We start from the raw sequence: 62,189 nt of genomic DNA, 5'->3' as shown, positions 1-62,189 counted from the left end.
AGTTTTGTGCAACTATCCTGCTACATATGAATTTTAAATTGTTGTTATATTTACTCTAATTTCTCTCATGTTGTACTCACTTCATTTAAAGCCAAAAATATTTCACATGCTGTTATGTACAATTTGGGGGAAAGGAAGAATCAATACTAGAATGGTGAATAAATATCTGAAGGTATGCTAGCCAAGACTCAGTGGCTCAGAGTACCATACTTCTGCAGTAATGATGGCAATTTCAGTGACAAAACACTAGTGTACATACAAGCTTGTTTTAACGTTTTTTTAGTTGAAGGCATCAGGCTAGTCAAATTAAAAGACTTAGAGACTTCACTTGTGAAAATATGAGAAAGAGTGGAAAAATATGTTTTTTTGCTACTGCACAGAAATAAGAATTAAGTGAGGAAGCAGTGTTTCTTTGGAATTATAAAACACACAAAAGTCATCCTAGCCATTGCTCACAAAGAAAGAAAGAAAAATAAGAGAGCTAAACACACTTATTTTTTGCTCAGATGTCAAATTCCTGTTGGTTTCCAGATCCATTCTTTGACTGTTTCTATTCAAAGGATAACAGAAACAATGTCTGAAAATCCAAGCTCTATGAACTGTAGCTACACTTTTAAATGTGCTGCTAATCTGACAATACGAACATTAAAAATTTCGACATTCTACAGATTAAATATCACTTTTTTACGCTTCTGAAGCCCTACATTATGCTGCAGAATATATCACTATATATGCTCCTCAGAGACTGCAGAGTATAAATGCTAAAAGTTTTGCTTTTATTTTTAAGTTTACAATTACATCACATCCTGAGGCACAAAACCTAAAAAAAACCCACAAACCAAAAAAAACCTGTGTCATATTTTCTTTCCTAAGAAAGCATTGTTCATTTCAATGAGCAATTAACTCTGAAAGCTGAAGATAATACCATCTTTTATTTTATACAGTCTGAACTTCAGACAAGATATACAAATTTGAAGCTGAGAGACTACTGGGATGGTGAGAGTGAACTATGGGAAAGGATTCAGGCTACGGGGAAATCAGACCCTGTGAAGCTTTGAAGGAGACAGGTCCTAGAATAAACTTCCCCTTGTATTATCTGTGCATATCCAGATCCCTACAGCGTTGCTGAATTGCAGTTTTGGTTTTAAACAGATAATGCCTAGGTTACATGCATCAAAATACAGTAACTACTTGTCAATATTTTGTTGTTTCATTGTTGATCATGTAAGCATGTGGGCAGAATGTTTTCTGCCTATGTTGAAATCCAGACTGTGTCCCCATGCCTCACTGGGTACAAAAAGTCCCTCACCTAGTTGCCAAAACTGCAGTTTCTTCCTCTGCCAATCCCTATGACAGTTATGCACCATGAGTATATAAATCTGACACATTCAGAATGCTGAGTTTACCATCAAAATACATGAAGTTTTGGGTTGCCTACAATTTAGATTATGTTAACGGAAAAAACATTTTTACTTATATGAAATTTTTGTAGAAGTTGCCAGGTGGAGAAAAAGGATAGGAGGGGATGACAATTGCTTTTATCTCAGAAATAGCAAAGTTTCACAGTGCTGTCTCTTATGCATTTCTCTGAAAGCATTTAATTTCTCCATACTCTCCAGACCTAGATAGGTTTTCACAAACTAGGTAAGGAAATTTTATTCTAAAAATAGCTTATAATAAAGTTTTTTTCCTCCCTTTCCTCAAAATATTTCTGGGGAAAAAATATTTGAGGTAAATCAATACATTCTTGACCTACTTCTCTGGCTTGTGAATGAAGTCCTCTTTACCTGTAGCTTCTACTCCAATTAATTCTGTGAAAGCTCAAAAGGAAAGAATTCTGAACTTCTGTCTGACTGAAGAATCGCAAGGACTCCCAGCTCTCTGCCAGCAGATGAAGCAGCAAGTCACCTATCCCTCTGGCTTACAGGATGATGTTTTCTCTGCCTAAGCACTCTTAAAAAAGGGGAAAAATAAAACGGCAGCTAAACCTACCCTTTTATTTGATAGTAAAGACAAATGATTCAAAATAAATTATACAAAACCTATTTTCTAAAATGAGGGAATTGGGTTATTTTTCTGGAAAAGGAGTTAACACTTTGCACTGAAGTGAACAAATTTGTTATTCTAATGAATTCTAAACAGTGGAGCTTATAAAAAGATAGACAAGAAACACATACAGTTACATTTTCTTTTAAATTGTCTACGGGCTTCCTCAAATACATATGCTTCTTTTGAAAGCTCTACTTCTGTTCTTCCTGCCTTCTTACTGCTCTGCAACATTCACTTGAAACAGAACCTACTGCCATGCAAGTCACAAAGCAGTTGTAGTTTCTTATGTTCACAGGAGTAAAGCAGAAGACTGGCAAAGGCAAATCTGAAACTGGTAAGAGGGAACACTCCTTACTAAATTCATAGATAAAATAAATATTTAGTGGCGGTGACTTTTGTAATCCTGTAAAAGCTTGACAGGGTTTGAGCGCAACTGAATGCTTGTAGGGATATTTTTCCACTTCTACTTACTGCACGTATATATATATATCCCGATTTTTTTTTTTAAAAAACAGATAACCCATGGGCTATATGCATCAAAATGCTGCACATCAGAACCACCACCTTCTAGCTAACGTTAGAAAGGAACAACTAAGTAACCTCATCTTTAAAAACGAACTAATCAATAGTTATTAAGATTTTAGACCCATTTGTCTAATGCACGTAGTACTATGCATTATCAGAAGGAAACCACAAACTAGACTGTGTCCAGTGTGGCAGTTCTCAGGTTCCTTAGTCACAACTTTTTACCTTTCTAAATCAACACATCCAGTGCAAAATCTTCACGTGAAAATAGATATCGGAGACATTGTTTGGATTAAAACCACAAAAGTTACTGCTTCTCTGTGGCAACTGAGATCACAATTATGATGTGGCAAAACAGTATATAAAGTCCTCTACCTGTGTAAGTCTGTTGTATGAAGAGGTTCTGAACTAAGCTGGTCAGAAAAGACTTATCGCTTGAACATGCTGTTTCAGAGAGGCATCAAGGGATCGCAAGCTGCGGTAGAAAAGAAGGTTCTGTTCCCAGCTCTGTACCAACCTGATGCAGAAATCCAAGCTCCTCAATTTCCAGATGTCACACTGGTAAACCAGGATGCAGTGATGCTCTCCTGGGACAGAGAGAACTAAGAATACCGTTTGCTATACAATAAACCTGTAACCCTTAACACAAGTACGCACACGCCAAAAGCAGAACTAAAAAAAGCTGTTCCTGCGGATGTGTCTTACCTCCTTACAATAAATCCAATGAGTCTCAAGATCCTTCAGCGACTTCTACATGTTTAGCTGTACAGATCATAGCCAATAGTCAGACTAGTTCAGAGATACTTGCACACCGATGGGCAAAGGGCAAGGGTTGAATGTTCTGTTTTGACCTCCTCCTCATTTAATGCTAAATGATTAGGAACTTAATGCCTTGAGACATTTATTGCTCTGACAAATTTATTTGAATATGAACAGTGGATTCAAAAGTTTTCAGGAATGAATAACAGTATAAGACTTGTGCATTATTTCCTTTAAAAATAGGTCAAGAAAAATGCAACTGAGCTCTCTGTAGCAGATATCTATTATTTCTATTGATCAAAATACTTCTAGATTAGAGCACAGACTGCACACAAACATCTAGTTCCTCCTGTTTCTTCCCCATACTGCATGCATTAGTGCAAAGGCACTTCAAAGGGTACCAGCAAAGTAGTCTAGAACACCAGGTCTTTAGACAGGCCAGTGACTTCAAGCCATCATTTGCTGGAAGTACAAACAGTAAAGTCCAGGAATCAACTAATAATCTGATAGAAACATCTTTGACCTTAATATAACAGCAAAAACAAGTAAGGAAGACTTGTATCTACAGTATTATCCACACATCAACGTGATGCCAAACAGTTCTGCTTTGACTGCCACATATTTGTCTGGCCAGACTAGATGTCCCTCTTCCTTTTATTTCAAACAACAAGCAATGAAGTGAATGCACATATCAACTGTAGTAAGTTGTGTGTGGCTATTATCTTCTTAAGCAGCTAGTATCTCTAAACTAACTTCTCAAATGACAGCTAAGAAAGCAAAATTTTAATTACTGATACAACAGCATTCGTCCTCTGAGAAGGAAAGGAGAGGGTATTTCATACAAAGGGTAGTAGATTTTTGGAACTCCTTGTTGGCAGGATAGTGCAGATGCAATAAACATAAGGGACCGCAAAAACAGACAGGACAAGTACTTGGAAGAGACCCATCAGAGGCTACCAGACAAACCACAGCAGGTTAGGCTCTCCTGAGCTGAAAACAGAGAGGCTGAGATACCACTGAGCCAGTTTTGTGGTAAAAACAATCACTATAGATTATTAGCCTTTGTAAATGGCAAAGAGAGGTCTGGAACATGCTGAAGAGCAGGAGTATGCTTATGCATTTGTGTTGGGACAAAACAAAAAGTACTGTGGAAAAGAATAAGAGTTGTCCTGTTAAAACCACTTAAGAACTGAACCACACACATACTCGGTAAATGCTAATTAAAAATGCTCAGCTATTATCAGCACTATATTCAATTGCTTAAGTAAGTAACACCACCACCACCGCTGCCCAAACTACACAACAAAAAACGCCAACCCCCCCCCAAAACCACCTCTGGACTTCAGGAAATGTTACAGCACAGGTAGGAACCAGTATATGCACTTTCCTCTCTTTTTAAAATGCCTTGCAATTGCTTTCAATATGCCATCATATAACTGATGAACAAATTCAATCTGTGGTATACTCAGTATCTGGCTCACTCCTGAGGACAACTTACACCAAATGGCAGATGGTAGCTCTGCAATATGAGAGCTTATCTACCAGGAAACAGCTTACAACATCTGTTCAAATCCGAGAAGCCAGAACACCTGCAACTAGGTTCTGCTCTGCCAATAACTGCTAGTAATAGGACATCTAACAAGAACTCAGAAGTAGCTCAATTATCAGTCTTAAGACCCTCTTACAGCAGATGAATGAAGTTCACAGACTTTAAGGCAGTGGCCTCCGAACTCCTTCAATTTTCCTCTCATTTCCCTCTGATCCATTGCCTCTTCATCTGCTTGCCTGAGAGGGGACACGAGCGTGCTGTGAACATACTGATGGGGCTGTGAGTATTGGAATTCTGCAACGCAAGCGACCCAGAGCTTTGCAGACAATGATCTGCTTCCTAGGGCAGAACAGCTGCACGATGCTACCCTGAGTTTTACTTTCTTAGTGCACAGCTGTCAGCTAACACAGCAGCATGAGGCTGCTAAACCAGTGCTTGGCCCGCTGCAGCCCTGTCTGCTACTTCAGTAATGATACTGCAAAGGCTTGCACAGGCATTACCAAAAAGAGAAAAAAAAAAACAAATAGACTGGCCATGAAACTGCCTCCTGACAATGACCTCAAACACCCATCTCCAACCATAACATTTCTCATTACCCTACAGCAACAAGGAATAAGCAAGCTGATAGCCTCCAAAGCTCTCTGGTTTGAGATTACTCAAATATTTTTGCATTATTTCAAGGTATGTCACAACTATTATTTCCAGAATCTGTATCTAATTCTTTTTTACACAAAGGCAGAAACTCCAAAGAATTTCAGATATCACACCTTGCAATAGTGCCATTTACAGAGTGACAGACAACTTCAGTTAGTAGTTACTTGGATTTTTCCAAAGGCAGACAGTAGCTGCCCACTCTGCTTACAAGGAGAGCACCAGCGCAGCATTAGGACAATAGTCTACTACTTTAGCACAGTGAAATAAATGAAAAATATGTCCATGTAAGTAAAATCTTCAAGTTAAAATATCTTCCTAGAAATGCCATCTTCACTTTGGTCTTTAATTATCTCCTCCTTATACTTGTTCCCCAATCATACATTAAACACTTCCTTTAACCTTCACAGAAATATAACAAGAGAGGTACCTGGATTGTTCTTTCCCTTAGTGTAAGACATTTTCTTTTGCTAGCTTTAGACTTCAATTTTGTAATTAAACTTCCCAATTGTGACCTTCAGAATAGTGATCTGAAATGTATATTAAATTTTTGTCTTTCCCAGCTAAATTTTGTTTCTTTACCTTGCATATTTACTCTTTTTTTCTTCAGATTAAGTGAACAGAGAGGGAGACAAAAATAAGCATTACCAGCTATTTCTTGGTAGTAGTAGCAAATTTAAAAAAAACCACAAAACAAAAAACCACAACACAGTAAAATTTACTGTGATGCAAAGAAAACAGCAAAGGCCTGGCTGAGAAGACACTGTATGAAAGACACTAGACATGAAGCAAATGAGCAAATGAACAAATTGCCAAAAGACCAAATCATGAATTTGGAGCAATTAATGCATGACAACCTATTAGAGCATCTGTACTTGTAGAACAGATAACAACAAGCCTTAATGCAGGCTCCCTAGAATAATCAATTTTGGCAAATCATAGACAAGGAGTAATCATAACATGTTTATTCCTCTTTGCAAGACATTTTACAACTATTTATTGATATGAGGAAGAAGCATTGATGTATGACTCTCAGGGCAATTGCTTTTAAAGTAGAAGCATATAGGTTTCTTCCTCTCATTCTAGGAAGACATAAACATTAAAAACACCACCACCTGTAAAAGATTTAATCCTTTTATCCTTATCTATAGGTTGCGGGGTTTTTTTTTTTGGTAAATAGATGTAAAATGTGTATTTCAGGTACTGCTTAAGCTCTATGGGAAGGTATGCAAAAGAAAATTCCAGTTAAAAATTATTATTTTTTTAACATCTGCCAATATCACAGCAAATGTAGTTTGGGAAGCATTTGGAGTTTTTATCGTTACAGTGCTAGAACACAACAATGCTTGTATTTTGTGAGAGACAAAGTTTGGCAATCTTAAGTACCTAAGGGAGATCTGAAAGACCTGTAGACACTTTGGCACTGGAGAAAGAAAAAAATTCTTGAGAAAGTAAGAAAAGTCGCTTGGTCGCAACAATAGTAAGAGGAAATAAAGGCAGCAGTATGACACAGAACAGGAGACAAGGCAGGAAATGAGAGTGTAAGAAGTGAGGACATGCATTTCTATCCTGTGAAAGGACAGAGAACTACTACAAGGAGACAGGATGGAACATTCAAGGCAGCAGCGATGTTTGAGGTGTGTTCATCGCCATCCCTGTCCCCCCTTTCTTTTTGTTTATTGACTGAATTCAGACTGTGAGACACACAGACAGTATGGATGACAAATCACACTTGCACTTCAATGCTTAAATCTTCAGCAGAAGAGAATAAGAATACTAATGCTTGCAAGCTATCATGCCCTGAAAGCAGAGGTACAGAACCACTTACACCACCTTTCCTCTCTTTCTCTCCCCAAACGTTGTCTCTGACCTTACAAAAATGATCGTTTTTTTAAGATTGGCCAGAAGTTTATCTTTAGGTATTTCAGCTTTTTGTGTAAGAAACAACACTGCAAGCAATTCTATGGAACAGAATACATTATATCTCCTTCAACTTTTTTACTTTGTAAATACAAACAACACAAGACCTAGAAATCTGGTTTCAAATAGGTCTGTATTTTGCTGTCTTTTCCTATATTATAGGAATCTGCAGCTCTGTACTTAGTCAAAAAGATTCACTGGAAGCAAACATGTTGTCATCTTTTCAATATTTGCTAGAGAGATTTTTAAAGAATCAACTAAACATTTTAGGTTAGTTTTCTGCCTCTAGAACAGAGCCAAAAGTTATTCTTCTGCTAAGGAGTTTGAAATCCACTGGGTCCTGGAAAGCTCTGAACAGTCTGCTTGTCTTCAAGCCAAACATGTCACAAAGCACTACAATGGGCAAAGCAACTGCATTTACACAGAGAATTGCTGTGTGGTTGCATACTGGACCCAGGGGAGACTACAGAACCAGCTATACAATTCCAGGACAATACCACGTATGAAGATTGTTCACGAGAACTACAGTGAATCACAAATGCCTTTAACTAAGGTTTATTGCAAGCAACGTATCTTTTGCATGTGTCAAGTAAAACCTTAAAGTAAGAACAGGTCAGAGTTACTTTTTTTAACTCAAGAAATGTAACATGCAATCTTAACTCAAAGGAACAAACTTCGTATTATTAAATGATTTAAAAACCTCTCCTTTCTGCAATGTCTTAGAATAGCAGCCAGCCCTGTTTAAAAATCTTTCTGAAGTATGATAGAGGCTTTTTTTTTCTCCCCGTTAAGTTTCAAGAGACCTTTTGGACTAAACAAAGCAACAAGTCTCAAGTTTCATTGTCCTTTGCAGCCATCAGAACAGCCATGCAAGCCATTTTGAGGAGTTCTTTAATCTCAAATTGTTTCGACTAATAGTACCAGATACAAACGAGAATCAGTTAATATTATACTACAGTAAAAAAAAAAAAATATATATCACTCACTATTTCTCTCTTATTTCATTCTATCCAAATGAAATTTTTTTTGTTGCCTGTTACCTGAAAAAAGTTCAAATGCAGCCCAGACGGCTCCAGAAGAGCACACTATGCAGCTAAAATAGTAATCACTGCAATAATAATTTCTATGTAGTGCATCAACTTAGAACACCGTAAGGCACGATTTCCCCTGGCTCTTGGCACAAGGCTGCAAAAGTAGTGGTATAGCTCAAGTATTGTCCATGAGCAAAGTAGAGGAGATAAGAAGGGGATGTGGTATCCCTGGAAAGGCAAACAATTCAAGCTACCACATACATTGTGGGGTAGAAAAGACTAACAGAAGCAGCAAGGGAAGCTCCAGCATCACTCCTTGCAGAGCGAAACGCGATCAATTTGGGAAGTTGTTATTTAGTTATCTTGTCTCCTAATCAAAGTCGAGATTCCTGCTGCACATTTTGGCCAAACAGCCATCTGCAAAACTTCATTATCTTATAAGCTACAGGCGCAGGGCCATAATTAAAACATCCGAGAGTATGTTTCTGAAAAATATCTAAACTTTCCAAGCCTCTAGAGTCAAAAGAGAAACAGTATATGTGCCTCAGTTTTCCTAACCAGCTAAGAAAATACAGCCACGCCTATCTAAAAATTTCCTCTTTAATAAGGTCTAAATAACCATTAGATTAGATACTATAGTAGGTTTCAACTTCAGGAAAAGCTAAGCCCAGAAAGAACGTAGAATAATACTCTGATCCAGAACAGTCCCTCCACACAAACAAATCAATCTATAACCAAACAAATTTACTTCTACTTTCCTGAACTACAAATAGCTTTAGAAGTATTGAGGAAGAATTAACTTCTCTTATGGCTGAAGAACCGAAGTTCCTTCTAAGTAGAAAAATCCACAATCTTTCAATGCCCATTTTCATCTCCATGACAATGACTTCCATTTTGGAAGCGGCTCAGATCTGCAGAAATTTTATTTGAACACAGACTTGCTTCAGGTTGTTATTCTTCATCACACAGCATGCCTACAGATCTGCCCAATGGAGTTTTCATTAGAGCTTACCTTCAGGAAAACAACAGGATCACCCTAAAGGAGGGGCAGGGCAATAAGAACAATATGAACACTACAGTGCTCTCTATTCACAGGGCATTTAAACAGTATAAAGGCATTTTTGTCCTTCAGCAGAATATCAGCATGGTGAATACAGATATGATGAGTCAATACAGAGGCAGGAGTTCCTCAGTCTTGAAGCTGTAGTGCTTATAAGGCACTTTTAAAACAATAACATTGGACAGAAGAATAACTGTTTAATCTGCTTTGGCAAGATGTGGCAAATAAATTTGGAGGAAAAGAAGGTTATCAGGAGTAGTCAACATGGATTCACCAAAGGGAAATCATGCTTGACCAACCTGATGGCCTTCTATGATGACATGACTGGCTGGGTAGATGAAGGGAGAGCAGTAGATGTTGCCTACCTTGACTTCATCAAGGTTTTTGACACTGTCTCCCATAACATCCTCATAGGAAAGCTCAGGAAGTGTGGGTTAGATGAGTGGACAGTGAGGTGGATTGAGAACTGGCTGAATGGCAGAGCTCAGAGGGTTGTGTTCCAGTCCTATTTAACTTGTTCATCACTGACCTGGATGAAGGGACAGAGTGTACCCTCAGCAAGCTTGCTGATGACACAAAACTGGGAGGGGTGGCCGATACACCAGAAGGCTGTCCTGCCATTCAGCAAGACCTGCACAGGCTGGAGAGTTGGGCAGCGAAGAACCTAACGAAGTTCAACAAAGGCAAGCGTAAGGTCCTGCATCTAGGGAGGAATAACCCCATGCACCAGTACAGGTTGGCGGTTGACCTGCTGGAAAGCAGCTCTGTGGAGAAGGACCTGACAGTTCTGGTGGACAAGCTCACCATGAACCAGCAACGTGCCCCTGTGGCCAGGAAAAGCCAATGGTATCCTGGGGTGCATTAAGAGTGTGGCCAGCAGGTCAAGGGAGGTATCCTGCCCTTCTGCACTGCCCTAATGAGGGCACACCTGGATTATTGTGTCCAGTTTCTGGGCTCCCCAGTCCAAGAAAGACAAGGAAACTACTAGAGAGAGTCCAGTGGAGGGCTACGAAGATGATTAGAGGACTGGAGCATCTCTCTTACTGAGGAGAGGCTGAGGGAGCTGGGTCTGTTTAGCCTGGAGAAGAGAAGACAGAGGGTGGATCTTATCAATGCTTACAAATACCTTAGGGGCGGGTGTCAAGAGGATGGGGCCAGACTCTTCTCAGTGGGGCCTAGTGACAGGACAAGGGGCAATGGGCACAAACTGAAACATGGGAAGTTCCATCTGAATTATGAGAAAAAACTTCTTTACTTTTGAAGGTGACAGAAGCACTGGAAAAGGCTGCCCAGGGAGGCTGCGGAGTCTCCTTCTCTGGAGATATTCAAAACCTGCTTGACCTGACCCTGTGCAACATGCTCTAGGGGAACCTGCTTTGGCAGGGGGTTGGACTAGATGATCTCCAGAGGTCCCTTCCAACCCTTGGCATTCTGTGATTCTGTGATTTCCAAATACAAGAAGCAATCCCAAGTCTCACAGTGAACACTCTATTCAAAAACTAGCCTAGTTAGTTAGCAGCTACCAGAAAAATGGGGAACAAAACCAAGTGCTATTTCAAAGGCCCGATTGATTCCTTATCTCAAATAAAAGCTGACTCCTCCTCAGTTTACTCTCTGGTACCAGACCAGAAGCAGAATGCCATCAGTTTTATTTTGATATATCTCTGTGGACCTTAATTTACGGAGTTAATCATCATAACAGGCATTTCATGCATACAATTTTATATACCATTATCAGATGTTCAAGACTCAATTCTCTTCATTTGGACAACTTTTTATGTTCACATTAAGGCTGAATGAATTCAACTTTATGTTGCTTTTGAAATGAGAAACCACGGATCTTGCACCAAATGGAAGTGTTCTGCTTCGTGACTTATTTTCAGCAACCATAAACTTGATGATTATTTCGCTATTTAAATATCTGATTGTTTTGTTATTTACGTAATCCAAATCTATTGAATCTGGACCTGTGTTTTGTAAGTGGCAGAATCCCATGAGTGCGAAAAACTAGGTCCAATCTCACATTAGTCTGTCCTTGAAAGACACAAACTCTTCAGACAAAAACACAAATATGATGACCAGTATTTTCTCTTTCCTGTCTTCTGTATGGTCCTAACAGAGCAACAAAGGAGCAGGAAGGGCAAAATACAGAGCAATCAGTCATTTTAGAAACAAGTTAAGTGTTTTGCAACACCCACAATGCCTGGAGACCAATGCCCTGAAACCGATACTTCCAAACACAGAGGTCAATCATCAATTCTCCAAAAATCACTTGAAAATGAAGGTGTTCCTGTATTTCTTAATCCAACTTTAGCTCTTTCTACCCTGATGAGTAACATACAGAGGGACAGGATACCCTGCACTTTAAAGACAAATTTGATTTTCTTTCTGATATAGATATGACTAAATCTTTTCCAATGTATTTACAAACACTGTAGCAAATGTCTGACCACAGCAGAAAACAAGTGTTTCCTCAAGACAACATCAAAACTCAGCTCTCCCTGGTTGTCTACAGTCTAAAGCACACCTTAGATATTTCTGCCATAGCAGAGGTCATTCATCAGAAGAACAACCACCACCACTTTTTGAGCATGACAGTGTTACTTAACACAGCAGTTACAGGTCAGCTGTCCTCAGAAGTGAACTGAACTCTTTAGGTGCACAGTTACAGACAGTCTGATCTATTCTTTTGGTACTCCTCTGACCCACACAGTAAATCATTCCACTTGCTAAACTACAGAAATAACAACTTGATCACAAAAGAGCTTTTTATTGGGTTGTCACGCTGACTTTGTTTACCATGCAGTCAAACAAGAACCAAGCTAAACCAAAGGACACAGGACTACCTCAGTCGGAAACTGAATAAGAGACGAAGGGGAAATTGTATCAGCTGTCTCATGAAACTACACCCTTAGTGGATGTCAGGCCTTAAGAAAATTGCACCAGAAGATCCTTGCGTGTTGGCTCCAAGCATTTTCACACCAGACTATGTTCCCATTCTGCTGCATGTAATCAAATTTGTCTCAGCCCACAGGGAGTTGTTCCACTAATACCCACCTTTACAATTTCACTGCTGCAGAGTACTTGAGATTTGTTCTGGGTCAAGAAATTACCATGAAGACACGCACTTCTACTTTGCACTTTGTCATGTTTCTAAAATTATTAAATTACAGATGGAGCTAAAGAAGCCTATCAACTTGGTACTCTCAGTCCTAAATTGTTTAAGACTCCCAATCCCTTTTAGCAGCACAAGGCAGGAAACTGCAAAGAACACTGCTCACTGCAGTGGAAAATGACCAGTTTCATCATTGAAAGTAAAAAACAACTTCTCTCCAAATCTTTGAAAGGAAGCTCCAATACGCAACTGAGGGATACAAACTGTAGTTGGTTCATACCTGCAGCTATGCACCTCCCGTTAGCTGTTCCAGTCTTCACTCTTAAAGATATGGAAAAACAGACATTGAGTACTCCAGAGTTAAAATCAGATAATAACAATCATTACAACACGAACACCATCTTGTAAAATGCTAAGGACTGTGAAAGTAAGCATATTTCTAATAACAAAAGTCATCATGAGGTGGTAACAACCCTCATTAGACTAAAAAAATTAAGTTGCACATTTCAAAAATACAGAGAATAAATGAAAGGGTGCAAAAGGAAGGACTTGCAAACACAACATGGCTGAAAACAGAAGTCTTGTAGCTTCCTCATAACATTCCGTGGACTTATGCTACCTGTCTGGCTTTTGGCTTTCATGACAGAAGTGGAGTTACCAAGAGCAGTACCCACAGTCCTAAACTCCTGTATTACAGTATTTTGACAGCAGCAGCACTAACAGATGACAATGAACCTGCAGATGGCAACTCTAATGTAAGAGAGCATAGATGGAAATGTATGAAAAAGCTCTGAATTAGGGAACACAAAGAACTAACAACACAAGGAAAAAATGTTATTTCTACATCTTAAGCAAATCATCAACCAGGAACCATACAGACTTTCTGTACTAGCACCTCAGAAGCAGGGGACGTTACTCTGTGATTCAGGGTTCTTTTTTACAGGTTCAGTAACTGACCCACAACACAAGCTAGCATATATTTAAATACAAACTTTGGTTTTTTTAGTTTGTTGGGGTTTTTTGTTTTGATTTTTTTTTTTTTAAAGAATTTCTTCTCTGCTTCCTCCTAGGCTATTCTGCAAAACTACACTCATGGTTGTCCAGCACTATTTTACAGAAAATCCAAATCTGTTTACTTATCTATAGGTACCAAACCAAAAATGGCATCTACCTGCAAGTAGAAGAGTTACACAAGACTGTTTGAATTCCCACATTTTCACTGCTTTGCAGGCCCCTTCATAACCTTTGTTCTGTATTCTTTGAGAAGTGTAGATAAGTGATCCATACCCTCTCCTAACTTCTCGTGTAATATACTTGGATATTTATCACATATACTCATGCTCTCTTTTCCAGAGGGAGATCTCTTGAGATTTTTTTATCCCCATTTTGTAGTAATTTTCTAATTGTAGTAATTGCTCTAATTTCTTCCTAATTTGTTCAATTGATTTAATAAAACAGTATACCCTCTAAAGGAACACAGAATCCTAAACACAACAACAAAAAATAATTTTCTTATAATACTAGTTAATAACAATAAAAATCAATCCATGAATCCTGAGAAACATGAGTCAGTTATCTGAAATGTGTATTTTCAAAATTATGAATTTATCTTTTCTAGAATATTACTGGAAACTGACTATTGGTCAAGGGAACACTTTACATACTTATTTTGTTCTGTTTCACAATGACATTCTGGATTATGAAGCCCCTACTAGTGATCCAGGCAAATATGTTACCTGAGGACATCTCCTTCCACCTCACCCACATTCCTTTGGGTTTTTGAAGTTTAATTAAAGAATATTTGTTTATGGCCAAAAAATGGTCTCAGATTCATAGAATCATAGAATCATAGAATGACTTGGGTTGGAAGGGACCTTAAAGATCATCTAGTTCCAACCCCCCTGCCACAGGCAGGGACAACCTTTCCTCTAGACCAGGTTGTTCCAAGCCCCATTCAACCTGGGCCTTAAACACTTGCCAGGGAGGGGGCATCCACAACCTCTCTGGGCAACCTGTTCCAGTGTCTCACCACCCTCACAGTAAAGAATTACTTCCTAATAGCTAATAATCTAAATCTACCCTCTTTCAGTTTAAAACCATTCTGCCTTGTCCTGTCACTACTTGCCCTTGTAAAAAGCCCCTCTCCCGCTTTCCTGTAGGCCCCCTTCAGGTACTGGAAGGCTGCTAGAAGGTCTCCCCAGACCCTTCTCTTCTCCAGGCTGAACAGCCCCAACTCTCTCAGCCTGTCTTCATAGGAGAGGTGCTCCAGCCCTCTGATCATCTTCGTAGCCCTCCTCTGGACTCGCTCCAACAGCTCCATGTCCTTCTTATGTTGGGGGCCCCAGAGCTGGACGCAATACTCCAGGTGGGGTCTCACGAGAGCAGAGTAAAGGGGCAGAGTCACCTCCCTCAACCTGCTGGCCATGCTTCTTTTGATGCAGCCCAGGATACGGTTGGCCGCCTGGGCTGCAAGCACGCACTGCCAGCTCACGTCGAGCTTCTCGTCAACCATCATCCCCCAAGTCCTTCTCCTCAGGGCTGCTCTCAATCCATTCTCCGCCCAGCCTGTATTTGTGCTTGGGATTGCCCCAACCCACGTGCAGGACCTTGCACTTGGCCTTGTTGAACTTCATGCGGTTTGCACAGGCCCAGCTCTCAAGCCTGTCAAGGTCCCTCTGGGTGGCCACCTCCAGCGTGTTGACCACATTGCACAGCTTGGTGTCGGCAGCAAACTTGCTGAGGGTGCACTCAATCCCACTGTCCATGTCGCCAACAAAGATGTTAAACAGGACCAGTCCCAATACCGACCCCTGAGGAACACCACTCGTCACTGGTGTCCACTTGGACATTGAGCTGTTGACCGTAACTCTTTGAGTGCGACCATCCAGCCAATTCTTTATCCACCGAGTGGTCCATCCTTTAAGTCCACGTCTCTCCAACTTAGAGACAAGGATGTTGTGCGGGACAGTGTCAAAATGCTTTGCACAAGTCCAGGTAGATGACATCCGTTGCTCTTCCCCTATCCACCAGTGCTGTAACCCCGTCGTAGAAGGCCACCAATTTGTCAGACATGATTTGCCTTTGGTGAAGCCATGTTAGCTGTCAGCAATCACCTCCTTGATTTCAGTGTGCCTCAGTATAGTTTCCAGGAGGATCTGCTCCATGATCTTGCCAGGCACAGAGGTGAGACTGACTAGCCTGTAGTTCCCCAGATCTTCCTTTTTCCCTTCTTGAAGATGGGGGTTATGTTTCCTCTTTTCCAGTCGGCGGGAACTTCCCCAGACTGCCACGACTTCTCAAAAATGATGGCTAGTGGCTTAGCAACTTCATCCGTCAGTTCCCTCAGGACCCGTGGATGCACCTCATCGGGTCCCATGGACTTGTGCACCTTCAGGTTCCTTAGATGGTCTTGAACCTGATCGTCTCCTACAGTGGGTGGTTCTTCATCCTTCCAGTCTCTGCCTCTGCCTTCTGTGACTTGAGTGGTGAGGCTAGGGCACTTGCTGGTGAAGACTGAGGCAAAAAAGTCGTTGAGTACCTCAGCCTTCTCCATATCCCGGGTAACCACGTCTCCCGTTTCCTTCCAGAGAGGGCCCACATTTTCCCCTAGTCTTTCCTTTTATCACTGACATACCTATAGAAGCATTTCTTGTTTCCTTGACACCCCTGGCCAGATCTAATTCTGTCAGGGCTTTAGCTTTCCTAACCTGGTCCCTGGCTTCTCGGACAATTTCCCTGTATTCTTCCCAGGCTACCTGTCCTTGCTTCCACCCTCTGTAGGCTTCCTTCTTGTGCCTGAGTTTATCCAGAAGCTCCTTGTTCATCCATGTGGGCCTCCTGGCTTTTTTGCCTGCCTTCCTCTTTGTCGGGATGTTTTCTTCCTTTTAAACCCAATCTTTGCCAGGTAATATAAGCCCTATGGAAGTTGTCATAAACGCTAAGTTATATTTCTTTGATAACCAGTTTTCAGAAAAAAAACAAAATACACAGCTCATTGATCTTGTAAAAGCTTAAGAATATACCGGTAAACAATTTTTATGTTAAAAAGAAAATCTTCCCTTTGCACATGTAACTATGTAACACTCCAGAGAATTAATTTAAAAACTTCAAAGGAACCAAAAGCACAGCTAACATAGCCAGAGGAACCCATAACCCTTGGATACCTTTGGGAAAAAAAATACACCTCACTGAATCAAAGGCAAAATCCAAGACAATAAAAACTTTAAAAAGCAAGCAGAGAATTGGACAACCACCTGTAGAAAGTCTGGGAGAATGCTCTTAAATCATAAATGTTTCTCAAAACAAAATTGCTTTAGTATGGTTCATTTAATTGCATGCAGAACATAAATATATCGAACTCTTTATCCAAGTCTATATATGAGACAAACCTAGCCTAAAGGCCAAAGAATCCAACAACTGCATTTCTTCTGAGAAGAAATCACGACTTGGATACCTCAGATCAAAGTATATACAGCTGGCATGCTGCTAACAATGTGTGTAGCATAGCAATTTCTGTAATTAACTGACCTGGCAGTAAGCTCTAGTGCAAACTGCAGATTCACCACAGCCCAGCATTAGACACAAAGTGAACTGTTTTCATAGATGCATGAGCGTAGGTTCTTAGTGGGGTCAGCAAAACAATTAATAGGTATAAATTGTGACATCTCATCACAGTTTTTGCAAAGAAGATTTTTCCTGAAGTTGCCCCCCTGACTGAAGTGCTGTATCTGAGTCAGATGTCACTTCCAATTTCTTCTGTACGAAGCTGGGAGGAACTATGACAACAGCTGACAATCCCATGTAGAAAAATGAAGGTCTAACGCTTAGATTTAACACTTAGCTCTGCCACATCTATGAGTGACAAAACACACTCTCACTGATGAACAGTTGTAACTTCTGGTATGCAATATAATATAAATAGAACTGCAGCTGGTAATGAAAACAAGTGGCTCTAGCCATTAAGTACTAGACAATGGATATGAGCCCAATAAATCTAATGATACTGCATTGACACTCAGTGGTAAAACTTCAGTCTCACCAGCACACCAGCACCATCTGTAAGAGAATACTGGATTGTTTAATGGATTCTGATCAATGAAATTACTGTCACAGTCAGCACTTGTCTAGACCGGTTCTGATTTCTCATTACACTTTCCAGGAATTAATGTTTGTGGCATGTCAAGATTACCATTGACTAAGAGGCTAACAGATACAACAGATCACATAGCTCAGCCTCAGATATATCCTGGCATCAAGAGTCTCTCACATAAATCAACGTTGTCTGGACTCACTGTGGATTTACATACTTTTAAGTACCAATATGGCCAATAACAAAAACTTGGAAATTAACTGTTTCTCTGGGGGAAGTGCAGGAGGGAGATAACAATGCATCAGAGAGTGAAGGAGCAAGTGCACTAAGTAAGTCATATTATAAATAGAGAGGTCTGTACAAATGAGATGAAGTTTCAATTATTGTACAGCTCAGGCCACGCCCCACAGAAAGCATGTCACTTTCTTGTAAACATTACTTATGAGACAGCAAGACAACAGAGATAACAAGGAGAAACTCCTATAGTCCCAAAACCTTACCAAGGAAACAGCCATGCTTTCTTATCTGAGAAATGACCGTCTTCTCCTGCAATCTTTACACCATCCAAACCTCTCAGCACCAGAAGCTACTTGCTCAATGCAAGGCACATGCTCCTAGTCACTGCACCTGCTCACTTTATTTTTTTGCAAAGTTGTCAAATGCCGTTTTCCTCAGTGTTGCCAGCACAAGTACTAATGTGTGTACAGGTTAACAGATAATCTGTACAGTTAGTAAGTAGACCAGTTGAATTACTCATGACAGTATGTTCAACTATCAGAACGTAAGTTTGTTCAACTTAAGATATAATAGGAGTCATCACTGTGCAGTGTTTAGACACAGTTTGCACAGCTCTGTGTTAAAGTAAGTCTTTTAAAATGGTACCAAGGTACTTACACATTTCTTTCTTTTGATTGCACAAAAGAGAATAGATGCAAATCAAAACACAGAAGAAAGATGTATTGCAGGTCTCCCCACAAAGCTCCTCAAATGCAATCGCTATTCTGTACTATTACACCTAAAATACTAAAAGAGAACACAGTACATATGACCATTTCCAGCATCTACTGACAGCTTCAGAGGGAAAATAATTTTGAGGTGTCCCAGTTTTGAAAGATCAGAATTGGGCTGGATACAAAATTCTGAGTAGGCTTGAAATTCTGCATTTGCAAAATGTTTAAGTATAAACATTTATATTTTATTTCAAAGAAGCACAACTAAGAAAGACTGATTCACCTTAAGCTTGTATGTGTCTCTTGCTCGGCTTATATTAGACAAATACTTGCCATGAACTCTACTGTGCAGAATCTGCCATTGCCACGCCTGCAAACCAAAGAGTAAAAATATGCTCAATTATTTTTACTTTTTCTTGTAATAAGCACATAGTCAAATCCTTTGCAAAAGTAAATGGATACAAGTTTCAAATTACACTCATTTACATGTGCAAAGAACTGGAGTCAATGCTCTATTTTTAAGGAATGAATATTGATTCAAATCATTCTCAACAGCAAATAATTTTCATTAACACTTCAAGAGATTTAATATTGGGTGTGTAGAGCTGAATCTTTAAAAAATATTTCATACTATTTCTTTTTCTTCATCAAACACTGGTGTTGCTGTGGGAACATTAAGTTAGGAACGTCCTGACTTTTGTTCAAAAACCCTAACGAAATAAAATCCAACCATTTCATTGCAAAGCAGTTCTTCCTAAGCTTCTACTCAAGTTGTCTGATGGTTTCTCATTTGTCATCATTTGCAGCATTATTTGCATATACATTGGTTTCTTTTTTGCAATATTTAACCCCTCTCCAATATCTTTATATCACAGAATCACAGAATGTTAGGGATTGGAAGGGACCTCGAAAGATCATCTAGTCCAATCCCCCTGCTGGAGCAGGATTACCTAGATCATGTCACACAGGAACGCATCCAGGCGGGTTTTGAATGTCTCCAGAGAAGGAGACTGCACAACCTCTCTGGGCAGCCTGTTCCAGTGTTCAGTTACCCTCACTGTAAAGAAGTTTTTCCTCATATTTATGTGGAACCTCCTGTGTTCCAGCTTGCACCCATTGCCCCTTGTCCAGTCAATGGATGTCACTGAGAAGAGCCTGGCTCCATCCTCATGACACTTGCCCTTTCCATATTTATAAACATTAATGAGGTCACCCCTCAGTCTCCTCTTCTCTAAGCTAAAGAGACCCAGCTCCCTCAGCCTCTCCTCATAAGGGAGATGTTCCACTCCCTTAATCATCTTCGTGGCTCTGCGCTGGACTCTTGCTAGCAGTTCCCTGTCCTTCTTGAACTGAGGGGATACTGAGGGTATCTGAAGTATACAGACGACTGCAAATAATATAGAAAAAACAGAAAAAAAATCTGCATTAACTTATAACCTAATACTTACTGAAAACACATCAATGCCTAAACACATGCAGCACCTTGAAGCATTATTTTTGTCTGAATACCATTCACAAATGTAATGCCACACTTAAGATGAACTTTTCTCTGTCTGAAGAAGCCTAACTTTCATTCTTAGTTATGAATATCTGAAGACGACAAATAGAATGTCTTTCCTACTGACATCAGCAGTCTCTTACTCCACAAACTACCCTTATGGCCCATTTTGTCACCCTGAAACATGCCCTCCAGGCTGCTCGCCTGTGGTGATTAATGCTCACTGACTTGTGCTAGCACAGCTTCACTTGCTCCTCGCTCTTCCCAAGGCCTCAGAAACCCTCCTTGCTGTACAAGGCTGGATCTGTCACCAATCTTAGACTTTAGCTGGGTGGGGGGAGAAGGGGGTGGGACAGATCAGGAGTGTCAACGCACTTTGCCAAGAACTAGATAGACTCAGTACTTGCTTGTAGTTTTATGCACGTATTTTCAGACGTTCTTCACTTACACATTTCTCCATCAATTCTTTCCATTCACTTTTCCTGGAACGCACAACATGACATCAGCTGCTTTCCACTGCTAGCAGGAGACTCCAGAAACTTTATGACAAAAACAAGTGCTATAAATACAGTTTTGGCTGCATGAGGACTCAAAATAAACAAAATCCTCTTAGTTATCTTGCTGTATTCTCAGAGTTTCTATACCTCATACCTAGATTCTGGAGGTACCTCATACTTCCTGAGTCAAAACCTCACATGTAACAGTTTATGTGGCACATTATCTTCTCTCTGTCCTCACATCAGGAAAGTTCACCAATTTCTTCCCAAATGAACAGCAGGCTTCGCTGCACAGCAGCATCAAACACAGCATGTATCAAATACTGCATTCATAAAGAAATATGTTATGACAACATTAAGTACCTCCCTGTCTAGAATCAAGTGATATGTGCCACAGCAGGTAACACATGTAAACAACTCTTACTTCATTTTTTTGGGTTATATTATTAGAGAAGACTGGATATAAGCTCTCCATAAAGATTAGATAGAAATGGGGTGGAAATACAAAGGAATAGATCAAGATATTCCTACTGCAGATCCACTTTAAACCGTTGCTCTTGCCAAAAGAATAGAGCACAACTCTTTCCTCATCAGCCATCCATCCCCATCTCTCTATAACAAGACTGAGAAAGGAAATAATCCAGGTGTGATCTAGCCTACTAACAACAACAGGAAAATAATAGTTTTAACCCAGACATGTTCCCTGATTCAATTCACTGTACAACCACACAGATGCTCTTGGCATCACAAAAGAAAGGGGAAAAGCATGAAAGAGAGAACAAGCCTCTTTCAGAGCAATACTGGCATATGGTCATTTAAATTACTCATGGAATTACATCATCACGTTTAGATGACGAATTTCACATAATTAATTCTCTATTGATTAATTCTTTTTAAAGGCCCCAAGTGATAAATAAGGCTTTCACAACTTCCATTAAGAAAATACTATACTTGTAAGAAATATGTGCACATTCTTACATATAATCACCGCTACTGACCCAATTCTTTCTTTGTCAGTGGACTGCCTCCAATATTTAAAGACATCTCACTCCCAATCCTTGATTAAACTATATGATTCAGCTTTTTAAAATCATAAGCAAATCCTTTTCAACTTTCACTTTTCCACTTATTCTTCCTGGAGTTTAATACCTGTAACTGCTTTTCAACAGCAGTTACAAGTTTAACTAACTTCAAGCGAACACTGGACTTAATTCCAAATTCCCATCATCTTTCCACATGTCCACTCTTAACCTAACTTTATTATTCAACTGCATGATTATGACATTAAAAAAAAAGGAAATATTTTCATAGAAATCATTTTGGTTGGAAAGGACCTTTAGATCATCAAGTCCAACCATTAATGTAGTACTGCCAAGTTCCCCACTAAAGCAGGTAAGAAGAAAATAAAAAATTACTCCTTCCTGTGGAATTTCAGGACCTTCAAAGGATGTCAGACAGAAGTTAATTTCTCACTTGTCTCCAACCTTGATGAAACTTTTTCTGAAAACAGGATAATAATGCAGTCAATCCAGAATAGATTACTGGGTATCCTCCATTAAACTCAAAGTATATATGACAAATACGATTTCCTGGCCTCATATATCTAAAGCATTATATTTTGCCACACGAATCACTTAAACTCCTAGAAATAGGCAGAGCATTAAGGTACCCTTTTTGCACTAGTGGGCAATAGGTGCAAGACAAATTTACTACACACGTAGCTCAAAGCATCTGCCTTCCAAGAAACACAACTGACAGCTTAGGTTAGCTCTGAGCAATGTCACTTTCCTACATATTGCCTTTAAAAAGATTCTTACAAAATGGAAGATTTAAATCCCCTAGTGCCATTCTACAGCCTGGCTTTATCTTTCATCTACTCAATGCACTTGGTGAACATATATTTTTTTCAGTGTTCTACCCATTTATCATGACATCTTTCACAGAATGAACAAACAGTATTTTTTAAACATGCAATATTGTACTTCCAAGAGGCCTTTGAAATTGCCTGATCACATTCCTGCTACAAGACTAGAAGCAAAAATTAAGTATGCTACCAGAAAACACTTTAAAGTAAAGGAATTGTAAAACCCCGATCACTGGCATCAAACAATACCAAGATTTGCTTTTAATTGGTATTATAAACTCAGAAACAGTTTGGATTATGTTTTTGCCACTTTGCTATGGCTAGTATAAACGAAAGGATGTCAAGTGGGGAGTCAGGAAGTGGAAAAGTGGGAAGAAACGCAGGCAGAGGGCTTTAAGAGGATGCGAGAATTGGGAAACATATCAGGGCACTTCAGACAAGAAACTTAACGTCCCAGAAGCTGCATATTCACGAAGAATTCCATAGGTTTTCCAGATGAAGATGGAATAACTATTATTAAACAAAGAATGATCAGAAAACAACTGCACAAAGTTGCCTGAATTCAAGCAGTTCAAGAATGAGATGACCCTCTTTCACACATCACAGTTCCCTGCCTGCAGACACAGTGTGATTCAGACACGGCGGGGCAGCTGAGATCCCCCAATTTGCCTCCAACATTTGCTTCTTCCAAATTTGAGATACACACAGCTTTCTCAGGAGGAAATACACTGAAGAAGGTAGGAAAGAAAAATAATTCAGACTGAGTTTATGGAACACAGTCCTCAAGAAAGATTTAGCAAGATGCTGCCTTCTGTTTCACAAGTGCAACAGTGTTTTCCTTGCTCATACTCCAGAAACAAAAGGCCCAATGTCTATTTGCATAGATATTCAAAATACAGCAGAAATTTAAGTGGACAGCATCCCCTAAAAGATAGAAGAAGTACCTTATAACCTATCTCCCTTTTCCTCCCTCTCAAAAAATTTATTGCCAACGTTAATAGTGGATCCAGTTGCTGCCACTATTTTGAGCACCCTTCTGCTACTCAAAGAACATGATATCAACAGTGTACAGTGTCAGCAGCTAACAGACTTCCTGCACTATTTGTTCACCTGGTCTACTACTTCAGAAAAGCGATTGTGAATAGTCATCCCAATGTGTGCAGGACCTTGATACAAAGTTTATGCAAACACACAGCCAGGGAAGTCCCTAGTTACCAAGTTTCCAGTGCTTCCTAACAAGGTATTTCCTACAACCCTTTCCCTCAGCACCAACTCCTTACTCCAAACTAGGCTGGCCAGGGTCTAGCTCCTCACTAATCCCCCTTGCCCATAACAAGCAAAGACAGCACTCAGTTCTTCCAGGACAGGATCTAGTTTTCACTAATCTTCACAGCAGACGTGACAACATACCTTTTATGGAAAGATACAGGTCCTGGTTAATCACTCCCCAAAGCAGGCATGGACATTAAAATCCTCATCCCAGAAGACAGCAGCTCTTTTGGAGGTTAAAACTGTATCTTTCTGATGCCACTGCCACCCACTGGCATACTCTCCCTGCAAGACAACTGCCTTCCCTCCTCCACTCCCGGTCCCCTAGACTCCCAACTTGGATGAAACTGCATTTTACAAAAAAAGAACACATCCACAAATAGATCACCTTTCACTTGGAATGCCAGTCCTCCCCAGAGATGCAGAGACAGACAGACAGACGGACGTAACAACAGAGACTGTAAGCCCTGGCTCTCAATTCTGCTCAGCAAATGCCAAATGCACACAAGGCTGGCCACACTGCCTAGTTAGCTAGTGTGCTGCTGCTGTACAATATAGAAAGCAGAAAGTGGAACAACCGTTTCAGCAGAAGAGATTCTGCTCTGCTCTCCGAGAGGGAGGAGCAGGGAGCTGAACCAGCGAACTGCTTTACCCATACATGGTCTCTGAAATTCAGAGACAGTTGCTAAGACAAGTTCCTTTACACACGCACACCCTCACTCACTGTCACACTGTACAGGGGAAGAAAAGAATTAAAGTGTACAAACTTAAAGGAGTTACTGTTTTGAAATGAGTTCCAAGTCCATTTTGCTTGAGCCCACCTTAATAATGCAGAAATGTCCAACACTCTTCATCCAACAGAATCTGGGCAGCAACTCAAGACACAAGACAAAAACCTCCCTTCCAGGGAATCCCCACATCCACCAGCATTTCAAGAACTACTGAGCTGGCCAGGTCTTCCTTGTTTGCTTTTGGACATGCACATCCACATACTAAGCTCTTGGTTTGACCTTCCCCCCCACCCCAAACTGAATTATAGCAATCTTTTTAAACTCTTCTCCCTTTGTAAGTATTTTCCTAAACCTGTAAACATGACCTTTCCTGTTCGTTGATACAAACTACTATGGTGACCTGCCATATCATGTCTGCTTTCCCAGTAGTCCTTTCTGTTGCTGTTCAAACACAAACGAAACCTTTTTCCTATGCATTCTTCTTAAAACCAGAAGAAATCCACTTCTATGCAGCATCCCCTCCTCTCCCTTCCCCCTCCCCTTTTCATGTTCTGGCACGGAAAGAGAGCAAAATTAGTGTAACTGAAAAGCTGAATCCCCACGTATTCAAAGGGAAAAAAAAGTGGCATAGTCCCTGATTTTTTTAGTACACAGATATGACAGTTAGCAAACTTGAAAGCAGTTTCATTTATATACATATATAAAAGCATAATTATTAATGAGATTTATTACTTTATGCCGCTGCCCACTTCTTATACTTAGTGTACCCCACATTATGTGGTGATAAAAAACTATCTTACAGAAGTTACCAGAAAAGTTCTCTCATACAAATAGGTGGAAGTTCCAACTTTCAGCTATATCAGGAATGTAGTAACCAATTCAGAACTAGGAGAAGTGCACTAGTCATGTAGTTCTGTTAATGTGACTTGGCAAGGTAGATATAAGAAGTGCCGGTATTTAAACCGACAATCTCAGTATTTTTCAAATTTCTCATGACTGAGATAACAGTTTAGGCTCCCTGCAAATTCAGGAAGACACCAGCATACTCAGAATTAGCTCTATGCCTCAGCATATCCCCAGTTATTTTCCTCACAAAAAACCAATCAAGAATATGTGTCCCAGTCCTGCTCCCCTGAAAGCAGTCATGAAATGCCTATTAAACTTAGTCTGAATTAAATGAAAAATACTTGAAAGTCAAAGAATTCTAAAGCAAGTTCTGCATCAGAAAATCAGTGTCATAGCATTTCTACACTGTGAAATACAGACAGTACCACCTACAGTCAGCCTCTGATAGCAATCACATTCTGGCACTGAATGCACAATCCAAATGCAATATGGGTGGCTTTACTCCATAAATATCAGAATATTCTCACTTATCTTTTCATAAGGTCACCAAGCATATAATCACAGATTCTTGAGCAGTCAAAACTGCTGTTAGAGAAGTTAAATATACAATCCTCTTTTTTCCCCCCAAAGATTTTGCACATTGACCATTTTCAACGGTAACATCACTTCTAATGTCACCTACGACTATGCAAAGAATCTTTACTGTTTCACTCATAAATTGTGCTAGATTACTGTACAGTCATAACAGAATGGCAGGCAAGATAGATAAAAAAAAAACAGAAGAAATACAATTCTTCACTAAGGTGACCTGTCATCAAGATGTATGTTTTTTAATTTAGACGTTTAAATGGAAAACAGGAATTTCTGGAAGGCAAATAACAAAGAGGCACAGGTGAGTTGGCAAAAAGATTTTGAGATGGTGCTCTGCTTAGTAATCTAAGACTATAAATGAGAGAAGAATTACTTTTACACTGTGTTGTGCCTACAGGAAATGCAAGCACTAGATGTGGCATTCAAAATATATTTTCTCTTCCTGAAAGAACAATATTTTATTGCCTTCTGAAGAATAATTTATCAAAGTTCCACCTTGTAAGATTCTGCAGAGATATTAAGATGCCTGGTGTTCATCCTGCAAATCTCTACATATAGTAAATTAAGAAAGATGCTATCATTTCTGTACGTAGACTTGGACATTGCCTGCTAAATACTTCATTCGAACTACAGACTTCATAAATAACCAACTCCTCTGCTTTGAAGAAAATAGACATGAATGTCCCTTTCCAACAGATTCTGAAGGATTTCTAGATAGCCTGCCTATGTTGGAATATCTTTTGAACTGCATAGTTTGAGGCAAAAATAGCATAGAATATTCATGGATTCAGTGAAAACCTGAATTCTAAATGAAAAGATGTTTGAAGAACAATAGTTTTACCTTGACACCTGAAACTCTGAAATCTAGTGGATAAGAACTACATTATTTTTGTGAAAGGTGCAGTATGAAACAGCCTGTAGACAGAAGTGAAAGCTACAAGAAAGAACAATTTTGATAGAAGTGAAAAAAAAGCCAAGGTCCTGAAAAACTCAAATTAATTTCAAGTAAAAATAATGTAAAACATCACAGAACTTACCCAAGGTCTTATGAGAACCGGGAGAGAATTCCACTCTGACAGAACACACAACATGCAACCATAAAAAAAACAATTCTCTGCAAAGGAAAGCCTGCCAGATATCATACCAGCATGACACTGGATACTCAATAAACACTCATCCTCTTATGCACATACTCATTCAAGATCTCCTTGAGGTGTGCTGCTGGAAAGGACAAAGAATGAAAAGTGCCTTCTCATTTTGCATGAACTTCAGCAATATCTAAGCCAGTAATTCCACGTTATATTTACAAGTAATTTAGTTAAACCAATGTGAAAATCCCAGAGAATTATGATTTTAAGCCTAGTTTATATAATCTTCATCTACGTGAAACTTTACCACCACAAGCCAAGCTATTAAATCTACATATAAATCTACTCTGAAATCAGTACAGGCTCATTACAAAAATGTGCAGTTCATCAGTTTGCCGCTAGTACTCTGTCTGCCTCTAACAGAGCAGCCAGTAAACCAGAATATCTTTCTAAAAACAAAACAAAAAAACAGACCATGATATACCGAGAATACTGAAGATTGAAGGGCAATATGCATACATGGGACAGAGAAGACAGCTTATGGACGATTCCACTTCTGGCATAAAGCTTCCACACACACATACCTGTCCCACAAACTGTATCACCTAAACTGAAATTCTTCGCTAAGAGTTGAAAACAACTGGTTTAGTTGCTCACCTTTTATCCTGAATTCAGTTACCAACAATGCCTTTCCTTTTAAAATGCACAGAGCTAAGATGGCTGGAAGTTTTATGTTATTCAAGATGTCAGAAAGAAGACTTCCTTTACCTGGAATGATGACTGTGCCCTACTATATTGCTGTCAAACAAATAAGCCTGCTCTGTCTATCCCAGTTCACACTTGTGAGCTATTCATCCCTACAGCAAAGCATTTGCAGACTAATTTGCGCTGGAGCTTTAAAGCAGTTTACATTTCCTCCTTTGCTCTATCCAAACTTTCTGCTTTGACCTAACGTATATTTTAGCTTTACATGCTTGAATCTCGCATCACATGCAAACAAGATGATGTTCAGTTGATGTTTGGGAAATCTCCTCTTGAAAACTTGAATGCTAAAGCTGTCTCTTTTCACTGTTATGCCCCAAACACAAAGTGTCTTGGCAGGACAATGTAAAACAGGTGTAGAGGGCAACAGCAGAAAAAGTGGTATTTTGCATTTTTTTCATATAACACAAGCATCTCTAACGACAGGAGGAAGAGCAATAAAGCTACTGGTTACTTTTTTTCAATCAAGATAGTCTCTCTTGCCTCAAAAAATCTTGTAACAGGATCACAAGTCAAGATACTGTGTTGTGATACTTCAAGAGAAATATCCGTTAGAGGGCCTAGATAACTTTTCTCAATTTACAACTCCCATTCTAATAAACCCTGAAGTATTTTACTCTGGATTGATTTATACTGGGTTTTTTTTCCCCTGCCAAATAACTGATCAATGGATAAAAATTATACTTTCTTGCCTGAATGCAGTTACCGAGGCAGTGAATAATGCTGCCCATAGTTTTGGGGAATGGTAAACTACAGGACAAGAAGCAATACTGAGCATGCCTAGATTGAAATAAAACATTTAAGACACTTACGGCAAGACTGATAAATAAGAATGCAGAAATACAAATCTGAGTCTGTTAGACTATTGCCACTGTTTCAGTAGCAAAACTCACATTATGACTTGGAAAACTGGACTGCCTCGTGGACATGTCGCTGAACAACAGTCTCTATTTCAACAGCCAGAACAGTGCGTTCTTCTTGGATATCAGAGTTAGCGACTAATACCCAGGAAATCTCAAAAACAAGGAGAATTTATATCAGTTCCCACGTAGCCTAAAGAAAAGCACTAAAGAAAAAATTAGAGCAGGCCTCTGAAGAGATTTGCGGCAGAATACCCAGAAGGCAAACAGATGAAATTAAGAAACATAGTAACTGATAATCAATAACCACATTTCAGAAAAAGATGCAAGAAATAGTTAAGGAACAACCTGCTCGTAACAAAATTTCTTACTAAGTTCAGTTAGAGACTGAATTATAGGCAGTATTTTACTTAACTCAATGTGAGTCTAAATATTTAAGAACCACATAAACATCTATCATTTATGAAATTCAACTAATTCAGCATAATATTGTTTGCAGTAATTTTGAAAAAAAAGTTACACAATATTATAAATATTTCTCTTATGTCAGAGTGTCATAATTTGTTTCAATTAATGATTCTTCAGTTGATGTTAAGGTTACTTGCAAGGGACCTTGCAAATTACGGATTTATTATTGATGAGATAGACAATTATTGCATATCTATGATATAGTCATCTTTCTTGCTTTTCCCTTTAGAGGAGTAGTGCCAGGCAACATGTCTTCAGAATCCCTACTCGTAGCAGAAGAAATAAAAGTTAAGGACACCTTCCCCCACCATGTAATGATAATCTTACAAGTACATCTGGTTTTGAAGGACTAGCAAAAAGGTGGATACAGTAATAAGTACACACTACTACTGTGGAGTTCTTTACCATATCTCCCATTGTGAAAGACAGTTAAGTCCTTCTCATCACTGTAAGCCATATACTTTCAAAACGAAACTACGTAACACATAAATCTTTGTGTTTTAGTGTTCATGATTTTATGACAGTCACTTTTCAATTGTCTGCTTTTCTACAAACGCTGTGCTCCTGCTTTCTTTCGCATGTAAACACAATTTCCTAAGCCTACATCTATTATTTTGTTTCACATACAAAAAAGAAGCAGATACATAAGGGCAAGCACATAACTACGGAGGCAGGATCTGGGACTGATTTTTCTCTAACGTAACATTAGAAACTTTGACAGGGGAAGGAAAAACATAGCCATGCAAGAGCGATCATTCAGAAAGGGTGAGCCCACTCCACAAAACAGCATAGACTTTCCCAGAATAAATATCCACAATAATTTTGAAAGTGAGCACAGGCTGAAAGAGAACAGTAAGCTCTTAAAAAAAAAAATCCTTCACATCATCGTATTTTAAAATCCCTATTTAGGGATTTTACTGGTATATACATCTGCATCCATGCGCCTGAGCAGATATAAGAATTGTGTTTCTGCCCAGTGGACTCTTCATCAGCAGGAATGCAACTGAACATATTAAGTTGCAGGATGCAAGCTGCACCCACCTTAACATTTCCTATCACAGTGTAAAGACGTAAGTAGTATTTTTAAACATCTACCACAGTAGTAGTATTTCCAACAAAGCTACCTGTTAAAGACTTGGGTCCAGACAACTCTAGGAAGTACAGTATCTCACATTATGCAGAGCTCCCAAGAACATAGCTGAGGGGAAGAAAAAAAATGTGACGGGTTTATGATAGATATGCAATGCCAAGTCAGTACAGGAAAATCTGATGAACTAATCTATGGAAAAGCAAAACAGAAGACAGCTAAAGGCACCAGGAGATAATTTAGCAATTATTGTGATCCCTAGTTCAAAGAGTAAGATTGGAAGGACAGACAGACATACACAAAAAATTAAAAAAAAAAAATTCAAGATACTCAGAAAGTCCAAGCTCTTGTAGGCCAGAAACAAAGCATATTTCAAGATGTAAATCCCCACCAAATATTTTTCTAAATCAAGTGAGCTCCCTTGTAAAACACACCCAATGACCACAGTCAAGCAGTACAATGCAAGAAAGCTGCAACATCTGAAAAAAGCGCCCCGACATCTTCTGGCAGAAAAGAATACCTGTGCCTTAAAAGTGAAAAAGTCTGGGCCGCAATTCCTCAGGCAGTTAAATGAGTGAAGGTTCCACACATTATTGTAATGCTAGCTCTCAACTTGCTACTCATAAATAGCCCTATAAAAATCTCATGCTGTTACCAAGCTTTATCGCTTCTTCATGTATTTATAATTCATTTTATGTTCAGTTTCTCTCAGTTTTTGTATTTCTCTTCCTGCTTCATTCCAGTACTGTCCCTCATGCTTTCTTACACTTGAGACTGCAAATCCTCACACTGTGCTGAACTCCAGTTCCCCTGCTTGCGCTTCTCGTATACCCGACTTGCCTCTACCCTCTCGTATATCAGTATACGTTTTACTAGTCCAACACACAGATCCCTACCGTGCCCTCGACGACATGTAACCGCACGCCAGGTTAGCGGGATAAGCCCCCGGGCCACTCCCGCGGCGCTTCAGCCGCCCAGCCCGGCAGGCTGACGGCGGCCGTAGCCCGGGGGAGCCGCTCCCCCACCCCAAGGGCTGCCCCGGGCCCGACGCAGCCCCCCCCGCCCCCCCAATGGCGACGCCACCTCGGGCTGTGCTCGCACCTGCAGCGCCCCCCGCCGCCGCCCCGCGGCCCGGCGGTGCCCGCGGCGCTGTCAGCGCTCAGATCAGATGCGACAACCGGTGGCCTCCGGTTCCGGGCCTCGGAGGGGGCTCCCGGCGGGGCGGCCACCGCCCCCGGGGTGGCACGCAGAGGGAGGCGGCGCGGCGGCTCCCCCGCGGGCCCCAGCCCCTCTGCGCCGCAGGCGGGGGAGGCGGGCGAGTGAATGCGAGGCGCCCGCCGCAGAGGCTGCCGCCGCAGCCCGGCACGAGTGGCCTCACGGCGGGAGCCCAGGGGAACGGGAAGGGAAGAACGAGGAGAGCCGTTACCTGCGCGAGGCGGATCGCGCTCTCCGCGGGCTCGGCTCGGCTCGGCTCCGGCCCTGCCCGGCCCGAGCTCCTCCTGGCGGCCGCCGCCCTCACCTGCCCCGGGGATCCACCCGCGCCCCGCTCGGCTCCCTGCGCCGCCTCAGGCCGGCTACGCAAGATGGCGGCGTTTCCGGGAGAGACCACGACGGGCCCGAGGTGGAGGGGTCGGGGCCGCGCGCCCACCCTCCCCCGCCAGCCCGCCCTCCCGTGCCCTGCCTGACACCGCCCCGCTCCGGCCGCCGTGGCGGAGGCGGCGGGCCCGCCCGGCGCCCCCCGGTCCCGCCACGAGCCCCCCGCAGGCGCCCCCGTCTACCTCACGCTCAGTGCGCTCGTCCGCGGCGGTCCCCCGCCCCTCGGCCGGCGCGGCGCGGCGCTGGCTGCGATGGGGGTGGCAGAGGGGCTGGGCGCCGCGGCGGCGCGGCTGCTCTTCTACCCGACGCTGCTGTACACGGCGGCGCGGGCGCAGCTGCCCGGGTCCCGCCGGCCCTGGTTCCACCGCATCGACGGCGCCGTGCTGCTGGGGGCGCTGCCGCTGCGGGGACGCAGCCGCAGGGTAAGGCGGGCGCGGCGGGCTGGGCCGGGCGGGCCGGCCGGCGGTGCCTGATGGTGCCTGTCCCCGCAGCTGGTGGCGGAGGAGAACGTGCGCGCCGTGGTCACCCTCAACGAGGAGTACGAGACCCGCTTCCTCTGCTGCTCCGCCGAGGTGAGCCCGACGGCCCGCGGAGCGTGCCGTGGAAGGGTCTCCTGTCGCTTGTCCCGGCGCAGGTGAGGCTTCAGCCGCCTCCTGCCGTGATCCTGGCAGCGACCGCCAAGTCCTCTTGAGAGCCAAGACGTGTCTTCTTCGTACCTAAGCCGATTTTTAAAACTATGCGACAAACCGGTAAAACGTGGGGACACAAGCGTTACAGCTGCAGTGGCGGCGGCGGGAGGGAGCATTAAACGCACGTACATCGCTATGCAAATACAAGAATGGCTTATGTTTCGGGAGGAGATCCCAGCTGCCCTCCTCTCCTTTAGCTGAACCACCTTTTCGGTTCCCTTTAACTTCTCCTTTCTGATAGCCAGCACTAAAGTTTTCATACATCTGATTTAAGGGATTGACATTCAAAGTCTGCTTACAACCCCACTGAATTTCCCAACTGTCTCAACAGGTTCTGGGTTTTCTTTCTGAAAAAAAAAACAAACCAAACCAAACAAAAGGTAACTGATCAAATCTGCTATCTCCATTTCAGGAATGGGAGGCAATGGGAGTGGAGCAACTGCGTCTCAGCACCGTGGATCTAACTGGAGTCCCTACCTTGGAAAACCTCCACAAGGGTGTCCAGTTCATGCTGAAACACCGAGCCTGTGGTAACAGTGTCTATGTGCACTGCAAGGCAGGACGCTCCCGCAGTGCCACCATGGTGGCAGCATATTTAATCCAAGTAAGAAGGATTCTGTGCTAAATGGGGTTTATTTTCATACAGTCTGGGCAAATACAGCCAACCTTTACAATTTGCTTTTGCTCAAGAAGCCTGAGCATGTACAGGTGCATTAATATTGCATGATTTACAGAGTTTGGACTGGAGACCCATTCAAAGAGAGGTAGATAGCTAGGCCCCAAACTGACATTGCTGTTTTGTAGAACGTGGCAAATGCAAGGTAAATAAACGAGTGAAACTTAATGTTTACTGAACTGCGGTCTGAGCTTTCTTTGATAATCTAGTTTATCTTTGCATACTTTGTTCATCTGCGCTTATGATACTGTCAAGATAACGCTTCCTGGAAATGAGATAGTGGTGAAGCTGCAATATAGCTGCCATTGTAAGTAGTCTTTCCATTCCTCTGTACGGTCTGCCTCTGCCAGCTCAGTTCTTAGCACAGGCACTGGCAAAGATATTCTGATCTTACCGGGAAAAAGAAACTGTTGTTACAACAAAGCTTTGAAACACGTGGTCTGATAGTATCTGTTGCTGGTTCTGGCAGATCAGTCAGACTTCAGGAAGCTGCTCAGTTTTGTGGCCATTAATATAGTCAGTTCTCAACAGGTTTTGAATTATTCTGCTGTTCTTAATTCTTGCTATGGGGAACAGACTGCGATGGGAGTAACAAGTCACTCGTGACGGTAGGTTCACTGAGCAGATAAACATCCGTTTTTGTTGTTCATATTTTCTCCTTGGTTACCTGAAATGGCGAGCCTTTCTAAACTTTTCAGTAAACACAATTCAGGATCAAGAGAAGTGACTTTGGTTTACTGAGTTCCTCTACACACCCAACTGGATAAGCCAGCACTAAGAACAAAATCCCACCTCTGGATTCTTCTGTTGGTGTATTAAGTGCTCCCTGGAAAATTTTCCCTTAGTACTGAAGGGAAATTCTTCTCACTAAGTGCTGAAGTGCAATGGCAGTACTAGTAAAGATTTAAAAAATAAAAAAAGCAAGCTGTGCTTTTTGCTCTGGGCTGGTGGGACTAGGACAGGAAACTATTCATAAACATGACGGAAGCATGAGTGAGACAGAAAATGGAGGTCTCAGGCAGCCACCATCCTTCTTTAGCTGAGGGACTCATTCCACGAACTTTATTGACATTCAGGCCGCTCTGAGAGGAACATGAAGTAAACAGAAGGGACAAAGCAGCAAGTTTTCTAAAACAACTCTAATGTTGCCTGTAGCCTCCAGGAAGGCTGCATTAAATGGTACAGGGATGGAAGGGATTTTCACTTGCAGGGTTTCTGCCTTTTCAGCTGCATCACTGGAGCCCTCAGGAAGCAATAGAGGCTATTGCCAAGATCCGTCCCCACATCCTTGTTCGGCACAAGCAAGTCCAGGTCCTGGAGACGTTTCACAGGAATGTGATCACTGGATCAACTGCACAGTGTCAGTAAGAACTATCAAAATCTCTCGGCTGCTTTAAAAAAACCTTATGTTTTAATGATTTAATGAAGGCTTTAGTGTTGTACTTCTTGACCATCAATAAAGAAGTTTTTACATAAATTACAGTAAAGGGAGGTTGGGCTGTTTCATTAATGCTTTCTTTCTTCTATGGCTAATATCTTAGTTCTCTTGGAGTGCCATAGTTCTTCTCTTGCACACACAGCATCAGCGCTGAGCTGAACTGCAATCCACAGGAAGTTCTATAATATTTGCAGCAAAGGAAAAGAAACTTTGTCTCAGCAGAGACTTTATTCAGATTCTTACCCAAAGGTTACAGTGCCAACAGAGACGGGTAGGAGGAACTGGTCTTAATTCTGTCTTTCACCAACACTACGTTATGATTACAGGTGGGGATTCCCTGTAAAGGAAGCTGATGCTCATAAAACTGATCTCCCTCTTTATGCTAGGTGATAAGAGAGCAGTAAGCAAGTTCCCAGTTCATTATCACTCCTCTAGGAGAAGTGCTGAATAATACAACCTACTAAAGGTCTTGAGGTCAGCTCTGGAATCTGTCTGCTGTAATATTTCTGCCAGTCCCTCCTTCTGCAATAGGGACACAGGAATGTTTAAATGGGGATATCCATGGAGGACACTGAACATCTAACTGTGACTGACATGGCAGCAACAACACAGTCTCCCAGGCAGTTAAAAACTAGCAGTCTGGGCCAAGGAGGACATTGTCCATATGCTATAGGATTTGTTACTGGCAATTGGTTCCAGGCTAAAAAAAGCCATTTGCTGGAGTTTGGACCTCAAACACAAGCAGCTTATCATCAAGGGATCAAAGAAATAGCATTTAGTCCATCTGAAATCTAAGATGCAGCAGTTCAACTTTAATAGTGCTATGTAAAAGAATAGGCCCACAGCCAGAAAGCCTGTACCTCCTCTGCACAGCTATAGAAGAGGGGGTCTTTACTGGATGTTGTGAGCTCGTAGTAATTGGGACTGGTGCTGAGGGTGGTGGGTGCCTTTGAGCTGCACAGCAGAACACCACTGCTGCCCTTTCTATTGCTGGGCCTGTTTTTCCCCACTTAGGCCAGGACAAACTGCAGGTTAGTGAGCAGCACTTTGACGCCACTTGTGACTGTTACAACAGAGGTGGCTGGGTTAAGTTTAAAAGTATTTGCATCACCCTTTTTATAGCGGTCACGAAAGACATAGATGCTGCCATTGCAGCTAGCAATTTTCCAGAGGGATGGTACTGAGCTCCAGGCATCTGCAGGCAGAGCCGGGTGAAGCTATCCAGTAGGGGATTGTAACATAGCAGTGAATCCCTTCAGCTACGATGAACACCACATCCTTGGTACAGCAGCGTGCATGCGCCCTGCAAAAGGCAGTACGTATGGCTTCACGTGGCATTTCTCTGTGTTGGTATCATAGCACTGAATTATCCGAGAGGGCTTGGTGAAGAAGTCCAAGTCATTTTCCTCGCCGCCCAGCAGGTAAATGACACCATTAAGGTTTACACCTGCAGCTCCAGAGACTGCCACTTCCAACTGGCTGGTCTCTGTCCAGACATTGTCTCGTACTCTGTAATATATGACGGCATTAGAGAGAGTGTCCTGCAGAGTTTTCCCACCCAGTGAATATATTGCATCCTTGCTTGGCACGGAGACAAGGGTGTGTTGGAGCCGGTCACGGGGCAGAGGGGCACACCATTCCCAGTCTATAGTTGCATTGTTGCATTTCCACATGCGTCGTGGAATGGAGCCACCAACGACGTATAGGTCACTACCATGCTTGCAGGCTGCGGTGATCTGGTGACACAGGCTGTTCTGGCCGCTCACGCTTATGGAGTCGTCATCAGCACAATGCAGAGAGACAGCGAGTGAATGTGTACGTGATGACTCCTTTCCAATCAGGTAGATGTGAACATTTTCTCCAATCACCTGAGAGAAAGGAGGAGTGCGTCAGCAGAATTGGACCTGTTTACACAAACATCAGTGATGTCTAAGACTGAATTTTCCAGCTTAGGACCCACCTGTGGGCCTGAGATGTATGACCTGCTTTCCAAGTCCTGCCACCCTACAGCATTCAGGATTCAGAGCCTCGAAGCCTTTTCAAGATACCAGTCATATGATACCAGTCATACCTGACATAGCAAAATAGCAAGAGACTTCTCTGGAACCCAAGTGTTAGCAGTTTAGGTAAGGGCTGGTTACATCACTGATGGAGTAGAGTTACTATAAGAGGAATGCCAAACTCAGATTTCTGAATGGTCTCTTTGGTAACTGAGCATCTGGTGAAATAAGTTATTTGTGGCATTGCTCCAATCTCTAGTGAAAGCAGCCTCAGGTTAAATTAAAAAAATTGTCAGTGAGGTTGCTATTTATGACAATAAAAGCATTCCTCACACCAAGCACCATAAATTTCAATGGCATTTGTATTTTGTGACTTTCAAGTCACACCTGTGAGCAGAATACCCTGCCTTGGGAAGTGCGAAACCAGCAAGTGCTACACCAACCCCAGAACACAAGGTCTTTTTATACCTTCAGACTCGATCGCAGCGTCTCTGTAAAGCCCGCTCGCTCCTCCTTGTTGAAGTTGATCCAGGTTTCTATGGCAACTGTTGGATTCTGAGAACATGGAACGCCATCTGCGGTTTGGGGACAGAAAGGCATCTATATCTAGACAAAGGTGTATGTACTCAGGAACATCCTTTTCCTGTGACTCCCTCCCCCTACTCCCACCACAAACCTTGCTTTCTAGAGAGGAAAAAGAGATACAGAGGTTTATAGATTTTGGCAGGCATGATCAGCACTGCCAGCCAGACATCTACATGAAATTAGTTTGGAGAAATATCAGAGGACACAGGTGCCAGATCTTAAGCACTTTGGATGAGTTTCAACAAAGGAACCTACGTCCAAGAGAAAGAGGGCAGGAAAGAGAACTTACATGCTTTGTGATGATGAAAAATATTTTCTTATTTAAGCATTTAGGCAAAAAAATTATCTTATTTGAGATTCTCAGCAGCTGCCTTTCTTTCTGGCTGGTCCTAGAAACCTACCTAGCAAAAGTAATCCGCAGAAATTTTCCTTCTCTCAGCACTGTCAGACAGCTGACCCTCAAGACTGAACATCTGGTGTTGCTGCTATCTCTTACATTTGGAAATCCCAATGAGCTACTATAGCTTTCCTTAGCAGTGTGACAGTAGGAAACACTCAACAGACTGCATCAGATTTCAAATTTGCTTCCAGATATACTGGAAGTTTGGTTATGCCACAAACTATTGCATCATTGTCATCAGTACATTACCTAGAAGATTTTAGGTATTTGCTTCCAGTTTGAAAGCCAGCAATTATGCCTGTATTCATCGAGAGGCTTCCTTATGAAGGCTGTCTGATTTTGTAGTCTGCTTTCACGACAAACCCTGAATTCAATGATGCTGAAGGCATCAGACAAATTCCAATACTTCTCTCTATATTGGAAGGGAGGAGGAGGTGTGGAACAAAAGCAGATATTTCAACTCTGTTTATTAGTAAAAGGGATTTCCGTAAGCTATCCATCAGATGTAGTGGTTAAATGGAAAAACTTTGATTTTGAAACGGGTCCTAGTGTGCAACAAAAGGTAAGCTTAATAAATTACTGTCTTTGTGAAATTTATTTTAATCCTTGCCACTAATAGCTTCCTCTGTTTAATTGTCCATTAACTAAGCAAAGATGCAGAAACTCCAAACAATAAGATTTTCCCTACTAGCAATAGGAGTATATTTCGGATTTTAATCATGAGCTAAGTTTCAGCATAAATATTGAGTAATGTGGTTCTGTATATGGAAATAGATGATGCACGGGAAAAAAGTTTTCTTGAGCAATTGTTTTAATTTAGGACCACAAACACTAAAGGCCATAGTCCTAAAACTCTGGTTACTACATGGAATCCCTACTAGGAAGTTAAGGGTGATTGACCTCTATAGCTTTATTTCATCATTTAGGAATGAACTCTTTTAGTGAAGTCACAACTTAGTTAAAAACTTTAGCTAGATATAGTTATCAAAATTACTCTAGTTTTATCATCCTTTTTCCAGCTATCAGTACATATTCTCAATAGGTTTTTGACTGTGAATTTCTTTAGATGCAACAGAGATAATACAATGCAATATCTGTAAAGGCTCTCACAGCATCAACTTTAAAGGCTATTTTAAGTCTTAAAGACAGATTTGCCAGTATTCCAAAGCAGCCAGTCATGGTGGGTTTATTGTTGTAATAGGATATAAAACACACGACACACAAAGTATAGTTATTTACTCATTTACAAAATTATTTAATTGAAGCAGGAACAGGGCAATCTCTCTGGTCCCAAATCCAGTACGTTTGAATGTATGAGCTGCTTCTACATTCTTGCTTCCTCTAGCAATGACACATAAATGCACAAAAATGGAGTTGTGGCTGCAGCATCATGGAAGAGGTTTTCAAGTACTTATGGTACCTACTAGGGCAGCAGAGAATCTTTTAAGGATTGGTGGCAGTTGGACTAAGTTGTTGATGTGTTGACACATCCTTCACAACACTGAGTCATCGTATCCATTACTGTGGAAGGCTATTACCTTTACAAGAAGGATAATTACTGTATTACCTAAGATGTTACAATGCCTCTATTTCAGTCAGCTGAGTGCCAGCCTAAATAATCCTAACAATTATACACAATTGTTAATAACACTAACATAGTCTAAAAATACGGCTTGTGCTCAAGCCTGCTTACCAATGTTGAGTTGTTGCATTACTATGTTAAATGATTAAGAAATAAAGAGGAAAAAAGATGACTTTCATAAGATGTTCATTTCTAGTAAGACTTCTTTGTTTTACTTTTAATGCAAACAAAAATACAACAAATTATTGAAAGTTATCAAGTTACGTTTGAAAAACCTGTAATACTTCTGATCTGTTCACTCAGGAACTGCTGGGAATTACCAGCATCCTCTATGATCTTTTTCTATAGCTGAGATGCTTCATGTCCAGTAACAATTAATAGGGTTTTTTTCTGATTAAGTCATCCAGAATGTTTTGCTTTGCTTAACTTAGCTAAGCCTCTGAATAGACAGTGATTATGAAAGCTTGGATATTTCCATCTATTTTGTTCAGTCCCTGATAGACTCTCTGAAAGTCTCTTTCTACATCCACATCCTGGCTAGCCTCAAGAAGTCCTTACCTGTAAGGATGTCTGTCAGTAGGCGGAGAGGCAGGTGTAGGAACTCCTCTGTGTCTTGCAGTTGAGACAAATGTGACTTTGCACAGTGTTTGGCAGCTGTGTAGAGCTCCACGTCACTGTGTTGATCTGCCAACCACATGACCTGCAGACAGTTCCTAACCTGCACCGTACGGGCCAGAAAACGGGAGCACTCTTCAAAAAGGGCAGTCAGCTGGTACATGTCTGCCACTTCATAGGTTTCCTGCAACTCTTCAGCCCTCAGTTTTACAGTGCCATGGTAAATATAGTCCACAAGGAGCTGAAAGACACTCTCGCTAACGTCCTGCAGCTCAATCACCCGGTTGTGGGCCTCCTTTAGGTTGGAAGTGAACATAGAACGAAAAAAGCAGCTCTGAGCTGAGAGGACCAAACGGTGCAGCTGGAATTCTTTGCCTTCCACTGATATTGTAACATCAGCAAAGAGCTCATCCTCCAAACATAATTTCATAATACCCTGGGCCACACGGCCTGAGTGGGAGCGGTCAGTGAAGGTGTAGTTCACAAAGTAGTTTTCTTCTGTAGAGGAGCCTCCAGTCTCTTCTGATGAGTCCATGGTGCTGCACAGATCAGACCTCCAGCAATCTGTAAAATCACAATAAAATTATACGGCTTTGTCTCTCCAACAAGATTATGCAGTACTTCAGGGTACAGGGAAAAATCAAATATACTGGAAAGAGGCCAGCATATTTTAGACTGAATAGTGCAGCCAGAAACTTCTGCTTGAGCTTCAGAATCTCAAACAACAAATGAGAAGTTGGTGTAATTAAAATTATCATATATACCAAACTTCCAGTACAGTGAGCATCACTTCCCAGCGGAACTGGGAGACGTGCATATCTTTTCACCACTCATTTCACTGACACAAAGAACTGCCAGCAACAGTTAGTTGGGTGGAAAGTCCAGCAACCATCCTAGGAAATTCACGAAGCCAAAGAATGTGGCAGCACCACAGCTGGGCTAGATGGAGAAAGGATTACTGTATCAGACTAACAAAGAGCACAGACAGCAGTTCCTATCATCAGGAGGAGTTAATCCAAAACCAACATGATGAATCTGTGCAGTGGTATCAAGTAAGGTGAACTTGTTTTGTATCAAAAACATGCATGAGAAGTCTGCCCGACATAAACCACCAGTCCTTCAAGCTAACCAAATGAGGTAACTGATGGTTATACAAAGTTTGTTAATGTGCCAGACACCTTCAGCATGCAGAATAACCTGTTAGATATTGTTATCCACTGTTTCCCAAGTGGCAAGGAGAACTCAATTTAAAAGATAACAGCTCTTAAAAAAAAAAAGCTTCTGAACCCGAGAAGAACTGCTGTAGAAAAGAGCTCTTTTTTTAACACGACTCTTGACAGCATTAGGAGCAAATAGATGCCTGTCTGCATTCACTTTAAACTTTTTTTACACCTCAACTATCAGCCATGGTGACTGATACCACAAATTTTTTCAATTAATACTGAACATGATTTCCAGTACAATGTTTCCCAAAGGCGAGATTTTTTCTCCAGGAGATTCATAGTTACTCTTCCATGATTTATTTTGTCAAACATGCATTTCCTTACAATAGCTCTGCTTGATGTAGGAGGGCTCCTAAGTTCTTTGCTCGAGTTCTGTTCACGGGAAGTAGCGTCTACATCCCTAATTGGCTGGACAAGTCTGTCCCATTCCTGGTGATGGCCTGCCTTAATTATACCCTTATTGTGATTTTACAATAGTTCTGGTCTGTCTGAAAAGTACCTATACGTTAGTCTGTAAGAGACTGAAGAACTGCAATTAGCACGGGACACATCAGGACTATTTTTCCAGCTTTACCAAGTACAAGCCTATCCTGCAAATTGGCTCCCACTTCAATTAAAGCTCTTGATCTTACAGTCAAGGTGCTCAGAAGCTGCAGCCCAGAAGGCTGAAGTGACCACGCAGAACTCGGATGAACTACTCTGCCCTCTGGGCACAGCAGAACCAGCTGCCCCCACTGCCCTGCACAATTTCCAGAGGACTGGTGCCAAGTCACGAAAGAAACACCAACAGCAGCCAAAGACTACCGTAAACCTCCCATCCTTCTTCGCAAACACAAAGTTCCCCTTTGCATCCATGGCATCTCCACCATAAAGAAAGAGAGGTGCAGGAACAGTAAAGTGTCCCATAAGCAAAATCTTATACTCCATGCGTATTTTGGACTCCCAAAGCAATGACCTGCCGTACGCCAGGCTGTACACAGGTGAGGACGGTGTAACCCACGCCTGGCACAACAACGTTCTTCCTCGCTCCCGACAGAGTGGCGGACGCCACCACAGCGCCTGGGGCCCGGGACCCCACATACACCGCTGACAGCAACCTCCCGCTTCGGGGGCGGTCGGGAAGGAAAGGACAGCTAATTCTCGGGAAAGCAAAGGCCCGCGTTAGGGCCACGCTAACGCTGCGGAAGCCGCCAGTCACCTCGTCCCACAGCGCTGCTTCAGCCCGGGGCTCTGCCAGGGCCCCCGCCGCTCACGCCCGCACCCGACGGCAGACGCGTCTCCACAGAGCTCGCTGCCTCCGCGGCCGCGCTGCTCCCGCGCCCTCCCGCCGCCCCGCCGGGCTCCCAGCCCGCCCCAGAGCACCGGGACTCCCCCGGCACCCACCTGCGGCGCCTCCCTTCATGCCGCCGCCCCGGGGTGCCCCAGCGGCTCCTCCGCGCCCCTCAGCCTGCGCCAGCCGCCGCCAAGCACTCACCGCTTCCGGCCAGCGACCCGGAAGCGTCCCTGGGAAGCTCCGCTCGAGCTTCCGCCCCCCGGAGGAAGCGCGGCGACGGCGCCGCTTTCCGGTTCCGGTCCGTGCCCTTGCCCGCGCGTGTCGCGGCAGGGATGTTGGTGGCGGCGGCGCGGGGGCTGGCGCGGGCCGCGCTGCGAGGTGAGGGCGTCCGGGATGTAGCGGTGCCGGCCGCCGCCGGGGCGGCGGCGGGGCTCGGCCAGCCGTGGCCGCGGGTCGGGCCGGGCGGTTGGCGGGGGGCGGCCGCGGGCGGCGGTCGCTGAGACGTGTCCGTTTCTCTCCGCAGCTGGCGCGGGCCCGGCGGCGGCGGCGCAGGCCCGGCTGGCGGGGAGCTCCGCCGCGGAGACTCGCCGTAAGTGAGGGAGGCCGGCAGCAGGAGCCGTTGGGTTGGTTCGGGGCGGGGGGGACGGACAGCGGAGGAGCCCGAGGCGGGCGGTTGTGTCCCGTCAGCTCCCGGCGCGGCGTTAGGGCGTTTGCCTGCCCGTAGGCAGTTCCGGTGCGGTACAACCTGTTCCGTGAGTGTATCGGGAAACGGCTGACGCCTGTCACGCATACACCGGAATTCTGCGCAGAACAGTGGCTCTGTTGGTAACCGTGCTGGCTTCGGGTTCCCGTCCGCATCCTTTCTCCTGGGCCTGCCTGCTTGTTCTGGGCAAAGTTGTGCCTGGGCAACAGCTTCGTAGCCCCTCGTTGCCCTGAGTCTTGAGAAGTGTTTGTAATCGTAACAGAACAAAACAAAAAGCAGCGTAAGCTCCTAGGGTGTTTTCCTTATGAGAGAGTTGTTTGGATGCTGGCACATCAAACAAAAGAAGGATTATTTCGTCTAGAAGAAGAGATCCTTTCTAGACCCAGGCTGAATGTCATGAGCAGTATGTAAGTTCAGATTGTTCTGTCATTTGTGCTTCTCTTTTTCATCTTGTTATTTGCTTCTCCGTCATGTTGTTGGACTGTTCCTCCTGCTGTATTTACAGTGGGAAAAAAAAATTCTGTCTAGCACTGACGCAAACTTCCTTCCTTATCAAATCTCTAGTTCCATGTTCTGCGTACACCAACACGTGTCTGTCTAGTCTCTATTACAGCATCCTATGTATTGCACTGTACGTATATGTTGTGTTTAGCTTCAGATTTACCATAAAGAAACTTTGCGTGTTACCTGAACCTGAAGCTGCCTGGCCTCTGCCAGAGCTACTGAGAGGTAGCTGGACTGGTTAAAGGGATTTATTAAGTCAGGGGATTTAAGATCAGAAGAAGCTACTCTTATTTCTGTATCTTTCTGTATTCCCTGCCATAATCTTGGGAACTTTATTTTTCTCTTTAGCTACTGTCAGACCGAAAAATGAAGTAGAACAGAAGCAGCTGTGTGCTTTTGGGGAGTACATGGCTGAGATTCTGCCCAAGTATATCCAGCAAGTACAGGTAGGTGCTGTTCAAGAAATTGTTCTTGTTGGAGGGTACAGGACCCGGTGAACACACTACTTGTTTGTTAGCTATTTTCAGGAGTTGCTCTGGGGAAGGAAGATTGTCAGAATTACCTGAATGTTAACTGCTATTGTTAAGCCCCTTTATCTGATGTCGTTAGGTGTCTGGTGTACCATGTACTCTCTTTGTTTAGATATCCTGCTGGATTCAGTGTAATGTTCAGTCCTGTTGGTATTTGTACTCATGGCCTTCCCACTGTTTTCATCAGGTGACCTGTTTCAATGAGCTGGAACTTTTGATCCATCCAGATGGGATCATTCCAGTTCTGACCTTCCTTCGAGATCACACTAATGCCCAGTTCAAATCGCTGGCTGACTTGACTGCTGTCGATGTCCCATCTCGGCAGTACCGCTTTGAGGTAAGAACTGCTCATAGGTGCAGGACTCGGAGAGTTTCCCAAGTGCTGATGGCTGTGGGTGCTGTTGCAGCTCTGACCATGTTTTTTGCTTTCTGACAGTGAAAGGAAAATCTGCTCTGAAATGCTGATTTTCATTTAATCTGTTGATCATGGAAGCAGTAGTAGAACTGATACTGCATGGGTTCGGAGTCTGGCTTTCCTTTTGTGCTCTGCTGAAAGTCTCTCTCCTTTTTTTTTTTTTTTTTTTTGTTTGGTGTTTTTTGTTTGTTTGTTTTTTTTTGTTTCTTTGGTTTGGTTTTACCAAGGTGTCTGGAGACTTCTGATATGAATTGATGCTCTTCCTTCTTCCAGTTAGGCCTGGCAGCTGCTGTTGACACAACTGATTGTGTTTTTCTTTAAATCCAATCGGTCTTAACAATTTTCCTCTTTTTTAAAAGAAAAGACCCCAAAACCCACAAAATTAAAAAAAAAAAACCTCCCAAAAAACTACTTAGTTGTTTTAAAACATTCTTTGAAAGTCAGGACTTATTTGAAGGAGATGAGGCACATTTCAGAAAGCTCTCAAAAGATTTGAGTCACTGAACTTCACTGACTTTCAGTAGATATTGGAGATTTAGTCCCACAGATGCTTTTGAAGATCTCACTATATAGGTTTTCAGCTGCAGAAAAATTACAGCTACAAATAGAAAAAGAAAAGATGCATCTTTGGGGAAACCACAGACTCAGCATATTGTCTTCTCACCTACTATTAGAAAGCTTTGTTCACAGTGTTGTTGTAAAGATGTTCTTGTAGTTTAACCGAGGAAGATCTGTAAAAGATGGTGGCAGAAAATACCTAGGGCTCACAGGCTGTAGGGGGCTGACTACGGTTTAGGCAGCCTTATGGACGAAGAGATGTCTGTCTTGTCTAATCTGGCCAGACCGTCTTTACAACAAGAGGAGTGAATTGGTAGATTTTTAGTTCACAGCAAGTAACAAGGATAATCAAAAGTAGCTGATTTATTTTTCCCCTTTGGTTTTTCTTGCGGTGTTAAGTCTCTTACCAACAGCTGCTCAGAAGGCGAGGGGTGGCAGGTTTGCATTATCTATATTAGCATATCAAATGTCAGTTATTTTCAAATACAGCTCCTTCTTGCTTTGCTAATAACAGGTTTGACTTTTAGTGACGTAACTCATGATTAGGAAAAAATCCTGGGAGTTGTAGAGAGTTTCTAAACTCAAAGGCCTCCATTCTCTGAAGAGGTTGAAGATTTTTTTAATTCAGGATTTTTCTTTCAAAATTTAGGGTAGTAGATTCATAGAAATAATAGAAATATAGACTTTAATTAATTCACCTTTTCCAGCCATCTTCACAGAGGCAGTGTCAGACAAGGCTACACAGTTTGCTTGTAGCAAGTGTTCCCCTCCTGGAGGTTCTAGTAATCCTCATAAGCAGCTTTTTTATTAGTACCTCATCACCAGAGGAGTTAGAAATTTTCCCTGATATCTAGCTTCTTTGCTGAAAATTAAGTGTATTTCTTAGCTTTCTCCCACTGGATGCTGAGAGTAATTGATAGCCATTTTCTTTGTGACAAACTGTTGAAAGACTATTGTCAAGTGTTTCCATCCCTTCAGTATTCTCTTTTTTGAGGATTTAGTATCCCTCTTTACTTCAGCTTTTCTTCATCAGTCATATTTTCTAAATCTCAGATCCTTTTTGTTGCACTTCTAGGAATCGAAGTGGTAAGCTATTGGAACCTTAGTTGTCATTTTGTCTTTTCGTGCCCAGCTCTGAAGTGCTGAATGTGATTCTGCTGATAAAGAATATTTGAAATAGTCTTCGTGCACCTTTGCTTAGCCAGTACTCTACTGCAAAGAGATCCATTAATGCCGTACAAGACCAATGCCTTTTCTTATTCTCCTTCAGATTGTTTATAATCTCCTGTCTCTGCGGTTCAACAGTCGGATCCGCGTGAAGACATACACTGATGAGCTGACACCTCTTGACTCAGCAGTGTCTGTGCACAAGGCAGCAAACTGGTATGAAAGAGAGGTGAGTGCCAGTGTACTTGGGAGCAGAGTCTTTGTGGAGAGGGGCTGCGTTTTCCTGATTAAACTGATTCCCAGAGTCCTGAGGAAGAAAGAGAGAAGTGTTTCCCTGGCTGCCTTTTCAGAATAGGAGATAAAAGTGTGCTTGGTTTGTTTTTGAATTAGTTCCTGCATCAGTTTTGCTGGCACTGCAGAAAGCCAGGCATGTAACTGAAATTTTATGGACATAATACCTGAAGGGTTTTTTTTTTTTCTAATCTAATGCAACTTACTTGGCTCCGTTTCATTTAGGTTTGGGACATGTATGGTGTTTTCTTTGCCAACCACCCTGATCTAAGGCGAATCCTCACGGACTATGGGTTTGAGGGCCATCCTTTCCGGAAGGACTTTCCACTCTCTGGTTACGTGGAGGTAAGAGACGCACTCATGTCCAAAGTTATCAAATCTCTCCAATACTGTATCTGAGTTTCAGTACAGAGATGTGACTGCTTTGCAGTCCTTTGTCCGAAAGACACTAAGGATGTTTCACTTGTCTGAATCCCAGAGGAGTTATATAGATCTCCTGCATGGAAATTTGAAGTCATCAGAAAGTATCATGTGTCATAAGGCAGCCTAAGGCCAGAGACATTGTGGAAATTTCACGTGCTGTATACTAAAGACATTTGTCAGGCAGAGAAAGTGCTTCTGCTTTTAGCATGTCTTCTGGAAGATTAAACTTTCCACTGCAAAACTGGAGACTCCTAGGGGAGTGAAGGACTGAACTGATCTTAATGAAGCTGGGACTCCACTGTGTTGAGTTTTTGTAGGCCCAGATTATAAAACTCTAGTTGAACTGACTCTTGCCATTTATCAAACGTTTACCTCTGTATGTCAAACCACAAATGAAATGAGTGTGTTTGATATCTGTCTAGTTTCAAATGACCGCCTTGCAGAAGCGGTCATATTTGGTGCAGTTCTAAGACTGAGTTGAGTCTCAGGAGAAAACAGTGAGGTTCTGCAGGCAACAGAGGATTTTAAGAAAAATAAAAATAACAGCAAATCCTGCAGGTGAGGACCAGGCAGCGTCTCCTGAGCTGTGGTTTGGAGATCTGGACTGGCCCAGTGAGGATAGGTCAAGCCAATCAGAAGTGTCTGGTACTCACCTACACTTTACCCTGGTTGTCTTTTTGTCCCATGTTCTGAGTGTTACACTAAGAAGCACAACTAAAACCAAACAAACTGCCATATTATAAAGATTCATAAGAGTAGTCCCCAGCTGTGCCAGGTGGACATATTCCTTTGTCATATGACAAACTAAATGTGTTACTCCATGTGAGCTTCATACGGACTGCTAGGCTGGGCACTCCTAGTTCAGGGTGGTTAGGCAGGACACCTGAGGTATGTGGTAGCAAAGAGGAGGGTTTTCCTGGAGAGTCCAGAGGTCTTGGTGGCATCTGTAGGGTTCTTGTTTAATAATGAGGAGAACTGAAGCTGTGGCAGAGGCCTGTGGCCTATCCATGGCATAAGTAGGATTGCCTGTACCAGAGGGTGATCTGGGTCATTACTGTGTACAGCTAATAGCAGAGATGCTATGGTAACTGTATGAAATGACTGACCTGTGTTCTTTGCACTGTTCTAGGTGCGGTATGATGATGAAGTGAAACGGGTAGTGGCAGAGCCTGTGGAGCTATCTCAGGAATTTCGCAAGTTTGATCTGAATAGTCCTTGGGAGGCATTTCCTGCCTACCGTGCATCTCCAGAACCCCTGGAAATAGAAGCAGGAGCCAAGAAAGAAGATGCAAAATAGCAGCAGAATGCAGCTGATGCACGGCACCATCCTTTCTGTTCTAACATAGTATTTATAATTAATAAAAATTGATATGAGATTCTTGCCTATTGTGGTCACATGAATAATGTTGTTTTCAAACTAGATGAAAAGGACAGGGTGAGGAATGCTAATTTACAGTCCTGATAATCCAGCTGGTAGATGTTTATCTGCTGCTTTGAGTTGTAAGACGCTGGATTTGTCTTTTTGGTTTGCAAATTGAACGGAGTCCAGGCATTCCCTGTGGCTAAGATGCTTTGTATACACTGCTTCTGCTAGCTGGCCCTGCAGGCATAAATCATAACCTGAGCCCTCACTAGGAGACTCTGCTGAAGCAGCTGTGTGGCTTAGTCAATGGGACAGCAGTATCTCGGCTCCAAGACAGGTGTTGGGAAGACCATAATAATATAGCAAACAGGCAAAGCTTTTGTAAATGGTTCTAGTACAGTTGTTATTAGAGCAACACAAGGTGTACCTGGATCCAGACCAAAGCAATCGTGGAAATCTCTGCGTTGTTTCCTTGGGAATTACGTCAGTGCCTGTTCTCCTGGCAGAAAGAGTTGCAGGTAACCTCTCAGTGCCTGTCCCTCCTGATGGCTTTTTCTTCACAATCAAGCAGTCTTTACTTTCTCCAGCATCTTTAGATTGTGCTTTTTCCTGCAGTCAAAAATATCTCCCTTCCCTTGTCCCGTGGACAAGAGTCTATCCCTTTTTCTCACTATTCCAATTATTTTGAGCTGTATGATGTAATAGCATTACCATTACCTTTGCTCTTGTGGAAAACCTCAGCTCTCGCCAAAAAAGCTGGAAAAACACTGTAGTTTCAGTCCACCCACCACCGGTTAGAATGGGATTACATTACAGCAGTCATCAATTAATAATGTCCCTTGTTCTTAGTCCAGAAAGCACATAACACAGTTCTGCATCAGAAAGCTGACTGACCTCATTAAGATCTGAAAACTATTGTATAAGGCATTTCATAAAATAGTTCACAAGCTGTTTGTAGAGATTCCCTGAATCACTACTTAAGCTTTTTAAATTGTAAGACCACTAATTAAAAAGGGGGTTGGGGGAGGTTGGAGTATGGGATGGAGGAAGGTATAGGACAATAATAAATTCAATAAAGAAAAAAAGGATAAGTACTCATTGTAACTAGAATTTGATCTATTTGCAAGAATAAAGAGTTGAACTGTATGGTAAGAATCAGGTTTCATGTTTATTTGTTTCTACCCCAGCCTTGTAAGCATGGGCTTCTTAAATTCCCCCTTTTTTTTTTAGTGTGTTTCAGGCTGCTATGGCCAGGCAGTGTTTGGGATGTGACTCAGAACAGTGTCTCTAGTTAGTAGCATTTGTCACTCACCTTAAAAGTTATATCTCTTCATGGGAGAGAGGGAAGAGAAGGGAGCACAAATCAGCAAAAGTTTGGGGTTTTATACAATTCCTAGCTCCACTTTGGATCTGCCATCAATTGAGCTGATTAAATAGGAAATGTACTTTTAGTCCTTCCTACATGTTCCACAGCTGGTTCTGTTTTCTGTTGCAGTTGCTCTTTGCATGACAATGCCTATTGCATAAGACAGAAAAGTTCCTGGCACCACTTCTGTTACTGTGAAAATTCTTTATAAAGCGCAGTTCCCTCCCCAACATTTTCCCTCCCCCATCCCAGGTTGCTTGAGGCACCATCCCAAGACTCACGGTCTGTGTATCATAAAAAATAAGTATTTCCCAGTATGATAAGTCAGAAGACTGGTGGTAGCAGGAACAGAAGAAAAACCACAATTTAAACATAATACTTGTGCAGAGGGATAATTTGATTGACATAACATCAAGAAAGGTTAGACACAATGCCCTGTCAAGTCAGACAAAATGCAAGGTTTGCTGAAGAATGTGTGTACTGGAGTCAAAGCAGCCAGCCCTGTGGGGACAGGCATTGGCTCCAAGCAGGTCTTTAATATGTGGAATAGTTGCTAGGGGACCCAAATCTCTTCTCATTAGAGATGCCTGGAAGCTTATGAAGAGTGCAATTTACACACCCAGACACATTGTCCCAGGGCACAAGAGGTTACAAAGCCTCACAAAGTGCTGCCAGTGTTGGCACGCTACCTCCTCCACTGCTTCTGAGCCCAGGGACCATCCTTGCCTATGGAGCCTGCTTGCTCTGGGTTCCTTGTGGCTGGTGGGCACTTGCTTCATGCTGGGCAAGGCTGTGGTCAGCTTGGTAAAGTGCACAGCTGTCTTCCAAATCCTCTGTCCCTGCCTGGTCCGCACTGCCAGCCTCCATAAGGCTTGTTTGCCTGGGTTGGATTTCCCAACTTTAGGAGGATGTTGGATGAGATGTAAGTCAGATGTAGCTGATTTACAGACACACTATTCAGAAATTTTCTGGTACTGCAGAGACAAACAGACTTTGGTGATGACTCACAGTCACCATGTTGAGCTTCCCCAGCTGAGTAGGTTTTTCTGGTGTTTTCCAGAACTCTGGCACTTCTCCCTACAGCCGGGCGAGCAGACTCTCCTCCCTGAGGATGTGGCTATTGGTGGTGTCATGGTATTCACCTTCATCACAGCCACACCATCTGTACATGGCCCTTATGATTGATCTCAAGTCACAATTCAGATGGGAATTTCAGCTGGGCCTTGCACTTCTGCAGAACAGAGATCATGGGACTACTGAGGGTTAGGCTCGATGACAGTATGTCACCTATGACCCATCACACTGCATCCTGTTACATCTTCTCAGAATTGTGTAAGACCTGAGGGGGTTCCTTTTATGCAGTAGGTGCAGCGGGATGGGGCCCTCCCTGTCACTGTTACACAGCCCATTACTCTTTCAAGCAGGGGATGCAGCTCGCAAACTGAAAGAAAAAGATGAAGAAAGCATTTTATTAAGGACGAGCAGCACCATACCTGGAAAATACCAGTATAACAGTGAAGATCCCATCTGATTACAGACAGTGCTTCCCTCAAGGTTTTCTTCCTTCTTCTCCTCCTGTGACTCGAACCTCACCTTCCCTGGGAGTCACGTATGTCCTTCTTCCTTCCTCTCTCTCCTTAGCCTTCCTCTTCTCCTCATCTTCCTCATCTGAACACCTGCTAGACAGGCCCAGGCTGGGAACTGTGGTCTCCCCAAGTTCTAGGCAAGATGTTCGAAGCAAGAGATTTCTCCAATTCTATAAGCAGAATCTTTCCTTTTCATGAAGATGCTGCCTATCTTCCTGCAGTCCCATCTCAAAGAAACCTCTCTCCCAAAGAGGCTCTTCTGGTGCTGTATTAACCACACCCCGTGCCTTCTGCCGCTGCCCTGGACCACGTGTCTCTAAGCACAGCCTATGTGGGTCCCTGTGGCAAGATGCCTGTCCCAGCATACAGATGTAATCTGCAATGGGACAAGGAAGGAGCAGAAATCTACTGTGTTGAGAGGAGAGGTAGCTTCAGCTGTACAAACACTGCTATGCATACGTCAAACAGGCTAGCAAAATAAAAGGTCTGTACAAACACCATAATGGTGGATGGAGGTGCTAAATGAGCCAACGAACAGACACAAGGATTTAGGGCCTGCAGGAGTCTACAACATAATAGCCAGAAGAATTCTTTGAGCAGATGCTGCCACTTGTGACTGTGCAAAACTGAGATTAGGGGGGCTGCAACTTCCCTACTCTCTTCCCTTAATAGTTTCTCACTCCATTGCCCCAGCTACCCTGTGACAGGCTTCAGCCACCTGGAACAAATTTTGCATCAGCATCCAACCGGCTCCTGCAGTTTTTGATCCCTCATATCTTGTTCCCCTTTCCCATCTTCTTGCTTCAGGAGGTCATGATGGAAAGCAGGAAACCAGTCAAAGTGCCCCTGCAGAAACCTGGCTTGATGTGATGTTTTGAAACTGCTCCTACACAGACGGCATGACCAGAGGGAGTGTGGAGGGGTGGGGTTGTGCACGCTCAGCTGTGAATACCTGGCAAGGACAAAATCCCTCGGGAGGAGCAGGTGCACCACCTAACATTGCAACTGCACATGCGGGGACTACGTGCAGCTGTCAGAAACTCAGGCTTGTTTCTGTGCACCACATAACTACTGCTGCTTTACAAACAACTGAGGCATATGTTTGTCACTCTGCAGTTGCCTTTCCGTGCAGGATAGTGAGGCACTTCTACAAAATTCCCCCCTCTCAAGGCAGTATGTACCACTGATGCTTGTCCCCCGCCTGCCACTGTATATCAGTCACCTAAGCACAGCCTCTGAGCCTCCCCTCTTCTCCCTCCCACCAACATGGGTATCCTCTAGGCACTGCAGCTGCAAGCTGTTCCTAGGAAATTTTCCTGTTGACAAAGTTGCATTTGGCCTTTGCAGATGTTGGCCAAAATCCTGGACTCCTCCTTGTGTCACATGCTGCATGCTGAAGGGAGGGGCTGTTTCATGGCCCATGAGATGCAGGGGTTTTTGTATAGTGACTTCTAGACAAAGTCATATGTACACTGTGGATTGTAAGGGACCCTGGCACAAACCAGAAGGCACATCAATCTCACTGCACAGATGGGTCACCAGTGCCTGCCTCGAGCAGCATCTGATTCACAGTTTAATAAAAGATATCTCATCCCAGAAGAAAGGGATGCAACTAAAGTGTAAGCAGTGGAAAATAATGAAAACTGAAAGAATCATAGTCTGACTTGAAGGTAGCCAAGGCTATGACAGAAACACAGGTCTTATTTTGGTTCAAACTGAGCGTAGGAATGGCTGCGGATATTGAGGGCCCCCCCTCCCTTGATAAATCTGAGTGAATCTTCCATTTTGTGGTGCTTTTCTTCATAGCTGGTGTGAGTCCACATATTGCCAGGTACAACTACAGAAGTTTCAGAAGACTTGCTGCTTTGCACACCAACAACTTCCTAACTGGAACATCATCCCTACCCTCAGTAAACTGGTGACAGTAGTCACTACAAACTGATACCCTGTAAGTTGCTGGGAAATGTATGCGTTTCAGCTCCACCTCATCTCTTTTCTAGGCAGACTTCTTTCACCAAAGAACACCTTTAACCTGAGGGAGATGGTATTATTACTTTTGTATACATATTATTACTTATTTGTATAATCCTGGCATCCTGGAGAACCCAGGACAATACTGTGCCATGCAGAGTAGAAATACAGAACAGCTTGATCGGGAATTGGGCACTCATAAAAGTGCAAAGATGTGCTGAGAACAGATACTTGCTGCGAAGGGAATCAGATGAAATTTCGTCTATGTAATTCGTGATATCTAAGGCAGACTGTGCTCATTGTAACCCAGAAGTCTTGTCACAGGAGAGGACAATGAGATGCTAAAGCCTGGCTGGCTCTCACCCTTGCTGTTTGCTAGGTCAGTATATTGAGTTCTCCCTCCAGGAGGTTTGACACAGAACGGGACAAATGACATTTCTTCTGCCTGGTTGTATATTTTGGCTGCCACTGCCCTTCCATGAATCTGCACAGACTGCTGGCCTTATCTGTTTGTGACATTTCAGGATTGTTTGCAGATTTTCAAACTCAGGAAAAAGGAAAACTGAAAACAAAGCCAAGGAGCTGAGCAGAAGTGTCACGGACATGTGACAGAGGCACTGTGCAGAGGCGGAAGGGACCAGGAGGTCCTCCCTTCTTCAGAGGCAATCGCATGTAGTGAAATTTCTTTCAACTAATAGTTTCCTATAATAAATTGCAGTGGGAAATCAGTCTTTGGAGAAGGCGCTTAAACAATTCTGCCAAAAACTTCACAACAAAGTCTTCCAAGTTTCCAAAATATGATGGAAAGTATCCTTCGGGGTCAGCAAGTTGAACTGCAAGCCCTTCCCAGGACTGCAACCAGAAACACAGAACGATGAATGCGTTCCAACGGAGGCTGCTGGGATCAGAAGCAGCAAGGGAAGACGCCACAGCAAACCGCTCTGACTTCACCACGGCACTGTCCACGGAGCGGGTGGCAGCCGCTGCTGGGCAGGGCTGCTATGGCCCACGTGCAGTTCAACACCTGGCTGATCCTGTGCATGTTTGCTGGATCCCAGAGGCTGACAGGTAGGAATTGCACCTGTTAGCGATGGGGCTTCTTGGCTTGGCAAATGTTTGTGCAATGTGAGTGGTGCAACACTGCCTGCTTCTTCAGATATGGCCAAATGCTTCAGCTAGCTGTGCTGGCACGGGAGAGAGCTGGAGTCCCAGCTGGGGCTGTTCTGTGGTCAAGGTACTTGTAACTACTTGCAGGATAAAGACCTGATGCTATTTTTGGTGGCAGAGGAGAGTTTTCTTGAGTCTCTGCTGAAAAAGTCTGCTCCTGCAATAATGTTTGTGGATTTTCTAGATTCTTTTTGGAAAAAAAACCCTGTTGAATGATAAAGTAAATAAGGGACCATTTTCCCATCTCCAAAGAACATTTATGTTATTACTTCAATACATTATTTGTTATGCTTTGTTTAGTTTTTGTTTTGCTCTAGTTGAAAATCTAACACTGCGTAAGTTTATAAGACAGTCACTAATAACAGTAGTTTGGCAGCTATTCAACAAACTCTCTGACGTTGCAGCCAATCTGATGTCTCTCAGTAAAGGGATCTGTGAACCTACTGGGTTAGTTAGCAGAGAGAAGACCAGCAAAGAAATGGTGTAGTATCTTTACCTGAGCTAAAAGCCTTGCTGGCACATCTGTGGAGGAGTAGGAAAGATCAGCTACATCCCTGCTCACATTCTAAAGCCACAGCTGGCTTGAATCAGGGATCCTCCAGCTGTGCAGGGAAACAAACCTCCACATCCTGGGGGGTGGCAGTGCACTTCTTCAAGCCGCTCATACATCTCACTGAAAAGCTTTAATCAAGAATGGAAAGTTGGAAGCAGAGTTTGATAGTAGTCATCACGCACATACAGTATTAAATCATTTTTCTACTTATAAGCACCTGTTCACCTTAACTCTGGAGTACTCAACATAGGTTCTTCCTCTTTTTTATATAAAAAAGCTCTCATCCATATAAAAATAATAATTAAAAAAGTGTCAGAGAGCTTAATATTTTATACGAGCTTTTTTTGATTTCTTGTTTCTTGACCTGAAGGATGAATCTGTAAGAAGTAGAAGAGGGTCTTGGCTACACAACTATGCTGATCAACACAGAGAAGGGACGGGATGCAGCCTCCCTCTCACAGTCCTGGACTGAGGCTACTTGCATCTCCTTCTTTCACATGTCATGTTAGAGGTCACGTTATAGGCAAAATAAATGCAGAATGTTAAAGCACTAGAAGTATTAGTAAACAAAAATTGAAGAATTCTTAGGATTAATGTGGCTCTCACATTAATAAACTCCTATTCCTCTGGCCTCGTATCAATTTTCCCAGTTTAAATGATGGTGGGTTGCCCAGCAAGGAATTAGCTGGACATGAGAAGAGCCATAATGGATCCAACCAGGTTTCTTTTACCCTCACACTCTGCCCCTGCCAGCAGCAGATGCTCAGGGAAGAAGTATAAAACCAGGATAAGCATCAGGTTATGTTTCCATGGGCAGGTCAAGGAGTCTCCCAGTACCCTCCTTCCATTGGGCAGCAAGACTTTCTCCAGCAAAAACTGCCGAGCAACCAAGACCCATCAGTCCAAAATCCACCCATACTTGGTGCGAGGGGCTTCCTTGCTGCCTGTCAAAGCAGGTGCCTTTGCTGCCGTACGCTTTAGCTCTGTTGGCAGAATTAAGTGCTCTCATATCCAAAACTTACATGTACCTCCCTTAACCACTTCTGCTTCTCTTAAAAAGCTTGTTTTGCTCATCAAAATCATGTGGTCAGCATCTGTCATGTTTGGCAAACTATGAGTGTCAACTCAGAAATATTGAAGACATTATTGACAACCAAATGACAAAAATAAACAGGAAGGGCCACGGTCTTGCGCTACCAAACTCTGCCTGATGTCTTCCAGATGAACATCTTCACAGCAGGGATAGTGCCAGCGCCAACACACCTCGTCATGGCCCAGAGGACGCTGACGTCATGTTAGAGGTCTCCTGGGCATTGGGGGCCCGTGGGCCAAGGCACTGCTAGCGGCCGCGCTTCCACCTGCCTGCATGTAAAAACTCACATGTTCTGCTTGTTCTCATCCCTGTCGGATTTTGGGAGCACCTGGAAAAAGCCTCGGCGATGCCCTAATGTGTTTGTGCTCCCTCCCATTGCAAGATGCAGCTGAAGGGGGTTCTGTCCCCCTCCATGGCACCTCACAGATCTGGGGTGGGACAAGGGAAGCCCCCACACCCAGGGCAGCTGTGCTGGGGAGCCGCTGTGGGCAGGACTGCGGTGGGAGAGGCAGGGCAGGGGGCAAGAGCTGGACAGGTCCCATGGGGAAACCGAGGTATGGGGCCGGTCAGAAAAGGGGTGTGGGGCTGGCAGAGAGGGACATGGAGTGGGACTAGGCGGGCCATGGTCAGCGAGTCAGGGAGTGGCTGCCTCTCGGTCCAGCCTGAGGTTTGGCAGCGTTGCAGATGGCTTTACAGCTCGGTCATATCTGGCGGAGGGTTTGTGCTGGGCTTCCCGTGCGCATGCTGCTCTTCTCTTCCAGATGCTCTGGGGAGGGCTTGATATTCTGGCCAACAGCACAATCTGGCTGCGGGATGAAGAGCTGGCCTCCCTGCGCCCGGCACGGCGGTTCATGCAGATTTTAGAGGATGAAGTTCCCAAAACACCGACAGAAATTGAGCAGCATCTGAGATATTATTCACTGACGGACACCCCTTTGCCTCTAACAGAGTTTGACCGTCTCCTTTTCACCAGTGTTTACTGTGCCTATCAGGTTCGGTCTGTGCAGGGTCTGGATAAAAATCTCTGGATTAGTTTTTTCTCTCAGCTGGTTGATGAATTGTTTCGTGATCTGTGCAAGGGGCTCTGCCCTGCAAATACCACCCTCCTCCTGGCTTCCTGGCCCTGGAAGGAGAAGCCTTCACATTTAGCATCCCTGAAACATTTCTATCATTCTAACCTGGCCAGGACCAAAAGAGACAATAAAGGAACCTACTGTAGGAAAGGACACACCTGACTTCAGCTGCATCCTTGGTTATTTTGAATGCTTTCCACATTATTCAGGACTTTGTACAAATACGACACACCTTTTTGTCCTGCTTCCTGCATTACGCTGGCAACCCTCTAAGGATTTACATACAAACTTTTATTTTTAAATGAAATAGGACAAAACTATAAAGTGCATTTCACCCTTTCCTTTTTCTTTTCTGTTTGTTTTTTGTTTTTTAATTGGGCTGTGCTGAAGAGGGCAGTGCTGTTTAGATGTGTTATCTCTCTTGATCACTGCTGCTTACTGGGGAGACGCCCTGGCAGTTTTTTTCCAGGATGTTACACTGGTGTCCTAGCTGACTTCATTCCACATAATTCAGTTCAGCCTCCTTATATTCTCCCTGTGGTTTCAGCCAAATACATTATCTTTTCTCCTCTCCAGTGATCAGCTAAGCAGATACTGTTGTGTTTCATGATATAGGTCACATATTTAATTTCAGCTCTCTGCTCATGTGGCAGCACATTTTATGTGTCTATAGTAATTTCCCATCTCATGTATTCATTTTTCTTTAAAAAGCAACCTGAAAATGTAGGTATTCCGTGAAGCTTTCTTGTATTTGCATGTTATATTTACACACGTACATTTCTTTGTGTCAGTTATCAGTTTGGACTACACTTCCTTAAATCTCATTTAAATTCCTAAGGACCACGACCTAGTTATTTTCTTCAGCAGATTTTACCTCTTCTATGGAGTTTTTTTGTACAGATATGGCACTTTACAAGCCAAACATAATAAACACACAATCTCTATCCTCAAAATCAGAAATACAATTATTTTATAGGAAGAGATCTCTGACTTACACATTGCAATGTGGAATTAAATAAATGAAATTATCTACTTGGGTTTTCTTTTTTTTTATTTTTTTGATTCTACTGGGTTTTCCGCTGTCATTATAAGTACATTAATTTTGAACATTCATTGTGCGTGCTTAGATAATGGGATCCATAATTCCCTTTCTATCAATATACTCTTAATTTTCCATGCTCAGCAAGGGAGGCATGTGTGACATTCAAAGTGGGAACTGCTAGCTTTTGACCTAGTTAATTTTTTTCCAAGCTGTTGTTGCTCAACAGATGGAGAGGAGAAATGGTGAGACAGGAATAAGAAGCCTGGAAGCAAGATGCCACAGAGAATGGTTTTTGAGGTCAGGTTAGCGCTGTGACAAGAGAAGATAGACTTACACAGTTCATAAAATAGGTTGTTTGTTGCTTGGTTTTATTTTTTTCCCCCAAAGTATGTAGGAATTATGATTAGCATTTTATTTGAATGATAACTTCCAGTAAACTAGTGTCCCACCTAATGATGTTCTTCTATTCTTATGCTCTTTTTTTACACACCTCCAATTTCTACCCTTCATCCTTTTCCCAAATATGCCCCCATTATTTAATGTCCAGGATATGGATGGACTGACAGGGGCAGGGAGTGGCTGCAGACAAGCCCAGTTTCAGCAGAGAATGTCATCAAAAGGCTGAGCTGGGATGACACTAGTGCATGAAAATATTGTCTTGCTGGAGAATATAGAGTCTGAGCTATATGAATGTCTGGATAAAGGTTGAGGTGGTTGTCTTGGTGACTCAGACACTGTTTTGAATCCAGGATTTTGTTAGGATCAGTTTAAGAGCACTGCTATCTGTTGAGCAGATTATAAATTAAACTCAAGCGATGTCGCAAAGTTTTGTGTATGCTCAGGAAGGTGCACATTCTCAGTTTATGTATGTATTCTGGGAGACAAACCAGAGTTTAGCTCACCTGAAATAGCACTAATTTCACTACGATGAAGCCTCCAGCCTCCTTCTTTCCTACTACCCACCTGGGTGGATGCTGTCATCAATTCTGACAGCCTTGTAAGAACACACCTCCACAGCCACACCAGTCTCTCTGCAGCAGCACTGCAGCTTGGCAGAGCACAGTGTGCAAGAAACCACTGGAACACAGATGCTGAAAATATCACTTAATGGTACCTTTGATCCCGTTTGCACTAGGTTACCGATGCAGCATATGGCAGGTTAGCCATATACTTGTAGGGAGCTAATTTCTGGAGAATCTAATTACCCCTGCAGTCAGCACTGCCATGGCATGGCATGATACTACACACACTTACACATGATGATCCTGCTCCTGACCCAAATATTAAGAGATCTAAAAATACATTTTTTATTCTCCTTACTTACCTTGCTTCTGAGCTCTTAGAGGATGGTCTGTATGTAGATGTGAGCCCTCATCCTTTACTACAAGGGCTCCAATCCTACTGTTTTGTTTGTTTCTAAATGTATTATCTTCATTAAATGGGAGCTGAGATTCTCAAACACAGCTTCTTGACTTCAGCAACTTTGGATTAAGAAAAACACCAAATATGAAACTTGCAATAAAATCATAAGAGGTACCAACACTTCACACACACAAATGACAAAAAAGAGTGTACACAGAGAGAGTGTCTCAGTAACACATATTGCAGCTCATATGGTCACCATGCTGCTTTCTCTCCTGAACTGGTACCTCAGCCAGTGACAAGCACACAAGTCTCACAAGTAACAACAAATTCCAATCTGAGAAAATTTTATGTCTTTTATATTTTTATTACATTCATTTTCATTACATTTATTCCCTCCCCAGATATGCAAGGAAAGTCACCACAACCTTTGCTTTCTGGATGCTGGGGATCTGCAGTAACACTACTGCAGCAGTTCTCTGATCCTCAGCATTTCACTACTCTGCCCCACCCCTGCCCCAAAACTACCTCATGCTTTATGCTTAAATCAAACACCAACACAGGACACACACATACAACCTGTAAAGACCCTTCTATGGATTAATGGCAGACACAGCAGTGGCCCTGTGGACAGGGCGCAAGCGTGCAGCATAAGGAAAGCACTGGACACATGATAGCATGCTCAAAGTAGAGGACGATATCCGAAGAGGAGCTATACCCAAGTTCATGGCACCTTGGCTTTTCTTGCCCTCCTTTCACATTGCATTTAATTATTTGACCCTTGGGGTGAGCTGGCACTTGGAAGCCGCTTTGGCTGAGCCTCTGAATAAATCAGGAAGCCCGTGAAGGTGATGTACTTGCCATGGTTGCTGTAGGCACCATAGCCATCGTGCTGATGGCTGTAGAGCCAGACAATGTCCCCATATTGCAGAGGCAGCATGATACTCTGGCTCTGCATCTCACGCCTCTTTGAGTGGTTGTCATCATAGATCATGGCCTGCACCTCATTGTGGTTCTTCATAAGTTTCACTGACATTGTTTTAAAGGGCATTTTGCCAATGGTGAAGGAGAAATAGTATGCACCAGGTATACGGCATGAGAAAATGCCAGTGGAAGAATTGAAATCTTTTCCAATGTTCACAAACTCTGTGTCAAATGTGATTGGCTCATGCTGGGTTTGCTTGTCATCTGTCCCTAGGAGACTTTGTGAGCGGGCAACAGAAAATGCAGAGCGAGGGTCTTGTTCCCTGTTTGGTTGATCAGATAACACATGTTGCTGTGAAGCTTCATTCTGCTCTCCGGGAAGTTGCTGAATAGTGTTATGGTGTGGGCCCAGCTTCTGAGAGCTAAGAGTGTTCTGGAAGAAGGCAGAAGTGTCTGGATAGATTAAGTAGCCATTGAAAGTTGTATAGGGGCCCACGTTGCTGTAAAGAGCATACTTGGGGTCTCCATGTAAACGCAGCCAAACTGTGTCACCATAGTCAAGTTGTAGCATGGCACTCTGGCTGGCTACCTTCCGTTCCTTGCGGTGATGTTCATCATACACAATCACTTGCACCTCATTCTTGTTTCTCATCAGCATGACAGACAGATTTTTCTTTGGGTATTTCCCAACAGTGAAGGAGAAGTAGTAGGCTCCAGGGATCCGACAGCGGAACAATCCAGTCTTGGGATCAAAGTCATTGCCAATGTTCACATACACTTTATCAAAGGTAATGACCATCTCAGAGCTCCCTTCCATGCTGCTAGTTCTGGCCACAGAGAAAGCAGAGCGAAATTCAGTACTGGTGTCTGCTGGGTAGACGTCTGTAGACAGAAAAATCATACAGCAAAGGAAGCCAAACAGGATCTGAACCTTCAGTGTCATCATTGTATCTAAAAGAAAAAGAAGCACATTTTAGCAGGAATTGCACTAATTTCCAGCTCATTCTCCAGCTGAGACACAGACCTGAATCTCGCTAAATAGACATGAAGGTCTATATCCAAATATTGAGAAGTTTCCACTGCATTCTCTGATCAGTGTATGGGACCGTACCTCAGTTCAGATCCCAGCATCATTTTGATGTTTTCCTAGCAAGAGCTGGACCTTTTTTCCCTGTAGTCGTAGGAAGAAAAAGGATCTCCTTTGAAAGCCTGGCTGTTCTACAGTTTGCAAAACACTGTGTTGCTCACACTGCAGAGGGATCTCAGAGCGTGCTGGGGCTTTGCCAGAGCTCCCTTTTGTAGTACTTTTATTCGTAAGACCAAGGATGAAACAAAGCCTTACACAGACCCCGTATTATACAACTGAGATACAGCTGAAGGGCAGGGAGAAGAGGACATAGGCTCTAGAGATTCCCTTGCAGATGCCATTGCCTGGCGCTGCACTAGCCGTTTCACAGGATGTGGAAGCTGGGAGCCAAGCAAGCTGGCAGACCCCATTATTTAGACAGACTTCACCATGAATCTGTGAAGAGTGTAAAGAAACTAGAAGAAGAGGGATTGTTTAGGGAAGGAAGGAAGACAATGGAGAAAATGAATGAAATGAAAAAAAGAAGGAAAACAAAAGAGAAATAAAAGGCAAGTCTCCCAAAGTATAGAATCTTTGAGAGAGAACCAAAATACCAAAACCACGGAAACAACTCCCTATCTGGATAACAGACCAGAGAGAAAAAACTTCTTTCACCCTTAAAAAAGAGGAATAAGT

The 62,189-nt window shown here is 42.8% G+C and overlaps 5 protein-coding genes across 5 annotated transcripts; 3 read left to right on the top strand and 2 right to left on the bottom strand.

Moving 5' to 3' along the window:
* The first annotated feature begins 32,071 nt into the window (after positions 1-32,071).
* Positions 32,072-34,707, top strand: PTPMT1 (protein tyrosine phosphatase mitochondrial 1). Its single transcript, XM_068397594.1, has 4 exons — positions 32,072-32,277; positions 32,347-32,427; positions 32,957-33,148; positions 34,448-34,707. The coding sequence occupies exons 1-4, from the start codon at positions 32,107-32,109 to the stop codon at positions 34,586-34,588; spliced, it is 585 nt and encodes a 194-aa protein (XP_068253695.1). The 5' UTR covers positions 32,072-32,106; the 3' UTR covers positions 34,589-34,707.
* A 160-nt stretch (positions 34,708-34,867) lies between these two features.
* On the bottom strand, positions 34,868-42,535 carry KBTBD4 (kelch repeat and BTB domain containing 4). Its single transcript, XM_068397591.1, is given in 7 exon segments — positions 34,868-35,856; positions 35,859-35,912; positions 35,915-35,941; positions 35,944-36,526; positions 37,127-37,233; positions 39,784-40,404; positions 42,447-42,535. Coding segments are annotated over 7 exon segments (1,599 nt in total). The 5' UTR covers positions 42,466-42,535; the 3' UTR covers positions 34,868-35,668.
* A 118-nt stretch (positions 42,536-42,653) lies between these two features.
* NDUFS3 (NADH:ubiquinone oxidoreductase core subunit S3) lies at positions 42,654-48,303 on the top strand. The gene is given in 7 exon segments (XM_068397592.1): positions 42,654-42,830; positions 42,832-42,925; positions 43,892-43,989; positions 44,261-44,410; positions 46,317-46,442; positions 46,730-46,849; positions 48,057-48,303. Coding segments are annotated over 7 exon segments (918 nt in total). The 5' UTR covers positions 42,654-42,668; the 3' UTR covers positions 48,225-48,303.
* Positions 48,304-54,185: 5,882 nt separating this feature from the next.
* On the top strand, positions 54,186-58,026 carry FAM180B (family with sequence similarity 180 member B). Its single transcript, XM_068399643.1, has 3 exons — positions 54,186-54,281; positions 56,155-56,234; positions 56,788-58,026. Exons 1-3 carry the CDS (start codon positions 54,215-54,217, stop codon positions 57,259-57,261), a joined length of 621 nt encoding a protein of 206 aa, XP_068255744.1. The 5' UTR covers positions 54,186-54,214; the 3' UTR covers positions 57,262-58,026.
* Positions 58,027-60,269: 2,243 nt separating this feature from the next.
* C1QTNF4 (C1q and TNF related 4) lies at positions 60,270-61,373 on the bottom strand. Its single transcript, XM_068399890.1, has one exon. The coding sequence runs from the start codon at positions 61,371-61,373 to the stop codon at positions 60,270-60,272; it is 1,104 nt and encodes a 367-aa protein (XP_068255991.1).
* Positions 61,374-62,189: the final 816 nt, after the last annotated feature.

Source organism: Nyctibius grandis, chromosome 4, assembly GCF_013368605.1.
Source record: "Nyctibius grandis isolate bNycGra1 chromosome 4, bNycGra1.pri, whole genome shotgun sequence".
Taxonomy (NCBI): domain Eukaryota; kingdom Metazoa; phylum Chordata; class Aves; order Nyctibiiformes; family Nyctibiidae; genus Nyctibius; species Nyctibius grandis.
This window is presented reverse-complemented; position numbering and strand designations above follow the sequence as displayed.

Excerpts from the sequence above, each read along its gene's own strand:
- PTPMT1 (XM_068397594.1), top strand. The coding sequence starts at position 32,107 with ATGGGGGTGGCAGAGGGGCTGGGCGCCGCGGCGGCGCGGCTGCTCTTC. Across the intron at positions 32,278-32,346 it reads TGCGGGGACGCAGCCGCAGG|CTGGTGGCGGAGGAGAACGT; the intron begins GTAAGGCGGGCG and ends CTGTCCCCGCAG. Across the intron at positions 32,428-32,956 it reads TCCTCTGCTGCTCCGCCGAG|GAATGGGAGGCAATGGGAGT; the intron begins GTGAGCCCGACG and ends TCTCCATTTCAG.
- FAM180B (XM_068399643.1), top strand. The coding sequence starts at position 54,215 with ATGGCCCACGTGCAGTTCAACACCTGGCTGATCCTGTGCATGTTTGCT. Across the intron at positions 54,282-56,154 it reads TGGATCCCAGAGGCTGACAG|ATGAACATCTTCACAGCAGG; the intron begins GTAGGAATTGCA and ends GATGTCTTCCAG. Across the intron at positions 56,235-56,787 it reads ACGCTGACGTCATGTTAGAG|ATGCTCTGGGGAGGGCTTGA; the intron begins GTCTCCTGGGCA and ends CTTCTCTTCCAG.
- C1QTNF4 (XM_068399890.1), bottom strand. The coding sequence starts at position 61,373 with ATGATGACACTGAAGGTTCAGATCCTGTTTGGCTTCCTTTGCTGTATG.